General features: G+C 43.6%; 1 protein-coding gene and 2 long non-coding RNA genes across 3 annotated transcripts; all 3 read right to left on the bottom strand.

The window, feature by feature from the left end:
* Positions 1-18,305: 18,305 nt before the first annotated feature.
* Positions 18,306-35,017, bottom strand: LOC140843846 (putative nuclear envelope pore membrane protein POM 121B). The gene is given in 8 exon segments (XM_073214258.1): positions 18,306-18,901; positions 28,594-28,716; positions 30,297-30,622; positions 31,951-31,998; positions 32,000-32,766; positions 32,768-32,817; positions 32,820-32,990; positions 34,729-35,017. Coding segments are annotated over 8 exon segments (2,370 nt in total).
* A 1,659-nt stretch (positions 35,018-36,676) lies between these two features.
* Positions 36,677-39,749, bottom strand: LOC140843720 (uncharacterized). The gene is made up of 3 exons (XR_012121717.1): positions 39,658-39,749; positions 38,188-38,359; positions 36,677-36,772 (listed from the first exon to the last, which is right to left on the bottom strand). It is a non-coding gene; the product is annotated as an uncharacterized lncRNA (long non-coding RNA).
* Positions 39,750-64,921: 25,172 nt separating this feature from the next.
* Positions 64,922-70,120, bottom strand: LOC140844012 (uncharacterized). The gene is made up of 2 exons (XR_012122075.1): positions 69,596-70,120; positions 64,922-65,915 (listed from the first exon to the last, which is right to left on the bottom strand). It is a non-coding gene; the product is annotated as an uncharacterized lncRNA (long non-coding RNA).
* Between the last annotated feature and the right edge of the window lie 1,969 nt (positions 70,121-72,089).

Raw genomic sequence — 72,089 nt, 5'->3', positions numbered from 1 at the left:
CTTGTCAAAAATTAAACTGCATGTCATATAAAGTTTTCAAAGAAAAAAAGATGAACTTGTCAAAAATTAAATTCCATGTAATATAAAGTTTTCAAAGGAAAAAAAAGATAAACTTCTCTTTGGAAAAGCTTAATGAATGGCCTGAGGACTGGAGAATCTCAAGAGGTCCACCTCTGACTGGGGGCAAGTTGGTCCCATCTACTCCTCTATATAACACAGAATGGGGAGAAGAGGGCAGGTCTACTATTCTAAAGTGCTTTTAGGAGCAAAGTTTTAAAAATACATAAAAGTACTGTGAGATACTATGGTAAATAATGCCACAGAACAATTACTTACAAATGACACCCATTGGAAAGACTGTTTCTAATCCCCCACTCCAAAAACCTCGCCTCTCCAAAAACCTCTAACATTGGACTCAGCTCTGCAGCCCATTAACCAACTCAGTAAGAACTTAGAGAAAACCTCTGTCTGTTTGGGGCTATGAAGGGTTTCATTCTGCAAACTAGACTCATGCTCCCAACTACTGTCATGGTTACCCCATCCGTACACCCTACCGTCCAGCCATGTTTTTAATTTGGCTATTCAGTTAGTCCTTACATATCACACCTACAGTCTCAGATGCATGTGGCATAAAGGGAAAATTGAAGGTAAATACTGATCTTCAAACTGGGCTCCATGTGACCACAGGTTTTCCTGGGGAAGGGATCACTGCGGACATATTCACCTTGTATCTGTACCATCCCTGCTGGGCCACAATCATAAATTTGTGGTTCTTTTGCAATGGAACACCAGTGATAGAATTTCACATACTTGAAGACTGAAAGTTACCAACTTTAAAAACACTTAAGGCAGCATATATTTCCCATAGCAATTATCTAATATACAACTTTCCTATGGGTTATAGAAAGAAATGCAGGGGACATCCTTTATGAATGAGGTAGGGGCTCACACCTCGGGTAAGTTCTATAGAAACCAGATAAACTATGGAGCCTTGATTCAAATAGCCTCATTAAAAAACAAAAATCTCATTTCTTACAAAAGGATCTCCTAATGTAAAAACTCAAAACAATTCACATACATAAAAATGTGACTTCAATCCTGCCTATGACTGACTTCCACACTGTGGTCTCAACCACATTTGCTGTGGTTTAACTCCAAGCTAGCCTCTAACACCAGAGCAAGATGCCGGGAGACAGTGAACTGGCTTTCATTTGCCAGATACCCTGGAGCTGCCGTGACCTCCTGCCCTGGACAGCGGTGCACTCTCAGGCCGGCTACGTCCTGTGCTTGACCTCTGGTGCCAAGCGAGGGACACTGCCTACCTCCTGAGCCACAGTGCAGGAGAGCAAGCAGACCTACATCTATGGGGGACCTACTGCAGGGCCTGGGTACACCAGTTACCCTGGAGCCTGAGCACAGCGCCCCTCCCTGCTGGGATCTGGAGAAATCGCAGCCTGCAGACAGCACCTCTGTCTGGTTCCCTGTCCAACCTCCAAACTCACAGGCCCTCTCTCGTCCCACAGAGGCAGAGCTACTCTCAGGTGCAGGGTGATCCCTCGGCTCAGGCCTTCCTGTGTCCTCAGGCATCTGGCCCTGCTCTGGAGAGCGAGTAACAGTGGTTCTGCTTCCCTTCACTCTCCGCAGGTTGGCTCCTTCCTTGAAGCTTAAAACACACTTAGTTTTTTGCATTAAAAAAAGAAGGCAACATCCCTGACTCCAAGTCCAAGCCAGTCTTTTTGCCTCTCCCTCAAGGCCACCTCTGAAGGAACTGCATGCCCTGGCTGTGTCTGGGTGCTCAGCTCGCACTGAACTCCACTAAGCTGGAGACATGTCTGCCTGGAAGTCACCAATGGCTCCCTGCTTCCCCTCTCAGTGGCTGCTCCCTGGTCCTGTCCCTCCACAGCCTTCCCAGCTATGGAGGGCTGGGTGCCTCGACCACTCCTCAGAAAAGCTGTGCCCAAGACCAACAGTCTTGTCTCCTGCCCATATCACCTTCCCAGCACCCTTTGTGAGTTTCTCTTTCTCTGGCAATTCCCCACATGTTGGTCTTTCTCAAAGCCCACTAATCGGCTCCTTTCTTCTTCTCCTCAGCTTCTTTTGCTTTGGTAAGTTCGCCCACTCCACAGAGTCCATCAGTGAAGTGATCATAGGTCCCTATTTGCTCCAAACTGTCCTGGTTTGCCCAGCATAATTATTAATGGCACTCCCCTCAAAGTTCCAGTTTGGATGGAAACCAAGTAGACATCCCCTTATCAGTCACCATTTGTATACAGATGGCTCCCAATTGAGATGACACTCAGAGGCTGAGTGGGTGGGCCCTGGAGTCAGCCTCCCTCCAGCCCCTAGCCCTGGAGCATCCTGCTCCATGATTTACTAGCCTCTGAGACCCTAGGCAGATGAAGTCATCTCTGTACATCAGAACCCTCATCAACACAAGGGGAAAGCACTACAGATTTCCCGAGAAGGGAGGGCTACATGGACACAGATGAAGTCACCAGCAGGGTACATGCCACAATTTTATGTGCTACATAAAGTTGGCCCAAGCATGCCTCCAAAGTTACAGACACATCCAGGTAAGCAGAATAAAGCCCCAAGCGGGTGGGAGCAAGGAGAGACAAGGAGTAATTTAGTCTGTGTGGGGCTCATGGCTTCCACATCCTCTAGAAGCCTGTTTGTCCTCCCATCAAACTGTAGCTGCGTTCCGGTGACCTAAAACCCCAACCCCAACCCCTATGACAATCCCTAACCCCTAACCCTCATCCTCACCCTAACCCATACCCTAACTGTGACCCTTCCTCTCATTCCTATACCCTGATTTTAACCAAATCCCTGAGAGAAACTGCTCCTCACTGGTTTTCAAACCTCTATCTCTTAAATTCTAGTAATTAATATTCTAATCCTAAATGTCTAAATTATTAAATCCCACATCTCTGAATCCTTAAATTCCCAAAGTTAAGCTAGTAAACTGAGTGAAGTTAAAAGAAAACACACCAGGACACAAACATGTTTTATTTGTATATATCAGCAATGAATAATCTTAGAAGGAATTTTTTAAATTCCATATTAAATAATGTCAATGTTAATAATATACATAGGATTAGACTTAATCAAGGTATAAATCTGGTACATTGAACAATTATAAAACATTGACAAATTAAAAACCAAAGAAAAGCTAAATAAATGTGAGGTCCACCCACGGTTATGGGAGACTTACTATCGCTAAAATGGCAATGGCACGAATGCCACCTACAGACTCAATGAGTTTCCTATGAGAATTCCCAAAGCCTTTTGGGAAGAAATGCACCAGCTAATCCTGACACATTTGGAATTGCAAGGGACCCCAGTGAGCCCTTGGAAAAAATCTTGAAAAAGAAAAGCTGGAGGCTCGGGCTTCCCAAAATAGAATCTTAGTACAGAGTAACAGTAAATAAAGCACTGTGACACTGGCTTAAAGACACACAGTTGACCCTTGGACAGCAGGGGGTGTGAATGGCACAGGTGCACTTAGACAGATTTTTTTCCACAAATATATTGAAAAATGTTGCGACAACAATTTGAAATATTTGATTTTCTCTAGCTTACTTTACTCTAAGAATACAGCAAACAAATGCATATTGTACAAAATATAAGTTAATCAACTATTTGTATTATTGGTAAGGCTTCCAGTCAAAATGGGAAATCAGTTTTAGGATAATACTTAAGTTGTGGGGTAGTCAGATGTTCAATGTGGATTCTGACTCTGTGGGGTATGAGCACCACTAACCCTCATGTTGTTCAAAGGTATAATGTATATGCAGATGAACAAACCTGAATGGAAAGCCCAGAAATTACCACAAATGGTCAATTGATTTCTGACAAGGGTGAACAACATTAACTTGGGGAAAGAATGTGTCTTTTCAGTGAATGGCACTGGGCAACTGGCTGTCCACATGCAGAGAAATGAAACTGAGATCTTAACACATGCCATATACAAATATTAACTTAAAATAGATAAAGGGTTTAAATGTAACAGGTAAAATTATAGACTCTAGAAGAACACATGAGGATATACGTTCATAACCTTGGATTTAGCTTTGGTTTTTCAGATCTGACACCAAAGGACAAGCAACAGAAGAAAGCATAAATTATAGTTACCCCAAATTAAAAACTTTTCTGTATCAAAAGTCACCAACCAGAATGTGAACAAAAAAACAGAATGGAAGAAAATATCTACACATAGAACATCTGACAAGAGCCTGTTATCCAGAAAACACCACAAGCTCGTACAGGGCAACAAGACAACATCCCAATTTTTAAAGTGGAGCAAAGACTCGAGGTAATACATACAAACATGTAGAGGCATCACATAGCATTAGTCACCATGGAAATGCAAATTGAACCACAGTGATGCCCCCTGCACACATGGCAATGGCCACACTCAGAAAACTGAAAATCATATGTTGCTAAGGTCATAGAGGAATTGGGGCCCCTAAACTTTGCTTCTGGGAATGTAAAACATGCAGCCTACATACAACAGCTTGGCTTTTCCTGATGAATATAAAATATATTTGCCTAATTGTGGGTATACACACACACTCCTAGAGAAATGCCCCAAAGAAATAAAAATGCTGTTCAAACAGAACCTGGCTCATGAGTTCTGGGCAGCACTGCTCACCACAGCAAAAAGGTAGAAACAACTCAAAGGTCCATCAGGGTGTCAATGGATGGACAAAACGGGGCTGATCTATAAACTGCATTATTCTGCCATATAATGAAATAAATAAAAATGGTCCACAGCCACTTTGAAAACACTACTGGAAGGAGGCAGCCCCAGAAATTCAAACATAAAATTAACATATAGAGGAGGAGCCAAGATGGCGGCATGAGTAGAGCAGTGGAAATCTCCTCCAAAAACCATATATATTTTTGAAAATACAACAAATATAACTATCCCTAAAAGAGAGACCAGAAGATACATTACAACAGCCAGACTACATCTACACCTGCGAGAACCCAGGGCCTCACAAAGGGGGTAAGATACAAGCCCCGGACCGGCTGGACCCGAGGGCACCCCTCACCCCAGCTCCCTGGCGGGAGAAGAGGAGTCAGAGCTGGGAGGGAGAGGGAGCCCAGGACTGCTAAACACCCAGGCCTAGCCACCCGCACCGGAGTGCATACACATGGTGCATGGTGTGCTGCATACTAGGGAAAAGGAACAGTAAAATCCGTGAGCAGGTCCCCACAGCCTGTGCCCCTGGGACAAAAGAAAAGCGAGTGCCCATTGAAAGTCTTAAAGGGACAGAGACCCCACGGCTGGATGGAAGCATCCCAGGATACTTAGCCCAGCATCTGGGAATCCTGGGGAACTCCAGGCACCCTAACCCACTGGGCGGCAGCACAACCTCCAGCCTGTTCCCCCTCCAATGCAGTCGCGCCATAGCGGAGCAGCAGTCTGAGAGCAGCCATACCCACAGCAACCGTGGAGTTAACTAGACAGAGGCTGGGCAAGAATCAGAGACCCCATCAGCGCGCAGCTGTCCAGCACAAGCCACTGGGGGTTGCTGTTCTCCCAGGAGAGGAACACCACAAACTAGCAAGAAGGGATGTTCTCCTAGCCAACACACGCAACAGCTCCCCACAACTACCTCTATCGCCATGAAAAGGTAGAAGAATTTGATCAAGACCAAAATCACAGAGACAACCTCTGAGAAGGAGCTTGGACAGACAGACCTAAACAATCTTACTGAAAAATAATCCAAATAAAGGTCATAACCATGCTGATGGAGCTGCAGAGAAACATAAAAGAGCTAACAGACAAAGTAGGAAGGCAGACTACAGAAATAAAACAATCTCTGGAAGGATTTAAAAGCAGAATGGATGAGATGCAAGAGGCCATTGATGGAATAGAAACCAGAGAACAGGAATGCATAGAATCTGATGCAGAGAGAGATAAAAGGATCTCCAGGAATGAAACAATATTAAGAGAACTGTGTGACCAATTCAAACGGAAAAATATCTGCATTATAGGGGTACAAGAAGAAGAAGAGAGAGAAACAGGGATAGAAAAGGTCTCTGAAGAATTAATTGCTGAAAACTTCCTCAAACTGGTGGAGGAAATAATCACTCAGACCACAGAAGTACACAGAACTCCCAACAGAAGGGACCCAAGGAGGACAACACCAAGACATATAGTAGTTAAAATAGCAAAGATCAAGGATTAGGGCAGACTATTTAAAACAGCCAGAGAGAGAAATGAGATGACATACAAAGGAAAGCCCATCAGGCTAACATCAGACTTTTCAGCAGAAACCTTACAGGCCAGAGGAGTGGCATGATGTATTTAATGCAATGAAGCAGAAGGGCCTCAGACCAAGATTACTTTTTCTGGCAAGATTATCATTCAAATTTGAAGAGGGATAAAACAATTTCAAGATAAGCAAAAGCTGAGAGAATGTACCTCCCACAAACCATCTCTACAGACTATTTTGGAAGGACTGCTATAGATGGAAGTGTTCCTAAGGTTTAATATCTGTGAAACAGAGGCAATAAACCACAGTAAAGAGACTAGAACACCATCTTTCCTTTTTTTCATTTACTAAGAAAATGCAAAATTAAATGAATTATCCCCAAACTCAATCAAGGGATACACAAAGAGTACAGAACATGATATCTAATATATAAAGAACAGAGGAGGAAGAAGAAAAAGGAGGAAAAAAAAGTACCCTTAGATTGTATCTGTAATACCATATTAAGTGAGTAAAGTTAGACTCTTAGATAGTAAGAAAGTTAACCTTCAAGATTTGGTAACCACGAATTGAAAGTCTGTGATGGCAATAAGTACACACCTACCAATAATCACCCTAAATGTAAATGGATGGAATGCACCCATCAAAAGACATAGAGTCACTGAGTGGATAAAAAAACAAGACCCTACAAGAGTCTTGCTGCCTACAAGAGACTCACTTTAAACCCAAGGATATACACAGACTAAAAGTGAAGGGATGGAAAAGATATTTCATGCAACTAATAGAAAAAAACAGGAGTTGCAGTAGTTGTATCAGACAAAATAGACTTCAAAACAAAGAAAATCAAAAGAGACAAAGAAGGACATTACATAATGATAAAGGGGTCAATCAAACAAGAAGATATAACCATTATAAACATCGATGCTCCCAACACAGGAATATCTACTTATGTGAAACAAATACTAACAGAATTAAAAGGGGAAATACAACACAATGCATTCATTCTAGGAGACTTCAACACTCTACTCACTCTGAAGGGCAGGTCAACCATAAAGAAGATAAGAAAGGAGACAGAGGCATTGAAAAACACAATTAAATAGATGGACCTAACAGACATCTACAGAACTCTACACCCAAAAGCAGGAGAATACACATTCTTCTCAAGTGCACATGGAACATTTTCAAGAATAGATCATATACTAGGCCACAAAAAGAGCCTAAGTAAATTCAAAAAGATTGAAATTGTACCAACCAGTTTCTCAGACCACAAAGGTATGAAACTAGAAATAAATAACCCAAAGAAAATGAAAAATCCCACAAACACATGGAGGCTTCACAACATGCTCCTAAATAATCAATAGATAAATGACCAAATAAAAACAGAGATCAAGCAATATATGGAGACAAATGACAACAATAATTCAACACCACAAAATCTGTGGGACACAGTCAAGGCCGTGCTAAGAAGAAAGTATATTGCAATACAGGCCTACCTCAGAAAAGAAGAACAAACCCATGTAAGCAATCTAAACTCATAATTAATGAAACTAGGAAAAGAAGAACAAATGAAGCTCAAAGACAGTAGAAGGAGGGAAATAATAAAGATTAGAGCATAAATAAATAAAATTGAGAAGAATAAAACAATAGAAAGAATCACTGAAAGCAAGAGCTGGTTCTTTGAGAAAATAAACAAAATAGATAAACCCCTAGCAAGACTTATCAAGAAAATAACAGGGTCTACAAACATAAACAGAATCACAAATGAGAAAGGAAAAATCACGAGTGACACCACAGAAATACAAAGAATTATTAGAGAATACTGTGAAAAAGTATATGCTAACAAACTGGATAACTGGGAAGAAATGGACAACTTTCCAGAAAAATACAACCTTCCAAGGCTAACCAAGGAAGAAACAGAAAATCTGAACTGACCGATTACCAGCAACAAAACTGAACTGGTAATCAAAAACTACCTATGAACAAAACCCTTGGACCAGTTGGCTTCACCACTGAATTTTATGAAACATTTAGTGAAGACCTAATACCCATTCTTCTTAAAGTTTTCCAAAAAATAGAAGAGGAGGGAATACTTCCAAACCCATTCTATGAAGCCAGCATCACTCTAATACAAAAACCAGGCAAAGAAACCACAAAAAAAGAAAATTACAGACCAATATCCCTGATGAACATAGATGCAAAAATACTCAACAAAATATTAGCAAACCAAATTGAAAAATACATCAAAAAGACCATCCGTCATGATCAAGTAGGATTTATTCCAGGGATGCAAGGATGGTACAACATTCAAAAATCCATCAACATCATTCACCACATCAACAAAAAGAAGGACAAAAACCACATGATCATCTCTAGAGATGCTGAAAAAGCATTTGACAAAATTGAATATCCATTCATGATAAAAACTCTCAACAAAATGGGAATAGAGGGCAAGTACCTCAACATAATAAAGCCCATATATGACAAACACACAGTGAACATTATACTTAACCGCGAGAAGCTGAAAGCTTTTACTTTAAGATCAGGAAGAAGACAAGGATGCCCACTCTCCCCACTTCTATTCAACATAGTACTGGGGGTCCTAGCCAAGGCGATTAGACAACGCAAAGAAATAAAAGGCATCCAGATTGGCAGGGAAGATGTTAAACTGTCCCTGTTTGCAGATAACATGCCATTGTACATAAAAAAACCCTAAAGAATCCACTCCAAAACTACTAGATCTAATATCTGAATTTAGCAAAGTTGCACAATACAAAATTAATACAAAGAGATCTGTGGCATTCCTATACACTAACAATGAACTATCAGAGAGAGAAATCAGGAAAACAATTCCATTCACAACTGCATCAAAAACAATAAAATACCTAGGAGCAAACCTAACAAGGAAGTGAAAGACCTATACTCTGAAAACTACAAGACACTCTTGAGAGAAATTAAAGAAAATAACCAATAAATGGAAACACATCCTGTGCTCATGGATAGGAAGAATTAATATTGTCAAAATGGCCATCCTGCCTAAAGCAACTTATAGATTCAGTGCAATTCCTATCAAAATCCCACCAGCATTCTCCAATGAACTAGAGAAAATCGTCCTGAAATTCATATGGAACCACAAAAGACCCCGAATAGACAAAGCAATCCTGAGAAGGAAGAATAACACAGGAGGAATTATGCTCCCCAACTCTAAGCTCTACTACAAAGCCATGGTAATCAAGACAATTTGGTACTGGCACAAGGACAGCCCCTTAGACCAATGGAACAGAATAGAGAGCCCTGATATAAACCAAACCATATATTATCAATTAATATATGATAAAGGAGCCATGGACATACAATGGGAAAATGACAGCCTCTTCAACAGCTGGTGTTGGCAAAACTGGACAGTTACATGCAAGAGAATGAAACTGGATTATTGTTTAACACCATACACAAAAGTAAACTCAAAATGGATTAAAGATTTGAATGTAAGTCGTGAAACCATAAAACCCTTAGAAGACAACACAGGCAAACATCTCCTGAATATAAGCATGACCAACTTCTTCCTGAATGCATCTCCTCGAGAAAGGGAAACAAAACAAAAATGAACTCATGGGACTACATCCAACTAAAAAGTTTTTGTATGGAAAGGGCATCATCAACAGAACAAAAAGGCATCCTACAGTATGGGAGAATATATTTGTAAATGACATATCCAACAAGGGGTTAAAATCCAAAATATATAAAGAACTTACACATCTCAACACCCAAAAAGCAAATAACCCGATGAAAAAATAAGCAGAGGATATGAAGAAACATTTCTCCAAAGAAGAAATTCAGATGGCCAACAGACCCATGAAAAGCTGCTCCACATCACTAATCATTAGGGAAACGCAAATTAAAACCACAATGAGATATCACCTCACACGAGTAAGGATGGCCAGCATCGAAAAGACTAAGAACAACAAATGCTGGTGAGGATGCAGAGAAAGGGGAACCCTCCTACACTGCTGGTAGGAATGTAAGCTAGTTCAATCATTGTGGAAAGCAATATGGAGGTTCCTCAATAAACTAAAAATAGAAATACCATTTTACCCCGGAATCCCACTCCTTGGAATTGATCCAAAAAATACAACTTCTCAGATTCAAAAAGACATATGCACCCCTATGTTTATCGCATCACTTTTTACAATAGCCAAGATATGGAACCAACCTAAATGTCCATCAGTAGATGAATGAATAAAGAAGGTGTGGTACATATACACAATGGAATACTATTCAGCCACAAGAAAGAAACAAATTCTACCATTCGCAGCAACATGGATGGAGCTGAAGGACATTATGCTCAGTGAAATAAGCTAGACGGAAAAAGACAAATGCCAAATGATTTCCCTCATGTGTGCAGTATAACAATGAGGCACAACTGAAGGAACAAAATAGCAGCAGACTCAGAGACTCCAAGAATGAACTAGTGGTTACCAAAGGGGAGGGGTGTGGGAAGGCAGGTGGGGAGGGAGGGAGAAGGGGATTGAGGGGTATTATGTGTAGTACACATTGTGTTAGGGATCATGGGGAGAACAGTGTAGCCCAGAGAAGGCACATAGTGGCTCTGTGGTATCTTGTTGCACTGATGGACAGTGACTGCATTGGAGTATGGGTGAGGACTTGATAATATGGGTAAATGTAGTAACCACATTGTTTTTTCATGTGAAACCTTCATAAGAGTGTATATCAATCAGACCTTCATAAAAAAAAAATAGTCAGGGAATAGATGGGTCTGTGTTCCAATAAAACTTTATTCACAAAACAGGTGGCCAGCCCAGTTTCCCAATCCCTGCTTTAGAAAAACAAAAAACAATGGAAGAATGGTTAAATAACTGTGGTACATCCATTTGGTGGAATGTCACTCAGCCTTTTTCAATAACTCTGATAAGAAGGAACATGGATAGGTGCTCCACTATAAGTGGAAACACTAGTTCAGAGTAGACTCATGCAATTATATGAAATGCATATGCTTTCAACAAGGACAGAAGGGGAACACCTAAAAGTCCAAATGTTTAATGTGCTAAAGAGGCAATATTTATAGGTATATTCTATGTTTTCACAATAGTCTTTAATGTCATTGTGGGTTCTCATTGTTTTTTCTTATGATGGGGGAGTAAAGAGCAGATTACAAGATGTGCAGACTCAGGCAAGGAAAAATGAGATGTGAGTGCGAAAGGTTCCCTCCTTTTAGGGAGCCCAGGAGCACAGGCCCCAAGGGGTGCTGACCTGGACAGTCCTCACTCTCCCTGGAGGCTTCAAACTTCTTCACCCCACACCAAACCTGCTCCTTCACTGCCTTCCCACCTCAGTAAAAGGAAATGCTTACCCCTTCCAGCTGCTCAGGAGCAAAACCCAGGAGTCACTCTCCCCTCCCTCAGGTCTCTGCTCAGGTACCACCTTCTCTGCGAGGTCTTCCCTGACCACCCCATTCAAAATCACAACAGCCCTTCACCTTTACTTCAGCCTCTACCCAGACAACAAGTAGGTCAGACACTGCCTTCGGGCTCTGGACTGGGCATATGACCCAGACCTGGTCACCCAGAGTCACAGTGATGGGTTCCAGGATGGTAAGTCAGCCCGAGGACTTCTGAAGCCCGCTGTTCCTTCGGGCATTGCTACACTGCAGGATGTGACCAGGAGCCGGTAGTAACCATCTCGCCTCCATGAAGCTAAGAAAGGAAAGAAGAGTTGTGAGTGGGACAGAAAGGTAGTCCTGATGACTCTAGCACTTGAATACAACTGAGCCGAAAGACAGCCTTATCTCTAGGCTTTTCCACTACAAGACACTTTAAGTTCCCATTGTGCTGAAATCAGCTTCTGCCACACACAATTGAAAAGAATCTTGGCTAACACACCCATGACCCCAACAAGACATTTTTTGGTAGGTTTGCTTAATTCACTTTGACGGAGACCAACAATACAGCCCTCTTCTAAGTAATAGAAGGTGCACCAAACTGTCAGCCAATAAATGTCTGCTCACTGTTGAACCCTGAATCTCTGGCCAGGCTCTGCTGCCACTAGAGTCCTCATTCTTCCTGGAAGTATTTTAAATCACTACAAGTTTGAAAGACAGGGCAACTAAGAAGGACCAACACATGTTAATGCTCCTTCAGGGAAATCATCCTAAAGATGTTAGCTTACACACTATCAATTTCAAGGAAGGAAAACTCCCTCAAACAAAAGTGTTAACTGCATCATTATTTATAGTAAGAATGACAAACAGTAAAAAACTGAAGGGAGGAAAATAAGCTGTTTCTATGAGTAGAATCAAAGACTTTACAAATTCTGCTCCATGCAAAATAATGGACTAGTGATGGATTATGAAGTCCATAAAACGGGTCAATACCCTCATAGACACTGAGAAGTGACTAGTGTGTACCAAGGGGGAGTGGTTGGGGTGGGTGCAGGGGGGAGGGTGAGAGGGATAAAGGGGCACAATAATTCACCACCACAATGTAAGCTAGTCACAGGGATGGCTGTACAACGTGGAGGATATAGTCAATGATTCTGTAACATCTTTCAACAGTGATAGTAACCACACTAGAGGTAGTAAGGATTCAATAATATGGGTAACTGTTGAACCACTATGTTGTACATTTGCACCCAACATGAGATTGCCTATCAATGATACTTCAATTTTTTAGAAAGTGGTCAATATGAGGACCATATGGCAATGTGGCAAAGTTTTATCCTGAAATGTTAAGGGAAAAAGTAAAATGACAATGTATATGATAATGATAAAATTAGTTAAGCCTGTATCAGTATTGATTGACCTTTCTTTCATTACTTCCCCCTTAGGATCCTTTTTAGACATTTTTTTCTTAAAATTACCGCCTCCATGACATTTTAATACCACAGACATATTTTACATCTGTTTATGCAGAACATGCATATCTGTACTTTGTGCCTAACAGTAAAATTTTTCTCTCCCTTGAGAACCAATTTTTGGCCCCAAGGGTGTGGTATCACCCCCACTGAGAATGCATGGCCTATGTGTAGACCAGATGGTGGCAGAATGGAAGGTGCTTTCTCTGGAATTATGCTCACATTGCCAGAATTTGGACAGTTCATAAAATTTTAGATTTTAATTGTACATTTTAAGAGCTCTAAGAACTTGACTCCCATTGCTCACCCAGGCGGAGCCACACAACAGGGAAGCAGGAGAGTCAGTGTCAATGAGATTTAGTCCATTGCCACTTGCTTGCGCATGAGGTGGTCAAATGTTTGCTGACAGTGGAACACTCACTTAGTACAGTCTGCCACAACAGATCAACCCAGTGCCTTCATTAGGGGGAAAAAAGTTGATATCATTGCTTTTCCTGCTTTGAATGAAAAACCACATTCTTTTTTCCATTCACTTCTTGCAGCCATTTCTTTGTGCCAACTACAGACCACTGCTGGAGATGACCCAGTCAGTGCCAAAGAGAAAAGCATGACCTTCAACATTCCAGAAAATTAAGAAAAGACCTGCCAAAATGTACATAAACATCAAGCAAGAAACAGCAGCAAATTTCCCACTGAGCCCCAAATGCTGGTGTATCAGACCCTTAGAGCTTGTCTTTTCCACAAATTATCTGACTTCTCAGGGCCTGGTTTCCCCATCCTTGAAATGGGGATTTCAGTGACTTTCTAACTTGAGAAGGATTCTTGACAGAATAATTGCTAATGGAAGTGAGCGCTGAGGACCTTACAAAAGACAGTGTTAAGAATCACAAGGACTTTCTGGCCTTACAAGGTCTACTTTTCCAGTAAGAGCAAAATCATTGTCTGAAAATCAGAATTCCTTGTCTTGCAGACACTGGTAATCAAGGATTCCTACCTACTGGATTCTTTAAGAGAATGAAAATAAATCTTGGCCACTATCCCCCTAATACAGCCACCACATGTGGCAGGTGTCCTTGCTGCTGCCAATTTGTTTACATCTACATATTTACATGAATTTATAAACACTGTTTCATGTGCATGTTTTAATGTGCATCAAGGCATATACATTTTAGGTATAATTCTGCACCCCAGTATTTTTTTAGAGAATGTTACTGTTGTGATATAGCCATGGTGATCTTTATAAATGCCTTTTATTCCTTTTAACATCTGTGAGGTTTTCTGTCATGTGACGCTGCCACATATATTTATCCAATCCTCTTCTCTCAACGGTCATCTTAGATGTTTCTGGCCTCATGATCCTCTTTTGTCTTGTGTATGAACTACCCAGCCATTCCACTTCCTGGTTATTTGCACTTAATGTATTCGGCCTGTAACCCATCTAACTTCTGATCTGCTCAAACATTTTCAACTAAATATATAGCAGACTCTAACTTTCAATGTGTAGGATATACAAGAAACTGAGAAACACGTCAAACCTCCCCAAAAGGATGTAGTCAGCAAAATCCCACAAAGAAATCTCATAGGATAAATGGCTTCCTTCAACAAAAATTCCAAGAGGAAAAAAGAAAGAGATGAAAGGAGACATAGAGTTTAAAAAAAGAACACCATCAAGACAGTGAGAAAACAGAATGGAAGAAAATTTTTGTAAATAATTTATCTGATAAGGTACTTGTATCCTGAAATTATATAGAATTTATAGCTCAACAATAAGAAAAACTCAATTAAAAAAGGGACAAAGGATCTGAGTAGACATTTCTCCAAAGAAAACATACAAATGGCCAATAAGCATATGGAAAGATGCTCAACATCATTAATCATTAGAGAAATGCAAATCAAAGCCTCAAAGAGATATTAGTTCCCACTCACTAGAATGGCTATTACCAAAATGACTGTTGACAAGGATGTGAATAAATCAGAACTTTTGCACAGGGCTGGTAGGAATGGAACATGGAGCAGCCTCCTTGGAAAACAGTCTGACAGTTCCTCAAATAGACCCAGCAATTCTACTCTCAGGTGTCTATGCAAGAGAAATGAAAACGTGCACATGAATGTTCACAGCAGCATTATTCACAGTGGCCAAAAGATGGAAACAAGTCAACTGTCCATCGACTGAAGAATGCATAAACAAAATATTTAATATCCATACAACGAAACAGCATTCAGCCACAGAAAGGACCGAAGAAAGATACAGACCAAATGATGAGCCTTGGAAACATGATACTTAGTAAAAGAGCCAGACACAAAAGGCCGCATATTGTATGATTAACTTACATGAAATATCCAGAATAGCCAAATCCATACTGAGAGAAAGTAAAATTGTGGTTGCCTGTGACTGAGGGGAGGGAGAATGAGGAATGGGTGCAAATGGGTACGGGATTCTTTTTGGAGTAATGAAAATGTTCTAAAATTGATTACTGTAATGTTTGCACAACTCTGAATAAACACTAAAAAAATAACCAACTATAAAACACAATGAGATCTAAAAAACTTCAAAGACAAGCCAATCTGCACTGCTTAAACCTCATTTAGGTCCCAAGTCTTAAAAATATACTATAAAATTATAAGGCATTGGAAATGTGAACAATATGATGATATTAATGAATTATTACTAATTTCTTATAGGTATGATACTGGAAATGGGCCACATTTTTTTAATTGTGTCTCTACATTTTGGAGATACATATCAAAATATTCACAGATGAAATGTTACAGTGTCTTGAGATTTGCTTCAAAATAAACTGGAGAGAAGGACAATAGGTAGACAGGTATACAGAAGAAGTGGTCATGAGTTGGTATTTGTTCACTAGACTATTCTCTCCACTTTTGTGATTTTCAAATTTTTCTATTAAAAAAGGACAAAAGAGTATGCCACAGTACTTTACTGTGTGCCAACTATCAATCCCGCAGGTAGGAAAAACCCATTTCAACTGTATTTTCAAGAAACAAGGAGGGGAAATTAGAAGTACAAACTGGTCAAAAGGTACAAACTAGTCAAAAGGTACAAACTGCACATTCAAGATAAATAAGTACTAGAAATATAATGAACAAAATGATGCCTATGGCTAACACCGCTGTATGATATATAGGAAAGCTGCTAAGAGAGTAAATCCTGAGTTCTCAACACAAGGAGAAAATCTTCCTTTATTCTTCTATCCTTTCCTTTTTTTGTATGTATGTGAGAAAATAGATGTTAGTTAAATCCATTGTGGTAATCATTTCACAACATATGAAATTCAAGTTATCATGCCGTTTGCCTTAAACTTATGATGTATGTCAATCATTTCTCAATTAAACAGGAAAAAACAGAAAATGATTGAAAATACCTAGGACATCCCCCCTTCCATCCTCAGCCACTTCTTCTGCCTTAATTAGAATCTTTGCAAAAGAAGGCTTTCATTCTGAAAGCCTTTTCCTGAAATAGCCATTTGTTGATTTCCGTTCTAATTTGTTTGGCCTTAGACCTAATGATACTTTTCTATTAAATTTTAAAACATTTTTATCTTTGATTGAAAATTGCTCCTTGAAGAATATATGATCAATATGATCAATTGCCCTTGCCTTGTCAATTTCACTTGTTCCTGAGAGAGATTGGCCCAGCACTCTGAGCTTGAGATAGAGACTCCCTGTCATATTAAAAGGAAGAGATTTTCAGGGAGTGCCTAGCCTCAGCCCTTGTTCCAGAGCTAGGCTAGAAAACCACGCCACCTGAACCCCACATGGGTCCTTAGGGAAACAATAACTCTTAAGTTCCTGACTACAAACCATGTGAGAGGCACAGTACCAATCACTTTACCTGTAGTTATTCAGTCATTGCAACAAGCCGAGGTGACAGGTACTATTATTTATCCCCATTTTGCTGGGACTTCCAGAAAGTCACTTTCAAGTCGGCTAACTTGCTCTAAATTCACAGCTTTATGGGTCACAGGCAGGATGTGAACTCAGGCTGTCTGGCTCCAGGGCCTGCACTTAAACCAAGCTGTATGAGCTCTTGGGTGGGAACCAACTTATCACATCTTTCTTGTGGTATCAATAATGCTCAAGGACCAAATCTGAATTAGGCCAAAAATCATTCACTCTGCCAACAGAAGCTGGAGTAGCTCTCGGGAAACCCCCTTGGCAGCTTCCTCATTAGGACCATCAATTTCACAAATCTTGTTCTTGACTAGCAAAACAAAAGGCACACAACTTGTAAAAAATGATCCACAGAGATAACCCAAAAGAGAAAAATGAAGAGAGAGGGATCCCTCTGACCTCCTGAAACTCCTGGGTTAAAGGCTAGGGCCAAGGGGGCTGGACACAAGGACTCTTCAGAGGCAATCCCATAGAGAAGGGAAAACAGACGGTGAGGGTAGGTGGGTGCTACTAAGTAAATCCAGATCCCAGTTAGGCAACCTGAGAGGCTTCCCTGAGTCACTCCCACCTCCACATGCAACACCTGGGAATGACTTAGCACCACACCACCAAGACATCTCTTCAGAGGAAAGGACTGAGAATACCATTAAGTCCAGGGACTAAACTTCAAATACACTGAGGACAAGCTGTCCACACGCACTTCCCTGTCCCTCCCAACCTCCCCACCAAAACTACATCCCTCACTGATGGGAGGGAGAGGGGCAGACTGGGAAAACCACAAAGGATGGTCCCCAGACGGGCTCAGCATTGGACAGGAAGGGAAGGTTTGCAGGCATGGACAAGGGAGACCTCAAATAAGCTAGGAAAAGAACTGGAAGGAGCTGGAGAATGAAAAAACCAAAACATAAGAAGCAAGGACCAGAAAGGGAAACTCAGGCTGACTGGGAACAACTGATGACTGGAACAGCAAAGCGCTGGGGGACAGGAGACGAGAGAATAGAAGGGACAGGGGAGACGAAGCAGCTGGAGAGCTCAGAGACGTCTGGGGACAGAGAGCCAGGAGGTCTAAGTCTCCAGGGATGACACTCTCTCTGCGTGGAGCCTGGAGCGAACGGGGACAAGAGGCCTTGGTGGTGGGAATGACTGGGTAGCAGGGGGCTGAGGAGTTAAGAGGGACTGAGACCCTGGAGGTCTGAGGACTGGGGGCCTGGTAACCGGGCAGGGAGGTCGGAGCACGGGCAGAGGCAGGAAAACGGGGGGCAGATGTCTAGGAGCAGGTTGTAAGCGATGGACAAGAGTCAGGGACTAGAGAGACGCCTGAGAACTGCGGGTGTCCCGGGCCAGGAACTGGGCGTGCCTGGCATCAGGGAACCGGGAGCTTTGCAACAGGGGTCTGCGGAGAGCGGGACGCGGGGACCCCAAAGCCGGAGGTGGGTCACAGTGGCGCTGCCACCACTCACCGCTCATGGTGCCGCTGCCCGGACCGATGCCTGTGCCGCGCGCCGCCACTGCCCCGGCGGAGCTCCAGACAGGCCGGGAGACAGCGCGCCCCGCCCCGCCCCGCCGGCCGCCCAGCTCCACCCCCCGCCCCGGAGCGGACACCCGGGCGCCGTGGGGGCCCCGGGGCTGCGGTTCTGGGCGTTCAGCGAAGCCGCGGGGCCCTGGCCGGTGGGCCCCCCGTGGGAGCCCCCGCAGGGTCAGGAGGCGGCCGGCCACACAGGACGCCTCCCTGCCGGGCGGGCTCCCACAGCCGTCGGACACCGCGAGCCGGGCCCCGAGGAAGGAGACCACATGGCTCCAGAGCGCCGGAACCCGAGAGGGGAAACCGAGTCGTGGGCCAAAGCGTGGGGACAAGGAGGCGGGCAGCCCCGCAGGGCCACTCGGAGGACACGACTTTTGAGCTGAGATTTGGATGAGAAGGAGACGGCCCCGGAAGAGTGATAGAGAGAATCTGAATTTGAGCAAATCAGATCAGATAAAAAATTTTGTGCTGTCTCTTGCACCTTTTCTTTTAAAATCTTAGGCCTAACTACTTATTAGAATAATTTTACATATGCTTATAATACAAATATGGAATATTTGCTACCTATTCTGTGTTTAAGATTAATCCTAAACATTTTACCACTTGAGCTAAAGATACTCATTGTGAGTAAGCTCTGCAAGATTTTACGTTGCGTTTTTATATAATGAAAGTCTGAAACTTGATTTTTCATTTTAAATTAAACAGGATATGGGTACTGTGGTCCTGGGAAAGCTGGAATCAGGATCTATTTGTAAAGGCCAACAGCTTGTGATGATGCCAAACAAGGTAAGAGCAAATAATACTCTTTCTCATTTAGATTTTCTCTTCAAAATATTAGCAAGGAGCCAGAACTTTTCAAGAGCTTAGGGATTTCCATTAAAAACTTGACATTAATAAAATGTAATCCTGGATTTTAACAGTTAAGTATAGCATTTAATACAGAATATATGTGATGGTATAGTTGTTCAGTGACAAATGGGGAAGGGTCAGTATTAGCAACACTTTAGAGCTGAGATGCCTCGTCAAGAGATTTTTAGCTCCATTCTCTTACAGGAAGTAAGTAGAGACCTGGAGTGGTTAAGTGACTTGCTTCTGTTAACACACTGGATTAAGTGAGCCAGGGCTGAAAACTCAGGTTTAATCATGATATAATTGGCTTTTATTTTATTTATTTATTTTGAGTATGTAGCTATGCTGGGTACTAATGTGTTCAAGTAATGCTCCTAATTTGTTTTGAGAAGAGGATTTGCCTGTATCATGAGTGGGTCTTTTCTTAACTCTTTCTATCTTATTGTAATTTCTTCATTATTGGAGAGGGTTTCATTAAAATACCCAGATCCCCACCAATGTTTCCTTTGTGTTATTTCTAACTGCTCCATCAGTGATAATTGCAGCTGACATGTTACCAAGAAACTGTTACTGTTTTCCAGAGAGGGCTTCTCTAACAAGTCAAAGATGTTTAGGTAGGAAGACAGACCTGAATCATCAGAGTCTGCAAACAGAGAATTTGTTATACTTGAGAGAATCTCTTACCATGCTCATTCCAGGCACAGAGAATTAAAAAAGGTATCCATTGTCAGTGTAAGGCTTAGGTGTAATTAGCAACTTGCACATTATACTTTTTAGGTTTCTTGATGCCTTATACATTGGAGGATGGAGCCTCCTATCATAGTCTATTACTTTCTGAGGCAATTATCTCTGCTACTTGAAGATGAGTGACAACTGAAGGAAAATAACGGTCAGGTGAAGTCCTTTCTCAATTTTGTCTGTAGAGCAGTCACAGAAGTAGAATTTGCTCCTGGAGATAGAAGGTGGACTGGTGGTTGCCAGGGGCTGGGGGAGGAAGAATGGGAAGGAACTGCTTAATGGACATAGGGTTGTGGGGTGGTGATGTTTGGGAGCTGGGTACCAGGTATAGTTGTACATCATTGTGAATGGAATAGATGCCGCTGAAGTGTAAAACGTAAAATGGATATAAAAAGTGAATTGTATATAAGTATATACTAGAACAGAATGAAACATACAATTCACTGTGTGCTGGTGAACTTAGTGCCGGGCTATTGCTCTAGGTGAGGGGCCTTAATATATGAGTTACAGATTCTCTGTGGATGTGATCACCTTATGCTAATTACTGGGCAGGTCCATGTAACATATCCCAGAGTTGCTAGGCAAACCTTAAAAACTCACTGCACTTTAGTCATCTTGACTCTCAGTGGAAAATAAAGTTAAATATTTTAAAAGACAGAGATACTAGACTATTTTATATTAAAAACAGCTAAGGGGTAGGCAACCTATGAAGTGGCAAAATACAATTACATACCATAAATCTGATAAGAGGTTAATATCCAAAATACATCAAAAAGTCCTGCAACTCAAAAACAAAACAAAAAAATAACCTGACTGGAAAATGAACAAAGGGCTTGATTCCTCCAAAGAGGATGTACAAACGGCCAGTAAGCACAAGAAAAGACATTCAACATCACTGGTCATTGGGGAAATGCAGATCAGGACCACAGTGAGACAGCACCTCACAGGCATCAGGAGAGCTATGACCAAAAAACAGAAAATAACAAATGTTGTCAAGGATGTGGAGAAATTGGAACACTTGTGCACTCTCAGTGGGAATGTAAAAATGTACAGCTGCTAAGGAATATGTAATGGTATTTCCTCAAAGAATAAAATCCTATCATCGAGCATCATTTCCACTTCTGCATATATACCCAAAATCATTGAATACCGAGCTTCAGGAACCTTGGTTCACAGCAGCATTATTCGCAGTAGCTAAGACATGGAAGCAACCTGTCATGTCCATTGATGAATGAGTGGATGAACAAAATGTCATGTACACATAACAGTGGGATTATTCGGCTTAAAGGGGAAAGAAATTCTGATACACGACACCAAGGATGAACCTTGAAGGCATTATGCGAAGTGAAATAAGCTAGTCACAAAAAGATAAATAACGTATGGTTCAACTTCTGTGAGGTACTTAGAGCAGGTAAAATCCTTAATACCTTTCATAAACTAAGAGAATTTGCTGGTCTCAATCTTAATTTTTTTGTGACTATGGATTCAAGATTACACTAGCTGTATTGTGTTTACCTATAAAAGACCATATTTGTAGAGAGGGATTGTTACACTGGATTATTTGGGCAAAAACTAGTAAACAAGTAAACTTGTTAAGTAGACGGTGGAACTGCTAGTTTCTACCCTTTTATCCTGTTACTGTAAAGAACTTAGCTAACAAACATGGTTGTATTTGAGTACTAGGAATGAATTTTGAGGGTCAGGTATCCATCAGGTATAAACTGCCTTTGGGAAAGAAAAAAAATTCTGTAGGGGCAGAGAGAGAATGCTGCTAGAGCTTAGCAAGTGACTAGAATTCTGGAGGGGAGTGTCATTCTGGATTCTCCATTGTTTACCTACCATCATGAGATAGTTTATTTCCTCTTGAAGGGTGGTATTTTCTGGTTTGTGTTTCACAAATATGAATTATGTCCAAGGACAGAAATGGAGTAAAAATACGGAAATAATTGTGGGTATTGACGTTAACATTTTTTCTCATCTGTATGTTCTTTCTTAAAAACTATTGTGGTAAAAGACAGGTAAATTTTACCATTAGCGATATTTAGTGCATTCGTAGGATTATCTGACCATCACCCCTTTCTTGCTCCAGAACATTTCCATCACCCCAAAGGCAAGCCCGGTGCCCATGAAACAGCAGAAGTTCTTTCTTTTTCTAAATTTTATTGGGTTTTTTTTTGGTATGGTTAATATACAATCACTTGAACAACATTATGGTCAGTAGATGCTCCCCATTATCAAGTCCCCCCCACATATGGCATTACAGTCACAGTCCATCCTCCCCAGTCCCTTTCCCTTTGGTAGCTGTCAGTCCATTACTGGATTCTGTGAGTCTGCTGTTTTGTTCCTTCAGTTTTTTCTTTGTTCTTATGCTCCACAGATGAGTGAAATCATTTGGTACTTGTCTTTCTCTACCTGGTTTATTTCACTGAGCATAATACCCTCTAGTTCCATCCATGTTGTTGCAAATGGTAGGATTTGTTTTATTCTTATGGCTGAATAGTAGTCTATTGCGTATATGTACCACATCTTCTTTATCCATTCATCTACTCATGGACACTTAGATTGCTTCCATTTCTTGGCTATTGTAAATAGTGCTGCAATAAACATAGGGGTGCATATGTCTTTCTCAAACTGGGCTGCTGCATTCTTAGGGTAAATTCCTAGGAGTGGAATTCCTGGGCCAAATGGTATTTCTATTTTGAGTTTTCTGAGGAACCTCCATACTGCTTTCCACAATGGTTGAACTAATTTACATTCCCACCAGCAGTGTAGGAGGGTTCCACTTTCTCCACAACATTGCCAGCATTCATTGTTGTTTGTCTTTTGGATGGTGGCCATCCTTAGTGGTGTGAGGTGATATCTCATTGTGGTTTTAATTTGCATTTCTCTCATGATTAGGGATGTGCAGCATCTTTTCATATTTCCGTTGGCCATCTGAATTTCTTCTTTGGAGAACTGTTCAGATCCTGTGCCCATTTTTTAATTGGATTATTTGCTTTTTGTTTGTTTAGGTGCAGGAACTCCTTATATATTTTGGATGTCAACCCCTTATTGGATCTGTCATTCATGAGTATATTCTCCCACACTGTAGGATGCCTATTTGTTCTATTGATGGTGTCCTTTGCTGTACAGAAGCTTGTCAGCTTCATATAGTTCCACTTGTTCATTTTTGCTTTTGTTTCCCTTGCCCAGGGAGATATGTTCATGAAGAAGTTGATCATGTTTATATCCAAGAGATTTTTGCCTATGTTTTTTTCCTAAGAGTGTTTTATGGTTTCAAGACTTACATTCAGGTCTTTGACCCATTTTGAATTTACTTTTGTGTATGGGGTTAGACAATGATCCAGTTTCATTCTCTCACATGTAGCTGTCCAATTTTGCCAACACCAGCTGTTGTAGCGGCTGTCATTTCCCCATTGTATGCCCATGGCCCCTTTATCATATATTAATTGACCATATTCTGTTCCACTGGTCTGTGGGTCTGTTCTTGTGCCAGTAACAAATTGTCTTGGTTATTGTAGCTTTGTAGTAGAGCTTGAAGTAATCTGGATACCTTTTATTTCTTTGTATTGTCTGAATTCCGTGGCTAGGAACTCCAGAACTATGTTGAATAAAAGTGGGGAGAGTGGGTGTGCTTGTCTTGTTCCCGATCTTAAAGGAAAAGCTTTCAGCTTCTTGATGTTAACTATAATATTGCCTGTGGGTTTGTCATATATGGCCTTTATTATGTTGAGGTCCTTGCCCTCTATACCCATTTTTGTTGAGTTTTTATCATAAATGGACGTTGAATTTTGTCAAATGCTTTTTCAGCATCTGTGGAGATGATCGTGTGGTTTTTGTCCTGTTTGTTGATGTAGTGGATGATGTTGATGGAAGTTTTCGAATGTTGTACCATCCTTGCATCCCTGGGATGAATCCCACTTGATCCTGATCTTTTTGATGTGTTTTTGAATTCAGTTTGCTAATATTTTGTTGAGTATTTTTGCATCTATATTCATTAGAGATATTGGTCTGAATTTCTTTTTTTGTGGTGTCTTTGCCTGGTTTTGGTATTAAGAGTGATGTTGGCCTTGTAGAATGAGTTTGGGAGTATTCCCTCCTCCTCTACTTTTTGGAAAACTAAGGAGGTTGGGTATTAGGTCTTCACTAAATGTTTGATAACATTCAGCGGTAAAGCCATCTGGTACAGGGGTTTTGTTCTTAGGTAGTTTTTTGACTGTGGATTAAATTTCATCGCTGGTAATTGGTCTGTTCAGATTTTCTGTTTCTTTCTGGGTCCGCCTTGGAAGGTTGTATTTTTCTAGAAAGCTGTCCATGTCCTCTAGCTTATCCAGTTTGTTAGTATATAATTTTTCATAGTATTCTCTAATAATGCTTTGTATCTCTGTGGTGTCCGTGGTGATTTTTCCTCTCTCATTTCTGATTCTGTTTATGTATGTAGACCCTCATTTTTCTTGAGAAGTCTGCGTAGGGGTTTATCTATTTTGTTTATTTTGTCAAAGAACCAGCTCCTGCTTTCATCGATTCTTTCTTTTGTTTTATTCTTCTCAATTTTATTTAATTCTGCTCTAATCTTCATTATATGCCTGCTTCTACTGACTTTGGGCCTCATTTATTCTTCTCTTTTTAGTTTCATAAATTGTGAGGTTAGACTGCTCATATGGGATTCTTCTTCTTTCCTGAGGTAGGCCTGTATTGCAATATACTTTCCTCTTAGCACAGCCTTGGCTGCATCCCACAGATTTTACGGTGTTGAATCATTGTTGTCCTTTGTCTCCCTATATTGCTTGATCTCTGTTTTTATTTGGTTATTGATCCATTGGTTATTTAGGAGCATGTTGTGAAGCCTCCATGTGTTTGTGGGACTTTTCATTTTCTTTGCCTAATTTATTTCTAGTTTCATACCTTTCTGGTCGAACAAACTGGTTAGTACAATTTCAATCTTTTTGAATTTAGCGAGGCTCTTTTTGTGGCCTAGGATACGGTCCATTCTTGAAAATGTTCCATGTGCACTTGAGAAGAATGTGTATTCTGCTGCTTTTGGGTGTAGAGTTCTGTAGATGTCTCTTAGGTCCATCTGTTCTAATGTGTTGTTCAGTGCTTCTGTGTCCTTACTTATTTTCTGTCTGGTTGATCTGTCCTTCAGAGTGAGTGGAGTGTTGAAGTCTCATAGAATGAATGCATTGCATTCTATTTCCCCTTTTAATTCTGTTAGTATTTCTTTCACATATGTAGGTTCTCCTGTGTTGAGTGCATAGATATTTATACTGGTTATATTTTCTTGTTGGATTGATCCCTTTATCATTACATAATGTCCTTCTTTGTCTCTTGTGACTTTCTTTGTTTTGAAGTCTACTTTGTCTGATACAGGTACTGCAACTCCCGCTTATTTCTCTCTATTAGCTGCATGAAATATCTTTTTCCATCCCTTCACTTTTAGTCTGTGTATATCTTTGGGTTTAAAGTGAGTCTCTTGTAGGCAGCATATAGATGGGTCTTGCTTTTTATCCATTCAGTGACTCTATGTCTTTTGATGGGTGCATTCCGACCATTTACATTTAGGGAGATAGTCCCTAGGTATGTACTTACTGCCATTGCAGGCTTTAGATTCGTGGTGACCAGAGGTTCAAGGGTAACTTCCTTACTATCTGAGAGTCTAACTTAACTCACTTAATATGCTATTACAAACACAGTCTAAAGGTTCTTTTTTTTCTCCTCCTTTTTCTTCCTCCTCTATTCTTTATATATTAGGTATCATATTCTGTACTCTTTGTCTATCCCTTGATTGACTTTGGAGATAATTCATTTAATCTTGCCTAGTCATTAGCTGTTCTACTTTCTTTACTGTGGTTTTACCACCTCTGATGACAGCTATTACACCTTATGAATCCTTCCATCTATAGCAGTCCCTCCAAAATACACTGTAGAGGCAGTTTGTGGGAGGTAAATTCCGTCAGCTGTTGCTTATCTGGAAATTGTTTAATCCCTCCTTCAAATTTAAATGATAACCCAGCTGGATAAAGTATTCTTGGTTCGAGGCCCTTCTGTTTCATTTCATTAAATACATCATGCCACTCCCTTCTGGCCTGTAAAGTTTCTGCTGAGAATTCTGATGATAGCCTGATGGGCTTTCCTTTGTAAGTCATCTTATTTCTTTCTCTGGCAGCTTTTAATAGTCTGCCCTTATCCCTAACCTTTGCCTTTTTAATTCCTATATGTCTTGATGTTGTCTTCCTTGGGTCTCTTGTGTTGGGAGATCTGTGCACGTCCATGGCCTGAGGAGAGACTATCTCCTCCCCCAGACTGGGGAGCTTTTCAACAATTACCTCCTCAAAGACACTTTCTATCCATTTTTCTCTCTGTTCTTCTTCTGGTACCGCTGTAATGCAAATATTCTTCAGTTTGAATTGGTCACACAGTTCTCTCAATATTCTTTCATTCTTAGAGATCCTTTTTTCTCTCTGTGCCTCAGCTTCTTTGTATTCCTCTTCTCTATTTTGTATTTCATTTATCATCTTCTCCACCATGTCTAATCTGCTTTTAAAACTTTCCATTGTATGTTTCATTTCTGATACTGTGTTTAGTAATGATTAGATCTCCAACCAGTCCTCCCTGAGTTCTTGAATATTTTTCTGTACCTCCATGAGGATGTTAATGATTTTTATTTTGAAATCCCTTTCAGGCAGATTCATGAAGCCAATTTCATTTGAATCTTTCTCAGGGGTTGTATTCATATTCATAATTTTACTCTGAACCAGGTTCCTTTGACATTTCATATCTGTATATGGCACCCTCTAGTGCTCAGAAGCTCTACTCTCTGGAGCTGCTCAGCCCCTGAAGCAATGTTGGGGGTTGAAGGGGAGTGGTATTGGTGCTTGGGGGGAGGAAAGAGCTGTTCCTGCTTCCCAGCTCCTGTGCCTGTTTCCACTGCCAGAACCAGTGAGCCGAACACACAGGTATAACGCTCTACGCTTTGCAATTGTAGTTGCTGTAGACAGGGCTTCCCTCTGGCTGGCTGAATGCAAGGGTTGGGTTTGACGGTTTGCAGGCCAGGTGGGGCTGGCTGGGAGAAAGGCGCAGTAGGCTGCTTATCACAGAGGTGGTCCTTGGAGCTATGTAGCCACACAGGGAGCTGGAGTTCCTGAAGATCATGAAAGCTCCCAACCTGCTGGGCAGAGTGCACCTAGACAATTTTGTCTGCTTCTCCTTTCTCCTGCACAATAAGCTCTGTGCAATCCTTGGCCCTTTAGCAGCCCTCTTGGTGTTTGGAAGTGTCTCACATTACCCAGCTTTCTTTTGTCCCAGAGTAGCCAGATATGGATCCCTACTTTCCACAAGCGACTGGAATCTCAGTCAGTCCAAGTATTCTGCCTGTCTTAGCTCTCCAACCCCCTAATCACAAGAGTACCATGAAAACATCATGAAATGTATGTTTGTGCTCCCATATCAGATCTCCAGAGTTAGGCATTCAGCAGTCCCAGGCCTCCACTCCCTCCCTGCTCCTCAGTGGCACCTGACTGCCAGTGAGGTCACTTCTCTCTTGGCCTCTTCTTTGAGGCACTGTGCCCTGTTAGGCAGGAAAATAGATATGAGTGGGATGGAAAGGGAATAAGGCCAGGAAAAAGCCCACTAAAAATGACCCAAAGTGAATCAGTTAAAGCTCAAAAAGCCAGGACCAACTTGGCCTGGAATGTTTGAATATTCCCCAGAGAAAGGAGGGTACCTCAGCAGAGCCCATGGCTTTATCGTGTTAATCATGCAGGCCCAGCTTGTTTTTTTAACTTTACCTACATGCCTTTTTTTTTTCCTCCTTTGGCACTAATCAAGTAGTATGCAGTCTGGGCAATTAATAATGGCAAGCAAGCCCAGCAAAAACAACATAGTCACAGGCAGGAAGGATTCCATCTAAAAAGTAAGATTGCATTTTAATACCCAGGATGTTAAGAAGTAAGATTCTTAACTTATTCTCTAGCAAACAGACAATAACTCAGCCCACCTTGGGGGCCAGGCAGGCAGTCTTGTTTGATATGCTCCCAGACCAAGAAGGCTGGGCTCCCAGGGAGAAATCACAGCAGGAAGTTGCTTGTGTTACGTTAGTTCTAAGTATTTTTCAAAGACCACCTAACAGGTCTGCAGCCCCAGCCCTTAGTCACATTCCTGAAGAATCCTTAAAAGGGGGAACCCCCAACCTCTCGGGGAGCTCCTCTCCCTGAGGTCACCTGCACTTTCTAAGTGCATAAACTTTTCACTTTAAACTCTCTCTTTTCAACCTTTCAGGGTGCTTCTCTCTGAGATTGACTGCACTTTTTCTGCAAGTAATTTTAAATAAAACTTTTCCTCTGCTTCACTGCTGTGCCTCTGCCTTTCAATTCTTTTTTGCAGTGGGGACAAGGGCCAAGGAAAATACACAACACTCCCCCAACAACCCCACCTCATCTTCAAGGAATACGCAGGTCACCCTGACTAGAGAGACTTGTGACTTACCAGAGGTTCCAGGTCCAGCAAAGCCCTGGGCAGGTGCTGAGGATGCCCCAGAGGAGAGGCTACTGCCTGATGCACCCACTACAGGGGCAGGGGTGTTCTGACCAAAGGTGGGTGTGGATGTGCCTGGAATGGGGAGACCGCAAAGAACTGTGACAACTAGGCCCACAAGAAGAAGGTGTCAAAGCAGGCAGTAATGAACTGGGGGAAGTCTGCTTGCAAATGCATCCCCACAGGATCCCTTAGCCTGCACTGCTGTCCGGCTCACCCCTCGGTAAGGAAGCACATGGGGTGACTGGGTCCTAACCCCTGTGCTCCACGTGAGCTGGAGCTCACCCTCCACCACCACCAGCTGCAGCAGAGCACAAGCCCCTTAGCTGCCCTTTGGCCACCTGAGGAGGAGAACCTTTGCACTCCCTTGGCCACCACAGCACAGCTGAGGGGGACACTGAGTGGACCTCCCTTCTCTCATGACTAATGTTATGTCTCTTCCCCATTTGCCTGCTCCCTCTCCTCTAATTCACCACAGCCCCACACCACAGCCAGCCCCCATCCTCCCACAGGCCCACTCGATCTCGATCTCCTGCACACGCTTGCCCTCATGGCGCCTCCTGCCCAGTGCTGGGCTACCCTCCACAGTGGCTCTCTGGGAAGATCCTCTCACATGTATCTGTATCTGTCTAGGCCTAAGGTGGGGTGGGTGCCCCCCAAGGTGCTGACCTTGCATGCAATCTTCCCCCCCACCTGGCCTCTGGGGGTCACACCTTATTGCAACCAGGAACTGATCCTCCCCCAGATCTCGGATGTGAGCACAGTGCTGTCCCTGCTCCCGTGCCAACCGCACCCACTCCGGATCCTCTGCCTCATCAGGGCCTGTAGTCAGCCCCCTGCCCCTCCTGCTCCCTCTGCCATTTAACCAGGTTGGGTTCACTCTCTATCCACTGATTTTAGATCCACACCTCAAGCCTGACTGTTGCTGGGCAGATACACACAACTGTGCTGACCGGCCTTGCTTCAAATTCCTAACCACAATTTCCCAGACTTCAGAACTGCCCGGCACGGCTCACGCATGTTGTTTTCTTCCCCTCTCCATAATGACTACTGAGAGAGGCCCTCCTTGGTACACATCTCCCCCTAACCCACACCAAGGAGCTCTTATATACAGTGAAGAAAACGGAAGCTACCTGGGCCCAAACCCCTTATCATGCATCTTCCACATGGCAAATAAAATCACTTCCTGCTGCCTGAAATTCTATGGTGACTTCCCTTAGTACTTTAACAAAAACATTTTAAAAGGCCATGAATGAATTTCTTTCTGCCTGTCTCTTAGTGTCATTTTATCCCACTTTCCTTTTTAAACCTCTAGCCACACCTGGCTTTTCTCTGCTCATGAAAACATTAGGCTCATGTCTGCCTTTGTACCTTTGCCCCTGTGCCTGCAATGCCCTCACCCCCAGCCGCTGTCCCTGCTCCCAACTCTGGAACTACGGCCATGGCCTCAGTTTGCTATTGCATCAGAAAGGCTGCCCCTAACTACCTAAATAGCTTCTCCAGTCATGAGTTACATGGCTACCTGACGCTGCTTACAGATAACATCTGTAATAACATCTGTCTCTTCACCACAGCGTACAGCTCCGAGAACAGAGACCGTGTCGGCACTTAAAACAGCACCTGGCACTGCAGACCGAGCCCATTCCAAATCTCACCTGCAAACACAGACATGTCCTGAGGTGTGCCAGCGACGTGGAAGGGGAAGGGTGTTCCCTGGCCAACTGCACCCAGGGAGTTCTGACTCAAGCCTCCCAAGAAAGGGGCCGTGCTGCCAGTGCTGCCACTCTGTCCTGTGCCAAAGCTGAACAGCCCAGTGGTGGAGATGCTGTCAGGGGCAGGCACGCCAGTGGGGCCTGCTAACACCCCGGATATAAAGGGCGATGACGGGGTGCTGCCAAACACTGAGCTACTGGTCCCGCTGCTGGTGGTCTGGGTTGTAGCTCCAAAGCCCGAGGTGGTGGCTGCAGAAAAGGAGGAAACATGGATCATTGTCTAACCCCATACACAAAAGTAAATTCAAAATGGATCAAAGACCTGAATGTAATCCATGAAAACAAAAAACTCTGAGAAAAAACATAGGCAATAATCTCTTAGACATAAACATGAGCAACTTCTTCATGAACATATCTCCCCAGGCAAGGGAAACAAAAGCAAAAATGAACAAATGGGACTATATCAAGCTGAGAAGGTTTTGTACAGCAAAGGACACCATCAATAGAACAAAGAGGCATCCTACAGTATGGGAGAATATATTCATAAATGACAGACCCGATAAAGGGTTGATGTCCAAAATATATAAAGAGCTCACACACCTCAACAAACAAAAAGCAAATAATCCAACTAAAAAATGGGCAGAGGAGCTGAACAGACAGTTCTCCAAAGAAGGAACTCAGGCAGCCAATAGACATGTGAAAATACACTCCACATCACTTGTCATCAGAGAAATGCAAATTAAAATCACAATGAGATATCACCTCACACCAGTAAGGATCACCACCATCCAAAAGACAAACAACATATGTTGGTGAGGTTGTGGAGAAAGGGAAACCCTCCTACACTGTTGGTGGGAATGTAAATTAGTTCAACCATTGTGGAAATGAATATTGAGGTTCCTCAAAAAGCTCAAAATAGAAATACCATTTGACCCAGGAATACCACTCCTACAGATTTACCCTAAGAATACAGCAGCCCAGTTTGAAAAAGACAGATGCACCCCTGTGTTTATTGCTGCACTATTTACAATAGCCAAGAAACGGAAGCAACCTAAGTGTCCATCAGGAGATGAATGGATAAAGAAGATGTGGTACATATACACAATGGAATATTATTCAGCCATAGAAGAAAACAAATCCTACCATTTGCAACAACATGAATGGAGCTAGAGGGTATTATGCTCAGTGAAATAAGCGAGGCAGAGTAAGACAAGTACCAAGTGATTTCACTCATATGTGGAGTATAAGAACTAAGGAAAAACCAAAGGAACAAAACTGCAGCAGACTCACAGAACCCAACAAAGGACTAAAAGTTACCAAAGGGAAAGGGACTGGGGAGGATGGGTGGGAAGGGAGGGAGAAGGGTGGAAGAAGAGAGCGGGCCTTACAATTAACATGTATAATGGTGGGTTGGGCATGGGGAGGCCTCTGCATCACAGAGAACACAAGTAGTGATTTTGTAGCATATTACTACACTAATGGACAGAGACTAATGGGGTATGTGGGGGAAACTTGGTGAAGGGTGTGTCTAGTAAACATAGTGTTCCTCATGCAATTGACGATTAATGATAACAAAATTAAAAAATTGGAGGAAAGAGCTGTTGTGCTGCCAAAGACTAGCTTGGTGCAGGAGGGGGTGCCAAAGAGAGGCTGCGGGTTTCAACCCACAGAAACCTGACCACACAGCACTGCCAAAGGCTGGCTATGGCGGGGCCGGAGCTGCTGATCTTCCAAAAGGAAAGGAGCTGCTGAAGCTGGGGGCCAGGGCTGGCTTGGCGGCCCCCATCTGCTGTCCGTCAGTGGCCCTGAACATGGGCTGTGGGGTGACTCCAGGATAGGAAGGGATGGCAGGCCTGGTGCCAGAACCAAAGGGAATGTTGAAGGCTGGGGTGGCAGTGCTGCTGAATGTCAGTGCCGGCTGGCTCGGGGAGACGGGCGTGGAGATCGTGAGGGTGCTACCAAAGCCACCAAAACTGGCGGTGCTGCTGCCAGCAGCTGTGTGGATGGTGCCAGGCAGGGACTGGCTGAAGGTGATGGCTGTTGTTGGAGCAGGTGTGGCTGGCATCTTGCCAAACTGGAGTATGGAGCCCATGGCTGGGGTAGAGCTGGCCCCAGAGGCAAGAGGGTGACCAAAGGGAACAGGCTGGGCAGTGAAAGCAGTGGAGCTGGTCATGCTGCTCGCAGTGCTGGTCACAATGCTCGCACCAAAGCCAAAGACAGGCTTCTGGGTGGAGTCTGCATCTGTGCTGGTGGTGGTCCCCCAAGCCGCTGCTGAGGGGACAGTGACACTGGCCTGGCCAGGGAACAGAGGGGCATTTGTGCTAGTGCCTGATGTAGTCTGACGGAAGGTGAAAGGAGTTGACAAGGGCAAAGATGTAGGTAGCCCTGTGCTGCTAAAAACAGGACTGAAAGTGAGGGGAGGCAGTAGTCGGGGTGGGGACAGAGCTGGAAGATGCCACCGTTGTGACATGGAATGGCTGAATGGCACAGGACCCTCATTCCCACTTTTAGGTGGAGCCACAAAGATGGGCTTGAACATGGGACATGCTGAAGATATAGCAGGAGCTGCCGAGGCAGAAGGGTTAGCAGGTGGGCTGCTCGGTGTTCCAAATGGAACACTGGGCTTCAGGGTGGGGCCTGGGGCAGGTGGGGCCTAGGGTTTGGCAGATGTCTTAGCCTGAGAGGCCAGAGGTGACTTGGTGGCAACACAGGCTGGTATTGCGGGAGAGGCAGGGGTCAGCCTCGAGAAAGTTTCTGTGGACCTGGAGTCTGAGGATGGCTGGGGAGGGACCTTGGCTGTGAAGAGCCAAGAGGGCCCAGAAGGCCTGGTGTCATCAGGGGCAAGCGGGCACTGGGGGTGGCTGTCAGACAGGAAAATACATATGAGCAGGGTGGAAAGAGAATAGGGTCAGTAAAGCCCCCTAGAAAGGTTAACCAGTTAAAACTAGAAATCCAGAAAAGACTCAGAGTTAGTGAGTTAATCCGTTAAAGCTCAGAAGGTCAAGAGAAACTTGGCCTTGAAGGTCTGAGTATTCCCCAGATAAAAGTATCTGAGCACAGCCGATGTCTTCATTGTGTCCACTAGATCCTTGTAAGATTTACTCTAGCCTGCTAAATGGCCCACCTATAAACAGCAAAGTAAAGACAGGGAGATGCCACCTTAAAGCCAAAATTGTATTTTGAAAAAAACCAGGAAGTTTCAGAAGAAGGATTCTTAACATACCCTTTAGCAAACAAATAACTCTCTCCACTTGGAGGAAAGGCAGACAGTCTTGATAAGCTAATTTTGCAGAATTACCTAGAGGACAGATGAGTAACTTAGCGTCTCATCAAAGATACTTGAGACCACTTCACAAGCCCACACCCTAGCCCTCTGTCACATTCCTGAAAAATCCTTAAAAGGGAGAACCCCAATCTTCCACTGCGCTAGTATGTGAGGTCACCCACACTTTCTAAGTACGTAACCTTTTAACTTTAAACTCCCTCTTTTCAACCTTTCAGGGTGCTGCACTCCTTTCTCTGAGGTCGCGTGCACTTCCTAAGTGCATAACTTCAACTCTTCCCAACCTTTCAGGGCGCTCCTCTATCTGAAGTCACCCACACTTTCTAAGTGTGTGACCTTTTACTCTTAAACTCTTTCTCTCCAACCTCTCAGAGCGCTCCTCCCTCACTGAGGTCACCTGCACTTCTTTCTGGCTAAGTAACTTTAAATAAAACTTTTACTCTGCTTCACTACTACGGTGTCTCTGCCCTTCAATTCTTTGTCACAGCGAGGACAAGAACATGAAAATACACAATGCCTCCCCCCCAACATTGCCACTGCAGCAGATTCTAGGAAGAACAGAAAATGTCAACTATGGTACCTCAAACGTGATGGTATTTGGTGCTCTAGAAGCCTTGCTGGGCCAGGGATTCAGGAGTCAACAAATATTACTAATCGATACCACCTGTTCTTAACATAATCATTCCTCAAAATCAAGGAAGTGCTCCTTATTTCTACCCTACACAGATCATCAGACAGTCAGCAGGGGATAAAACTTGGCCTAGCAGGGGTTAAATGTGTAGACAGACACCAAGGAAAATCTAATCATCTGAACCCAAGCATGGCTCAGAGCAGCTAAGGAATGGGGCTGCAAACCAACAGCCATCTGACTACCAAACAGAGGCTGCCTTCTCCAGCTTTAAGGGCGGCAGGCCCTTCCCTACAATCTGCTCCTGATGAGATGGTTCTGGAGCCGTCAGGCCTGCACCAGCTCAGGTGTGCTAAGCCAGAGCAGCTTCAACCTTTTTAGCGACTGACTGGCATGCTGCTTTCACGTTAGCCTACGCAGAGGCTGATGGCCCTGTGTGCTCCACAGAAAGCGCTCCCGCTCACCTGGGAAAGATGGTAGGCCCAGGGGGTTCGGGTTCTTCAGGAAGATGATGTACTTGGGGAGAAACTGCGGGTTAGTCAGTGGGGCTGGGGGGGGAGGCTGAGGAAGCAGCAGTCCCAGCAGCGGGCAGGGCGAGAGTAGAAGCCGGTGGAGTGGCAGGGGGGCTCTCCGTGATGGAGCTCGAGGCCGTTTCAAAGGAAAAAAGAAAGAAAGGATTGTCCTCCCTGGTAGGAGAATTCTTTCCACGGGCATCACAGAGCACGGGAGGCCCAGGGACTCGGGGGAACTCATGTGGAAATGCTTCCTCTCAATCTCAGTGCTCACTGTGCTCGGAGTCCACTGAGAACCCAAGAGGTGGATTTCTCAGAGGAGAAAGACCAAAAGAAAACCAAAGGGAACCATCTCTGGAGTGTGAAATTAACCCATATTCCTTACTGGCCTTATCCTCGAAGACGCTCATTAGCCACCGTAACCGAGCTTGCCCCTCCCGGTAATAGTCTTCAACCGTGATCGGGCCGGCGAGCATGGGAGCTGAAGGCTACCAAGGGAAAAAGGAAAAGCCAAGACAGTCAGAAGGTAGTGAAAGAAACCTGTCCTGACCCTTCAATTCCTGAGACGCAGGGGAGCCAGGCTGGGATGGGCAGGGGCAGGTGGACAGACCATACCAAGATCAGCGGGATCCCTTTCCTGGAAGGTACCAGTTGAAACTTCCGTCTGTGTGGCCAGGAGGTGCTGGGTGTGGCTGGAGAATCACAGGAGTTCTGCTCTCTGCATGTGGTTGTATCTGCAACTAAAGTAACAGACTTACTTTCTTCCTCCTCTCTTCCAGAAATGGGGAGATTTGTCTATCCAGCCTAGTTTTTAATGCTGAACTTTCACTAGGTGTCTCTGAAATACTATCTTCCATGGTTTGGGCTCTTGGATGGTGTTGGCAAGATTATTTCTAACAGTCAAGAAGACATGAAGTGGTCATTGCTCCAAATGTATGCACATGGTTGCTTACTGGACAGAAATTGCCTGGACTGCTCAGATTCCCCACCTAGGCTTACCTTACCCCGAACCCGCAGGTGGACTGAGTTATGCTATACAAGTCTGGGCCACCTTTCTCCCTTACCAGACCATAAAGCTGAAGGACAGGAACGTCTCTCTCTGTAACTACCAGACCCCACACAAATCAAGGCTCAGTACGTGTGTCCAGTGGGTCGTGGTCCATGCGCCCACCATACACACTACCGCCAACACATGCCACACGTTCATCAACTTACCCTGTTCTCCCTGGGACTCCTTGTCTACCAGCAGAGCAGAAGAGCCAGCTTCCTGAGAAACGTCCTCTTCCCTGTAGGAGGAAGAGGCACAATTAAGTTTAGAAAAGTGCTGGATAACTTCTTACACCCTCCTAACTACCAACTGACCAAAGTCTAGAACAACCATGACTAAGATCTCAGTGTGTCAAGACAATAAAAAGAAGCAAAGAAAATTCCTAAAGAAATGAAGGGAGGCAGTTCACAGTAGCCACAGAGACACCTTTGTCTTAAAACAAGCAGGAAACAATCTTCAGAACCTTACATACAACCTGCCAAGTTTCTGAGAGTCCTAGTCACACCTCTATCTCTAAGAAAGCGGCATTCTAGTTGGGCACCTAGGGGGTCAGCTGGGGTCTAGAATGTGAAGCCTGCTGCCCACCCCCATCAGTCACTCTGTTCACTCTGTCCCATGCAAGCCCTTCCCCTTACGCCGCAGCCCCTCACGCTGCAGCATAAGGTGGAGCAGAGGCTGATGTGGTCACTGTGTGATGACTGCAAAAGACGAAAGCGATTCAGGGTGGCACCGTCTCTGCCTTTTAGATGTGAACTGTTTTGATTCTCCAAATCGGAGTCTCAGAAAGCCTAAGAGCCAACTAAATTTCCCTCCTTTCCCACCCTCTCATTAATCCACACAGCAAATCACCGATTACCTTATTTTCTTTGCTGGCCTCTCTGGTGTCTGTGAGCGGGATGAGGCTAGGCTGGAGAAGGGTGAGGCACTGGGACGCCGCCTCTTCCAGAGCTAAAAGCCAAACACAAGTCACGTGACTGACCCTAATGAATAAAATAGGATCTGACCTTCAACATAATTCTGTGGCTCTAATCCAACACTGTATATAAACTCTCAAGTGGCTAAAAAAACATTTTTTTGTGAAGTGGGGCTTCTGAAAAGTGAGTCAATTGCCAGTATTTAAAAGGGCAGTCATTGGCCAAAGTTGGAAAAGTTGCATCAGAAAGAGCAGCTGATTCAAAGTAACTGTAATAAGACAGGGAGGGTAAGAAGGGCAAATTGGAGCAATAATAACTAACACTAAGTCATTATTATTCAGAGAAATAGAGGCATTGTGGTTATTAGTGTTTAAAAAGTTTCAAAAATACACCGAAGTACCAAAGCTGAAACAACGTGTTTGTACTTTAAAACACAAGAGGAAAACCAATTTGGGGAGGGGGTGTTGATGGATCAGGACTGACCAAACACTGTTAACTGCTGGAGCCACATGGAGGTTCATCATGATATTTTTCCTTCCTTTGTGTATGTATGACATTTGATGTAAAATTGTAAGAAGGGGCAGTGACTGTACGTCAGGTCTGTTGTGATCACTGATTGAGGAAATGTGTGTACAGTGCTCAGCAGAGGGCCTAGTGCAGAATAGAGCCAGGTAGACCTTCATACTGGTATCCTCTGCATTGCCATAACTGCTTGGCTGGGGCCTTCAGCTCCTATATTTGTCATTTATCATTAATGTGTCATTTATATTACTCTAAGAGCCTTCTGTACAGATGAAAACTTATGTCAAATTCTTTCTCCTCTCAAAAACCTTCTTCATGCATGCGTTACTTTTTTTCTAGCTCCTGTATATTGGGTGCCTGCTTACTGACAAACACTGTAATGGGTGCTTTTCAAACATTCCCTTCAATCTTTACAACAATCCTTTAGAGATGAGAAAAAGAGAGTTTAAGTCATTTACCTGTCCAAGAGTCTATAGCTACTAAGTGCCAAAGTCAAGATTTGAACCCAAGTCATTCTGGTAGCAAAACTTGATCTGTTCTCCAGTCTACACTACATCTTTTCTAAAAAGAATTACAACCACATATTTTTAAAACTTTCATTAAATTCCCAGAGCCTAGAGGATGAATTTATGACTCAATACAATTCAGATTCAATCTACCTTTTTAATCAAATTAGTACCATTTTTTGAATTATTCATCCTCTGTCCATTTATCTATAATAATGGCTCTGTCTTGTATTAGCTTTCCACATAGGCATTCTGGGCTTTCTAGTTTGTTCCACTGGTCCATAGCGATCATTCAAGAGTTGGTAACAGTTGTTAGCTTAGAGGAGATCTCAGCATCTGACAGAAGGTGGCTAGTAAACACTGCATAATCAACTAATAAATGCAAAGAACCCACTTCTTACACACCACCAGGTGCATGTACCTGAGAGATGCCTCCAGTGGAGCTGTAGGAACTGGAAATGGCATTGCGGCTGGACATACAGATGACACATGTGCACGTGTCCTTCAAGCAGCTCACAGCAGAGGTGGAGGGCCTCTCATGCAACTCACCATCTGAGCTCTGGGAACTGAGGCTGCTCTTCAGAGGCCCACGCCTAACAGGGAAATAAAATGGGAAAACACAGATGTGCTACTGAAAGGCACCAACATTGTTTTAAGGCTTCATCCACGGTCACAAAATCATTCTAACGTAATGGAAAAGGATAATGTTGTTAATTTTCCTGTTAATTCAGCTAAATATGTCTCACAAAGTCAGAAAGGGAAAGCTCAGTATTTTAAAAAATTAAATGTATGATTCTACTTACGTATACTCTAGGAAATGCACACAAATCTATAGTGACAGAATGGGGACCAATGGATGCCTGGCAACAGGGGCAGGATGAGAGGGAGATTTGAAGGCTCCACCAAGGGGCACGGGGAAACTTCTGGCAGTGATGGTGATGTTCATTATCTTGACTGTGGGGATGGTTTCATGGGTGTGAAATTTAGACAAAATAGCTATTGTGGCAAGTTACTCAAAACGTTCCTCTCTGGTTTCAGAGGAAAATTTATAGGACAATAATTCTGATAAAGATACATGTCAAAATTGATCAAATTGTACACCTCAAATAGGCACAGTTTATTTTTGTCAATTATATCTCAGTAAAGGAGTTAAAAAAAATTTAGGAGGAACCAACCCCTTTTTCTAAGATTCAAACTGAAACAAATTCCCTAAACATCTTTCCTGTGAAATAGTCATCCAACCGTTGTGACAGCACAGACGGCTCGCTCTCTCCTGGCTCATGAATGTCAACCACAGAGCAGTTTATCCCTGCACTAGAGGCAATCCTACTTCCTCTTTCACTTACTTTGCCTATGGATCCCACCTGGAGCCAAGCCAAGCCAATTGTCCTCCTTTCATGTGATAGTCCTTCAGATTTTTGCAGGCCATTATCCTTCCCTCCCTCATTTCCTTATGCCCCTGAGGTTTTCCTCCTCTGGGCTAGTGCTTATGTACCTTTAGAACCCCCTCACCCACCACCACCCCGTGACATCTTGAGTTGCTTCACTCGCAGTGAATTTCCTTGGTGTCTGCCTCCTCTTGCAGGGCAGCACAGCCAACCAGCAGCGCCCCGCGGACAGCAGGACTAAGGCATTCAGGACCACCACTGACTGTCGGCTTTTCTCTAGTACTTACGGAAAAGGAATACTACAAAATGCATGTAACCTGTGCCTAATGAAAGGCATGGCATTAAAGCTCTTGTTACCAAGCTCTTCCATGAGAGCCGAAGAAGGGGACCTGCTGTTCACACACAGGAGGTGGCCTCTGATTCTTTTGGGGAGTGATCTCTCTTTCAACAAACCCCAGGAGCCCGTGTGGGAGGCACGTTGAGTACTCTGCAGGGCGTGGTACCTTCTTTTACCCTCCCGACCAGCAGCAGATGTTTGGTCTTCCTCCTCCTCCACTGTCCTTTTCCTCCTCTTCCAACATTCGAGGGCAAGCAGAACAGCCTCCTTTGACCACGGGTCTGGGGCCTTAGGGATCTGCGCTGCTCTGTAACAGAAAACAGGATTCTAGCATTAAGATATTCTGATGATCATGCTCCATAGCATGAACTTCAGGCGCTGGAAATCAAATCTATCCAATAAGCAAAAGGGTAATTTATACACTCACACAAATGGCCCTTAGCTGTTAAAGCTACAGTCTTGGGAAAAACTCAGAAAATAAAAAACTGCTCAATAACTAAAACTTGAGATTTCTCCTTCACATAAGGAGCTTTTTCCTTTCCTCTGAGTTACAGTTACTCTGCCAGATGAACAACTGCAAGAGAATAAAGTGGACACACTGGGAGTTTTTTCCTCGAGCAATGCTCACATTGGCAAATGAACCAGGTTGCTCCCGGGAGGAGCACTCCTCTCTGTCGAAGGCCTGCACACCACTCTGGAATTACCAGGAGACAGCACACGCTTCCCGTGACCGCCATTCCAGCACAGCGTGGGAAGCACACGGGAATACGGGGCCTGCTGGATTGGGTATCTTCTTGGAGGTGTTATGCCAAACTGGTGTGGTGAAGTCCCACAGTCCCTGTGGAGAATGGGAGACACATTATGGAATCAAAGCAGCTTAGAAAAATGACAGAAATTTTAAATTCCTTAAGAACCATGTGGGTTCAGTTATTTTCCAGAGAGCTGAAGCTTCTAAGTAACACAAAACACAGCATTTTTATGGCAACTTTCCCCACTCTACCTAAGGGCAGAAAGTAGCAGGTACTTAACAGCTGTCCCTGCAATGGATTCAACAACTTTGAGGGGAAAATTGAAAAACTGCTCATACAAGTAAAACTACAGTGGAAGAAAAGTGTGGGTAAGGACGTGCAGGGACAAAGTTTACAAGAATCCTTCAATCTCTTGAGGACGTGCAGGGACAAAGTTTACAAGAATCCTTCAATCTCTTATGCTAAGTCATCAGAAATATACACCCAAAGTCAAACATTTTAAAAACCTGAATGTTCACATTTTCAAATAAATGTACTTATCAAGGATCTAGAGTTGTCACCAAAGTTTTGTATTTTGTTGTTATCACTTAGCTACTGGGACTAAAGGAGAACACAAGTCTTTTTAATCTAATCATCTTTATCAGCCAAGTTATATCCATTCAGGAGGTTTCCTGGGTACACCTCTTTGAGCTGGGCTGATACAATGTATTGGTCCAAAGATAAAAAAGTAATAAAACCTATTATAGTACTATACTGTACAGACAGATGGTATTCTCACGTGAAGCAGGGATATTTTAAGTGATTTACCAAGTATTCTCCTAACCCATACTGTATTAAATTTCAGAGCTTTAAGAAACTGAAAGAAGGATTTGCAACAACGTGAATGGGGCTAGACGGTATTATGCTCAGTGAAATAAGCCAGGCAGAGAAAGACAAGTATCAAATGATTTCACTCATCTGTGGAGCATAAGAACAAAGAAAAAACTGAAGGCACAAAACAGAACCTGAGAATGGACTAACAGATACCAAAGGGAAAGGGACTGGGAAGGGTGAGTGGGAAGGGAGGGAAAAGGGGAACAAGGGGCATTAGGATCAGCATACATGATATAGGGGGGTGGGCATGGGGAGGACAGTATAGCACACAGGGAAGTCAAGTAGTGACTGTATAGCACCTCCCTATGCCGATGGACAGTGACTGTAATGGGGTATGAGGGTGGGACTTGATAATGGGGGGAGTCGAGTAACCACAATGTTTCTCATGTAACTGAACACTAATGATACCAAAAATAATTAAAAAGTAAAAATAAAAGGAATAGAAAAATGACCCCAAAAAAAAGAACTGAAAGAAGGGAACAGTTCTGGCAGCACATCTCTTAGCAAAAGCAAAAGGGAGGCAGGACACGGTGGACGCGCACCAAGGTGTTTGAAGAAGTGAAAAGAGCACAGATCCCACTTAGGAATTAAGAAAAAAAACCGTCAACGTCAAGTCGTCGTTCTGGGGAGAGTCAGCGTGTCTTACCAGCGGGAAGGCCTCCGAGGGGACCCGAGGAAACGAGTGGGGACTGAAGGCTGAATGGGATCGGGGCGAGCCGAGGGAGCCGTCGGGGCGGGGCTTGCCGGGCGGGCGGGGCTTGCGAGGAAGGCCGGGCGCGGGCGCCGGCGCCTGGCCTCCGGATCGGGGGCGGGCTGCGGGAGACGGGGCTTGCTCAGAAATCCTCCCATTTGGAGCGACGAGCGAGCTCTGTCCGGCGGGCGAGCGGCTTCCGCGGCTCTCTCTGCCAGACTGCCTGCCTTCGCCAGTGCGCCTAGGCTAGAGGCGGGCCGGCATTGTGCGCTGGCGGGCATTGTGCGCTGGCGGGCCTTGTGCGCTGGTGGCGCGCGCTCCCAAGTTGCCGGGAGACGGCGCGCGAATGGCAGGCAGCTCGGGGCTCGCAGCTCAGTGCCCCCCAGGCCGCGGTGACCCACCAGCCAGCTCGGCCTGCGCGGCCACCTCGGGGCACCAGGTTCTCAGCACTAGACCCGTTGGCGAGACAGCAAAAAAGAAAAAGGAAAAGGAAAAGAAAAGCATTTTCCTAATTACTCTTTCTGCTAGTTCATTGTTAGCATATAGGAATGCCACAGATTTCTGTGTATTGATTTTGTATCCTGCAACTTTGCTGAGTCGTTAGTAATACTAATAGTTTTTTGGTGGAATCTTTAGGGCTTTCTATATATAGTATCATGTCATCTTCAAATAGCAACAGTTTACTTTTTCCTTACCAATTTAGATGACTCCTCTCCTTTTCTTGTCTCATTGCTCTGCCTAGGACTCTCAATATCCACTTCGTAGATCATGAATTGATGTTGGCTTGTATCAAATGCTTTTTCAGCATCTATTGACATGATCATATGGTTTTTAGCTTTCCTTTTTTAATGTGCTGTATCATACTGATTTTACAAATATTTTACCACCCTGGAATCCCTGGAATAAATCCTGCTTGGTCATAATGTATGGTCCTTCTGATGTATTTTTGAATTCAGTTTGCTATATTTTGTTGAGGATTTTTGCATCTATGTTCATCAAGGGTATTGGTTTATAAAAGTTTTTTGTAGTGTTTTGCATGGTTTTGGTATTAGAGTGATACTGGCCTCATAGAGTGAGTTTGTAAGTATTCTCTCCTCTTTTACTGTTTGGAATACTTTAAGAAGGATGGCTATTAGCTCTTCCTTAAATGTTTGGTAGAATTCAGATGTGAAGCCATCTTGGCGTGGGACTTTTGTTTGTTGGGAAGTCTTTTGATTACCAGTTCAATATTGTTATGATAATTTGTCGGTTCAGATTTTCTGTTTCTTTCTGGGTCAGTCTTAGTAGGTTGTACTTTTTAGAAATTTGTCTATTTCTTCTAGGTTGGTGCATAATTTTCCGTGGAATTCTCTAATAATTATTTGTATTTCTGTGCTGTCATTGTAACTTCATTTTCATTTCTGATTTTGTTTATTTCTGTCCTCTCTCTTTTTTTCTTGATAAATCTGGCTAAGGATTTGTCTATTTTGCTTATGTTCTCCAAGAACCAGCTCTTAGTTTCATTGGTTTTTTTCTATTAACTTATTATTATCTATTTTATTTATTTCTGCTCTGATCTTTTATTTATCCTTCCTACAAACTTTGGGTTTCATTTGTTCTTCTTTTACTAGTTTCTTCAGTTGTAAGTTTAGACTATTTATTTGGGATTGTTTTTATTTCTTGAGGTAGGCCTGTATTGCCATTTTGAAGCTCTTTGAAGCTTTTGCTGCATCCCACGTATTTTGAAGCGCTATGTTTCTGTTTCACTTGTTTCCACATATTGCTTCATTTCCTCTGATTTGTTTGTGGGCCCATTGGTCACCCAGAAGCTTGTTGTGTTGCCTCCTTTGTGGGTTTTCGATGTTGTTTCTTTCATGTAATTGATTTCTTACTTCATACCACTGTGATCTGAAATGATACTTGATACGATTTCAACCTATTTGAATATATTGATGCTGGAGATTTATTCTGGAGAATGTTCCATATGCACTTGTGAAAAATGTGCATCCTGCTGCTTTGGGTGGAATTTCCTGTATCTATCTATTGGGTCCAACTTGTCTAATGGGTTGTTCAAGGCCTGTGTTTCCTTATTTATATTCTGCCTGGATGATCTGTCCATTGATGTGTGGTGTTATAATCCCATAATATGATTCTGTTCCTGTCTATTTCTCCCTTTAGGCCTGTTAGTATTTGTTTTATAAATTTAGGTACTCTTATGTTGGGTGCACATTTATGACTGCTATACCCTCTTGTTTGATCCCTTATCATTATGTAATGTCTTTCTTTGTCTCTTGTTACTGTCTTTATGTCAAAGTCTTTCTTTCTGATATAAGTATTGCAGCTGCAGCTTTCTTTTAATTGCTATTTGCATAGTATATCTGGTTCATCCCTTCAGTTTCAGTCTGTGTGTGTCCTGAAGTCTGAAATGAGTACTTTATAGGCAGCAAATAAAGAGTCTTGTTTTTTTTTTTTATTTATCCATTCAGTCATGCTATGTCTTTTGATTGGAGCTCTTAGACCATTTACACTTAAAATAGTTATTGATGTGTATGTACTTATTGCCATTTTCTTCAATGTTTCCTGGTTGTTTTGGTTGCTCTTCTCTGATCCTTTCTTCTTCTCTTGCTTTCTTCTCTTGTGTCTTTGGGACATTCTTTAGTGCTGTGGTTAGGATCCCTCCCTCCCCTTTCCTTTTTGTGTATCTATTATAAGTTTTTAGTGTGTGATTACCAGAGGGTTCTTATATGACATCCTATGAATATAACAATCTATAATAAGCTGATGGTCACTTAAGTTCAAACATATTCTAATATCACTACATTTTTACTCCCTCTCTTCATTTATTGTATATAATATCTTCTTTTATACCTTCTCTTTAAATATTTTTCTTAACTAATTTTTAGATTAATTGCTTTTGTTATTTTGTCATTTTGACCTATGTTGTTAAGCCTCCATGTGTTTGTGATCCGTTTTGTTTTATTTCTAGTTCTGTACCTTTGTGATATGAGAAGGTGGTTAGTAGAATTTCAATCTTTTGGAATTTACTGAGGCTCTTTTTGTGGCCTAGTATGTCTCTTCTGGAAAATGTTCCATGTGCACTTGAGAAGAATGTGTATCCTGCTGCTTTTGGATGTAGAGTTCTGTAGATGTCTATTAGGTCCATCTGTTCTGGTGTGTTGTTCAGTGCCTCTGTGTCCTTACTTATTTTCTGTCTGGTGGATCTGTCCTTTGGAGTGAGTGGTGTGTTGAAGTTTCCTAAAATGAATGCATTGCATTCTATTTCCTCCTTTAATTCTGTTAGTATTTGTTTCACTGATGTCGGTGCTCCTGCGTTGGGTGCATATGTATTTATAACGGTTATATCCTCTTGTTGGACTGACCCCTTTATCATTATGTAATGTTCTTCTTTATCACTTATTACTTTCTTCCTTTTGAAGTCTGTTTTGTCTGATACAGGTACTGCAACACCTGCTTTTTTCTCCCTGTTGTTTGCATAAAATATCTTTTTCCATCCCTTCGCTTTTAGTGTGTGTATGTCTTTCGGTTTGAGGTGAGTCTCTTGTAAGCAAATAGAGACAGGTCTTGCTTTTTAATGTATTCTTTACTGTGTATCTTTTGATTGGTACATTCAGTCCATTTACATTTAGGATGATTATCGATAGATATGTACTTACTGCCATTGCATGTTTGGATTTGTGGTTACCAGAGGTTCAAGGGTAACTTTTTTACTATGTAACTGTCTAACTTTAACTCACTTATTATGCTATTATAAACACAGTCTGATGATTCTTTATTTCTCTCCCTTCTTATTCTTCCTCCTCAACTCTTTGTATGTTAGGTGTTTTATTCTGTACTCTTTTATGTTTCCTTTGGCTGCTTTTGTGGATAGTTGATTTTATTTTTTGCCTTTAGTTAGTATTTGGATGGTCTGCTTTCTTGGCTGTGATTTTATTTTCTCCGTTGACATCTATTTAGCCTTAGGAGTATTTCCATCTAGAGCAGTTCCTTTAAAATACCCTGTAGAGGTGGTTTGTAGGAGGCAAATTCCCTCAACTTTTGCCTTTCTGGGAATTGTTTAATCTCTCCTTCATATTTAAATGATAATCGTGCTGGATACAGTATTCTTGGTTCTAGGCCTTTCCGTTTCATTGCAATTAGTATATCATGCCATTCTCTTCTGGCCTGTAAGATTTGTGTTGAGAAGTCTGATGATAGCCTGATGGATTTTCCTTTGTAGATGATCTTTTTTCTCTGTCTGGCTGCTTTTAATAGTCTGTCCTTATCCTTGATCTTTGCCATTTTAATTATTGTATTTCTTGGTGTTGTCTTCCTTGGGTCCCTTGTGTTGGGAGATCTGTGCACTTTTATGGCCTGAGAGCCTATTTCCTTTCCCAGACTGGGGAAGTTTTCAGCAATTATTTCTTCAAAGATACTTTCTATCCCTTTTTCTCTCTTCTTCTTCTGATTCCCCTATAATGCAAATATTGTTCCATTTGGATTAATATTCTTTCATTCTTAGAGATCCGTTTATCTCTCTCTGCCTCAGCTTCTCTGTATACCTGTTCTCTAATTTCTATTCCATTAACAGTCTCTTGCACCTCATCCAGTCTGCTCTTAAGTCCTTCTATTGGTTGTTTCATTTCTGTTATCTCACTCCAGACTCCATCCCTTAGCTCTTGCATATTGCTCTGCAGGTCCATCAGCATGGTTATGACTTTTGTTTTGAATTCTTTTTCAGGAATATTGGTTATATCTATCATACCAGGCCCTCTCTCTGGGGTTGTTTGAGTGATTTTTCACTAGACCAGATTCTTCTGCCTTTTCATGGTGATAGAAGTGATCATCGGCAGGTGGCATGTGTGTCAGGTGGGAGAACAAAGTCCCTTCCTGCTTGCTGGTCGCCTTGCCCTTCTCTGCTGCCTGTGCCAGTTAGCCACACACAGGGAGTAGTCTCTGGGTTAATCCCCTGAGCTGCCGTGGACAGGTCCGCTCTCAGGATAGCCTAGGGCACTGCAGGGGCTTGCAGACGTGCCAGGTTTGCTCTCCTGTGAGAGTGGCTACCCTTCATGCCTGCCGGACCTTGCGCCGGCTTCCTCTGCCTGTGCCGGGCAGCTGCACACTGGCAGCAGCCTCTGGGTCTGTGCCAGTTAGCTGCGGGCTGGGAGAAGACTCTGTGTGGTTGCTGTGGGTGGGACTGCTCCGCAGCAGTGGTGGGTCAGCCAGTTTGCTTGCAGTGCCACTGGGGGGGAATGAAAGGCAGGCTGCTTATCACCATCAGAGGCTTCAAAGCTGCCTTGCCACCCAGGGGGTTAGGGTGCCTGAAGTTCCTCAAGATTCCCAGGCTTCTGGGCTGAGCGCGCTGAGACGATTTTGTCCACCTGTTAAACCCTTGTCCCTTTAAGACTTTTAAAGCACTGGCTTTCCTTTTGTCCCAAGAGAGCTGGCTGTGGGGACCTGCTGGCAGTCTCCATCTCAGATTTTACTTTTTCGTTTCCCTAATATTGAGCACACCATACAATGTGTGTCTGTGTTCCCGGTGCAGATTACTAAGGCTGATTATTTAGCAGTCCTGTGCTTCCACTCCCTACCCACCCTGATACTTTTCCTCCCACCAGTGACCTGGGGTGTGGGGAGTGCTCGGGTCATACCGGATCACAGCTTTGTATCTTACCCTTTTCATGAGATGCTGAGTTCTCACAGATGTAGATGTAGCCTGGCTGTTGTACTGTATCTTCTGGTCTCTCTTTTAGGAATAGTTGTATTTGCTGTATTTTCAAAAATATATATGACTTTGGGAGGAGATTTCCATCAGCCTTCTCATGCCTCCATCTTGAGCACCTCCTGCTTTGTTTTGATATTCCACAAATAACTGAAATCATATGATATTTGACTTTCTCTGCCTGGCTTCTTTCACTGAGCATAATCCCCTCTAGATCCATCCATGTTGTTGCCAATGGCAGAATTTCTTTTCTTTTTATTGTTAAGTAGTATTCCATTGTGTTTATGTACCACCTCTTCTTTATCCACTCATTGATTGATGGGCACTTGGGTTGCTTTCCTATCTTGGCTATTATAAATAATGCTGAAATGAACATAGGTGTACATATATTTTTTCAAATCAGAGATTTTGTTTCATTTGGGTAAATTCTTAGGACTAGAAATACTGGATCAAATGGTATTTCTATTTTTAGTGTTTTGAGGAAACTCCATCTGCTTTCCGCAGCAGTTGCATCAATTTACAGTCCCATCAACAATGTAGGAGGGCTCCTCTTTCCCTGCATTCTAGTCAGCATTTGTTATTTCTTGTCATTTGGATAGTGGCCATCCGAACTAGTGTGAGGTGATACCTCATTGTGGTTTTAATTTGCATTTCCCTGATGATTAGTGAAATGGAGAATCTTTTCATGTGCCTGTTGGCCATCTGTATTTCTTCTCTGGAGAAGTGTCTGTTCAGGTCTTCCACCAAGTTTTTGATTGGGTTGTTTTTTTATTGGCTGTTGATGCATATGAAATCTTTACATATTTTCTATGTAAACCCCTTATCAGATGAGTTATTTATGAATATGTTCTCCCATACTATAGGATGCCTTTTTCTTCTGCTGATGGTGTCCTTTGCAGTACAGAAGCTTTTAAATTTCATTCAGTCCCACTTGTTCATTTTTTATTTTGTTTCAGGAGATGTGTTCAGGAAAAAGTTGCTCATGTTTATAATCAAGAGATATTTGCCTATGTTTTCTTCTAAGAGTTTTATGGTTTCATGAGTTACATTCAGCTCTTTGATCCATTTTGAGTTTACTTTTGTATATGGAGTTAGATAATGATCCAGTTTCATTCTCTTACATGTAACTGTCCAGTTTTGCCAACACCAGCTGTAAGAGGCTGTCATTTCCCCATTGTATATCCATGGCTCTTTTGTCATGTATTAATTGACCATATATGCAAGGGCTTTTATCTGGGCTCTCTATTCTGTTCCATTGACCTATCAGTCTGTTCTTGTGTTAGTACCAAATTGTTTTGATTATTGTGGCTTTGTAGTAGACCTTGAAGTGGGGCATGTAATACCCCCAGCTTTATTCTTCCTTCTCAGGATTGCTTTGGCTATTTGGGGTATTTTGTGGTTCCATATGAATTTTAGAACTGTTCTAGTTCATTGAAGAATGTTGTCAGTATTTTCAAAGGGATTGTGTTGAATCTGTAAATTGCTTTAGGCAGAATTGTCATTTTGATAATATTAATTCTTTCTGTCTATGAGCATGAGATAGATTTCCATTTGTCGGTGTCCTCTTTAATTTCTCTCATGAGTGTCTTGTAGTTTTCAGAATAAAGATCTTTCACCTCCTTGGTTAGGTTTATTCCCAGGTATTTTATTATTTTTGATGCAATTGTAAATGGAGTTATCTTCCTGATTTCCCTTTTTGCTAGTTCATTGTTAGTATATAGCAATGCAACTGATTTTGTGTATTAATTTGTATCCTGCAACTTTGCTGAATTCAGTTAATTAGATCTAGTAGTTTTCTTGTGGGTTCTTTAGGGTTTTTTATTTATATCCTGTCATCTGCAAATACTGATCGTTTAACTTCTTCCTTACCAATTTCTATGCCTTTTATCTCTTTGTGTTGTCTGACTGCTTTGGCTAGGACCTCCAATACTATGTTCAGTGAAAGTGGGGAGAGTGGGCATCCTTGTCTTGATCCTGATCTTAAGGGAAAAGCTTTCAGCTTTTTGCGATTAAGTATGATGTTGGCTGTGGATTTGTCATGGCCTTTATTATGTTGAGGTACATACCCTCTATATTCATTTTGTTGAGTGTTTTTATCATGAATGGATGTTGAATTTTGTCAAATGCTTTTTCAGCATATATAGAGATGATGAATTTTTATCTTTCTTTTGGTTAATGTGGTATGTGATATTTATTGATTTATGAATATTGTACCATTGTTCCATCCCTGGAATAAATCCCCCTTGGTCATGATGGACAATTCTTTTGATGTATTTTTGAATTTGGTTTGCTAATATTTTGTTTAGGATTTTTGCATCCATGCTCATCAGGGATATTGGTCTATAATTTTCTTTGTCATGTCTTTTCTGGTTTTGGTATTAGAGTGATGCTGGCCTCATAGAATGAGTTTGGAAACTTTCCCTCCTCTTCCACTCTTTGGAATGCTTTAAGAAGAATCAGCCTTGGCTTTCCTTTAAATATTTGGTAGAATTCATCTGTGAAGCCATCTGGGCCTGGAGTTTTGTTTTGGAGGAGGTTTTTATTACTCACTTGATTTCATTGCTGGTAATTAGTCTGTTCAGATTTTCTGATTCTTCCTGAGTCAGTCTTGGAAGGTTGCATTTTTCTAGGAAGTTGTCCATTTCTTCAAAGTTGTCCAATTTATTGGCATATAATTTTTCATAGTATTCTATAATAATTCTTTTTATTTCTATGGTACCCATTGTGATTATTCCTTCACTTCTGATTCTGTTTATATGTGTAGATTCTCTTTTTTCTTGATAACTCTGGTTAGGGTTTTATCTCCTTTGTTTATTTTCTCAAAGAACCAGCACCTGGTTTCATTGATTTCTTTCTTTTGTTTCATTCTTCTCTATTTTGTTTATTTCTGCTCTGAATTTATTATGTACCTCCTTCTATTAACTTTGGGTTTCAATTGTTCTTCTTTTTCTAGTTTCATTAATTGTGATTTTAGTCTGTTTATTTGGGATTGTTCTTGTTTATTGAGGTAGGCCTGTATTGCTCTGTACTTTCCTCTTAGAACCACCTTTGCCATGTCTCACAGATTTTGAGCTGATGTGTTTTTGTTTTCATTTTTCTCCATGTATTGCTTGATTTCTGTTTTAATTTGTTCACTGATCCATTGATTATTTAAAAGCATGTTGTTTATGCTGGTGGGAATGTAAGCCAGTTCAACCATTGTGGAAAGCAATAGGGAGGTTCCTCAAAAAACTCCAAGGAGAAATACCATTTTACTCAGGAATCCCACTCCTTGGAATTTACCCAAAGACTACAACTTCTCTGATTCAAAAAGACATACGCACCCCTATGTTTATCGCAGCACTTTTTACAATAGCCAAGATATGGAAGCAACCTAACTGTCCTTCAGTAGATGAATGGATAAAGAAGAGGTGGTACATATACACAATGGAATACTATTCAGCCATAAAAAAGAAACAAATCCTACCATTTGCAACAACATGGATGGAGCTGGAGAATATTATGCTTAGTGAAATAAGCCAGGCAGAGAAAGACAAGTGCCAAATGACTTCCCTCATTTGTGGAGTATAACAACAAAGCAAAACTGAAAGAACAACATAGCAGCAGACTCAGAGACTCCAAGAATGAACTAGTGGTTACCAAAGGGGAGGGGTGTGGGAAGGCGGGTGGGAAGGGAGGGAGAAGGGGATTGAGGGGTATTATGTTTATTACACATTGTGTGGGAAATCATGGGGAGAACAGTGTAGCACAGAGAAGGCACCTAGTGGATCTGTTCCATCTACGCTGATGGACAATGACTGCATTGGGGTATGGGTGGGGACTTGATAATATGTGTAAGTGTAGTAACCACGTTTTTTCATGTGAAACCTTCATAAGAGTGTATATCAATCATACCTTAATAAAAAATTTAATAAATAAATAAATAAAGTTTCTTTGAGAATAAGTGCAGGTGACCTCAGAGAGAGGAGTGCACTGAAAGGTTGGGGGTTCCCCCTTTTAAGGATTTCTCAGAAATTACAAAGGGCTGGGGGTGCAGACATATTAAGTGGTCTCTGAATATTTAAAATTAAGTTAACACAAGAAATTTGCTGCTCAGGTCCCTCCCAGGAGAGCAGCTTCCTTGTTTGGGGGCATAAATTACAATATTTCCAGAAAATCTCACCTGGCTTTAGTGAATCTGTACAATCACCAGGCATTCAGGGGTGGAGATGAGTACGGCTTTAGTGCATTTGCATATCAATAGGTGTTCCTCAGGTGTGGAGAAAGATTCATCTCCATATCAATTTACCTGGGCAAAGGAGGGCTAATCTGATACTGAGAGTTTAGGGGAGTGCTGGTTTTTCCTCTGTCTGAGTCAGAGAGAGAGAGGGACAGCCCCCAGAGTGCAGGTTGTAAGCAATAAATGGGTTTTAAACTTTATTTCTGCCTCTGACTGATTTCGGTTTTAGAGGTATTTTGTCTAGGATTTCCTTTCCCCGGACTTACAGGTGTTGAGTATTTTCCTTGGATCTTGTCCCTGCTGCAGCAAATAATTGAAGGGCAGAGACGCAGTAGTGAAGCAGAGTAAAAGTTTTATTTAAAGTTACTTAGAGAAAAAATGCAGGTGACCTCAGAGAGAAAAGAGGCCTCAAAGGTTGGGAAAAGTTAAAGTTATGCACTCAGAAAGTGGGTTGACCTCTGAAGAGCCTACTGAAAATTTGGGGGTTCCCCATTTTAAGGATTTTTTTCAGGAATGACAAAGGATTGTGTGTGCAGTCATGTTAAGTGATCTCTGAATATTTAAAGTTAACACAAGAAATTTACTGCTGTGGTCCCTCCCAGAATAGCAGCTTCCTGGTCTGGGAGCATATCAAACAGAGCGCCTGACCAGCCTCCAAGGTGGGCTGACTTATTCTCTGTTTGCTAAAGAGTAAATTAAGAATCTTCTTAACTTCCTGGGTATTAAAGTGCAATCTTATCTTAAGATGGAATCCTTCCTGCCTTTTACTATGTGGTTAGCATGCAGGCAGGACCTGCATGCTAAATTAGTTGCCTACATTGCAAATTACTTGAGTAGGGTTGAAGAAGAAAAAGCAGTGTATAGGTAGGTTAAATAAATAAGCTGGGCCTGCATGATTAACACAATAAAGACATGGAATATGCTGAGGTACCCTCTGAAGGGTCCCCACCAGTAAGATGGCGAACTTCCGGCTTCTTTTCGGGGTCCTCGGTTCCCACCGGCGCCACCTGAAGCCCAATCACCTCTCGCCCCCCTCCCAATCCCAGCACCTAGCCAACAGCTACCAGCCCCGTAGAAGTAACACCACAATCACCCTATGCCCCATCCTATATATCCCAGCACCTTTCCCTAATAAAGCGGAACTCTCCGGTAAATTGCTGTTGTGTGTCGCTCCTTTCCTTTCATTGGTGCCGAAACCCGGGAGACGGGACACCCCAACTGGGCCCCGTCTTCCCCCAACACCAGCAGCAGCTTGCCCTCGTCCTCTTTTTCCGGCGCTGGCTCATCACACTCACCACTCCTCTCTGGCCTTTAGGTAAGTCCCCCCCCCCCCGGGGTGGGCCACTCTTCCCTGAGCTATCGCAGTGCCATTGACCGTGATCGTCCGGCAAGGCCCTGACGCTCGGGGATGAGGAGGGAACGCTCCCCGCCTCAGGCCTTCACGGCTGCGGCGGACCCTCAGGCCCCTCCTCCAAAAGCCATAAACCCCCACCTCAGCTGAGACTTTTTAAGCAAAACTTCCCCGGGGTGGGCCACTCTTCCCTGAGCTATCGCAGTGCCATTGACCGTGATCGTCCGGCAAGGCCCTGACGCTCGGGGACGAGGAGGGAACGCTCCCCGCCTCAGGCCTTCACGGCTGCGGCGGACCCTCAGGCCCCTCCTCCAAAAGCCATAAACCCCCACCTCAGCTGAGACTTTTTAAGCAAAACTTCCCCGGGGTGGGCCACTCTTCCCTGAGCTATCGCAGTGCCATTGACCGTGATCGTCCGGCAAGGCCCTGACGCTCGGGGACGAGGAGGGAACGCTCCCCGCCTCAGGCCTTCACGGCTGCGGCGGACCCTCAGGCCCCTCCCCCGACAGCCATAAATCCCTGCCTCAGGCCCTCACGGCTGCAGCGGACCCTCAGGCCCCTCCTCCAAAAGCCATAAACCCCCACCTCAGGCCTTCACAGCTGCAGCAGACTCTCAGCCCGCCCCCCAACAGCCATAAATGAGGTGACTCCTTTGCGGATGAGAACGCTCCTTTTCCCGCTCCCTCCTCCTTCTGTTCCGTCCGCCGAAACCTGTTCGGCCTGCCGAAAACGCCTAGCGCTAGGTACCTCGTGACTCCGGCACTCTGCCTTCTTAGGGAAGTTTGGGTGACGACCCACACTTCCCAAGAAATTCCGACTCGTATACGAGTTTCCGCAGACCACCAAGGATCATTGGGGATGCCCTTTGTCTCCTTGTGGTCTGCCTCCAGTCCGAGGATCCCCGTTCGTCTTCCCCTGTTTGTCTCCTTCTCTGTCCTTTAGCCATTTTGTCTCCTTGTGGTCTGCCTCCAGTCCGAGGATCCCCGTTCGTCTTCCCCTGTTTGTCTCCTTCTCTGTCCTTTAGCCATTTTGTCTCCTTGTGGTCTGCCTCCAGTCTGAGGATCTCCGTTCGTCTTCCCCTGTTTGTCTCCTTCTCTGTCCTTTAGCCATGGGAGCCTCCTCATCCCTCCCTGAAAGTTCACCTCTTGAATGCCTGCTTAAGCATCTGGCTACCCTCTCCCTGACGCCTGATATAAAACCAAAACTTCTCCGTAAATATTGCTCCCAAGATTGGCCGACATACCCCCTAGACAATAACAACCAATGGCCCGCAGGGGGAACTCTTGATCCTAACATCACTCGCAATCTCTTTAACTACTGCCAGCGCCTGAAAAAATGGAAGGAGATTCCCTATATCGAAGCTGTTCGCCTCCTAGCTCAAAATCCCAGCCTCTGCACCACCTGCTCCCCGCCCCAAGTTCTAGCCTGCAAGCCGTCTCCCTCCCCTCCACACACTCCCAGTCACTCTTCAATTACCTTTGACCCGGCCGACGAGCCTCCGCCATACAGACTTCCCCCTTCAGCCCCTCCCCCTCCTATAACCCCTCCACCCTCCTCCGCCACTGCCGCCTCTTTCCCCATGGCAGAAGCCTCCCATCCTCTCCCTTCCCCTTCTTCTCCTACAACAGCCCCTCCCCCTTCCTCTACCGCCGCCACCGCTGCCGCTTCCCCCGCAGCAGAAGCTTCCCATCCTCTCCCTTCCCCTTCTCCTTCTACAACAGCCCCTCCCCCTTCCTCTACCTCCCCCACCCCTGCCGCTTTCCCCCCGCCAGACGCTTCCCCTCCTCTCCCGTCCCCTTCCCCTTCTACACCAGCCTCTCCCCCTTCCTCTACCGCCGCCACCGCTGCCGCTTTCCCCGCGGCAGAAGCTTCCCATCCTCTCCCTTCCCCTTCTTCTCCTACAACAGCCCCTCCCCCTTCCTCTATCGCCGCCGCCGCCTCCACCCCCGCAGAAGCCTCCCATCCTCTCCCTTCCCCCTCCTCCACCATCTCCTCCTGCACCTCACCACCTCCTCCTCTGTCCCCCTCACCTTCCCCCCTCCCGCAAATCAAGCCTGAGCCTTTCAGCCCCCCTCTAACTAAGTTCCAAGAGCCTCGTCCATCTTTGCCCCCTCAGATTCGGTCGCGAGAGCCTCCAAAATTATCGCGGCGTTGCCCCCATTACCTGTTTCCCCTGCACAGACTGAGCCAGAACCCTTCAGTCCCCCTCAGACTCGGTCCCGAGGGCCTCCCAAAATTATCGCCCCGCTCCGGGAAGTAGCAGGATCCAAAGGCATCTTGCGTGTTCACGTCCCTTTCTCCTTAGGAGATTTAGCCCAACTAGAGAAACGCCTAGGTTCCTTTTCCACTGATCCCACGACCTACATCAGGGAGTTTCAATGGACCCTCCAGTCTTACAGCCTCACGCATCATGACATCTTCATGCTCCTGGCCAATACTCTCCTCCCTGAGGAGCGTAGACGAGCTTGGGACTTCGCCCAAATGCATGCTACCGAAACCCACAGGACTGACCCCACCTGTCCCCCTGGTCCCACTGCTGTCCCCGAACAAGACCCACACTGGGATTATAACACCGCTGTGGGTCTCCACTCTCGAGATATTTTTGCCTCCTGCTTAATAGCAGGTCTAAAAAAGGCAGCTCGTAAAGTAGTCAATTTTCAAAAGCTCCAAGACATAATTCAAAAGAGAGATGAAACCCCCTCCGAGTTCTTAGATAGACTCACTCAAGCCCTATTACAGTATACCAGCCTGGACCCAGAAACACCTGAAGGAAGACAGGTCCTTATGACATACTTCCTAGCTCAAAGCTACCCCGACATTAAAGCTAAACTCAAAAAGTTAGAACAGGGCCCCGCTACCCCACAGACTGAGATCCTAACAGTGGCCTTTAAAGTCTTCCATAACCGGGAGGAGGAGAAAGAACGCCGTAAACAAAAAGCTGATCAGGCCAATTTCCAGATGTTGGCCCAGCTGATAAAACCACAACCTGGGCGCCCCTCTACAGACAAGCCCCCCCAAGGAGCTTGTTTCAAGTGCGGAAAAGAGGGACATTGGTCAAGGGCGTGCCCCTCCCCCAGATCTCCTACCACCCCATGCCCCAGATGCCACAAAAAGGGCCACTGGGGGTCTGATTGCCCAACCACCCGAAGGGGAGGCTGGACGAACAACCCCCATCCTAAGCCCACCGTAGTGGGGCTGGCAGAAGAAGATTGACGGGGCCCGGGGGCTTCTCGCCCGACCATTTCCATCACCAAACAGGAGCCCAGGGTTACTTTAACAGTAGACGGTCGCCCCATCTCCTTCCTCCTAGATACAGGAGCCACCTTCTCAGTCTTGCGAGAATACCGGGGCCCTACCACGCCAGCCATTACTCCTATAGTCGGGGTAGGAGGTAAACAGATTTTCCCATTAAACCCCCCCCCTTTTATGCACAATCCTAGACAGTCCCATACCTTTCTCCCACTCCTTCCTAGTTATGCCCCAGTGTACCATCCCCTTACTAGGACAGGACATCCTTTCCCTCCTCCACGTTTCCATAACTATATCCAATCCCACAGCCCCCAGTACTCCCTTTCTGATGGCCCTCATAGCCGACAACCCCCCTCTACCCAATGAAAGCTCCAGTTCTGCCCTTATACACCATGTAAATCCCAAAGTTTGGGACATTACAAGCCCCTCCATGGCCCTATGTCCCCCTGCCTCTATCAAATTACGTGACCCCTCTCAGTATATCTGTCAGGCCCAATACCCCCTAACCACTTCAGCCCTCATAGGCCTCCAACCCATCATTCAAGATCTCTTAAACAAAAACTACCTCAGACCCACTCACTCCCCATTTAATACCCCCATATTAGCTGTTAAAAAAAACAACGGATCTTTCCGCCTTGTCCAAGACCTTCGCCTCATCAACATAGCCGTTGTCCCTATCCATCCCTTAGTTCCAAATCCATACACCCTTTTATCGCAGATCCCTGCTTCTGCATCCCACTTCTCAGTCCTAGATCTCAAGGACGCATTTTTTTCTATTCCCCTAGACCCCTCCTCCCAAGATTTTTTTGCCTTCACCTGGACGGACCCATACACCAGACATTCTGTTCAGCTTACTTGGACAGTTTTACCACAAGGCTTCCGAGATAGTCCCCATATTTTTGGACAAGTCCTAGCTCAAGACCTCAAACAGTTTCACCATGATCACCCCGAGTCCACTTTATTACAATATGTAGATGATCTTCTGCTCTGCAGTCCCTCGTGGGAACAGTCTCAACTTGACACTGCGTCTCTACTTAACCTTCTAGCTTCCAGAGGTTACCGAGTATCCCCTGCCAAAGCTCAAATCTCTTCCCCTTCTGTCACTTACCTTGGATTCCTTCTGTCTCAGCAAAGAAAGTCCATTACCTTAGACAGAAAATGACTCCTCTCTGACCTGCCCGTTCCCAAAACCAAGACAGAAATCCTTTCCTTTCTAGGCTTGGCTGGGTATTTTAGAGCGTGGATCCCTAACTTCTCCCTGTTGGCAAGACCCCTATACGACCTCAGCAAGGGCCCCCCTGAAGAACCATTATCATCCTCACCCCGACACTCCTTCATTAAGCTCCGTCAAGCCCTTGTAAAAGCTCCAGCTCTCCATCTCCCTGATTTGTCAAAACCCTTCTCATTATACATTCATGAGAGGTCCAGTCAAGCTCTAGGAGTCCTAGGCCAATATTATGGCCCATCCTTTGCCCCAGTAGCTTATCTCTCCAAGCAATTAGACCCCACAGTTCGGGGATGGGCCCCCTGCCTACGGGCATTAGCCGCTGGACAGCTCTTGCAGAAAGAAGCTCATAAACTAACATTCGGAGCGCCACTTACCATTCTGTCCCCACATCACCTAAAAGATCTCTTAACCTACAAAAGTTTACAGACTCTCCCCCCCTCCAGACTCCTCACCTTACTGTCCTCTTTCCTCCAAAATCCAAACATTTCTTTCCTCCCCTGCCCGCCCCTAAATCCGGCCACTCTTCTTCCTCTGCCCTACTCTCCTCATACTCCCTCGCATGATTGCCTAGAAGCCCTTCACAACTTCCTTCCATGCCACTCCACGATCTCCGAAGGAGCCCTCTCACACTCCGACCTCATCTGGTTTACTGATGGGTCCTCCTTTAAACATGAGGGCATCCACTACTCAGGATATGCAGTAGTCTCCCTCGAAGATGTCATTGAAGCACGAGCCCTACCCCCTGGTACAACCAATCAGCAGGCTGAACTCATTGCAGCCACCAGAGCTTGCACTCTGGCCCGGGACACGTCTCTCACATTGTACACTGACTCCAAGTACGTATTCCACATTCTCTTGTCCCACGCGGCAGTATGGAAAGAACGAGGCCTCCTCACCACAAAAGGGAATTCCATAACTAATTCAGCCTTAATTACTAAACTTTTAGAGGCTTCACAACTCCCACACCGACTAGGCATAGTCCACTGCAAATCACATCAAAAAGATGACTCCCCCATTGCAAGAGGTAACAACAAGGCCGACAGAGTAGCCCGGTCAGTTGCCCTATCAGAAAACGCACCAGGCAACAATCCGTCTGCCCTTGCAGTTTTAGCCTTATCACAAGATGCCCTCTGCTCTCAGGACAAAGAGTCTCTCTTCCGCCTCTTACATGACCTGTTCCACCCCAGCCCCCAATCCTTAATCCATTTTTTACAATCTTTTTTTCCTCTCTCTCCTGAAGACAAAACCCTACTTAACCAAATAACCTGCAAGTGCACCATCTGCCAACGCACTAACCCTAATACCCCCCTCAAAGCCCGACCCTTCCCGGCTCATCAAGCAAGGGGTAATGTCCCCGCTGCAGATTGGCAAATAGACTTCACTAACATGCCCCCTGTACGACGTACCAGATACCTACTCGTGCTAGTAGATACATTTTCAGGATGGGTTGAAGCTTTCCCCACCACTAACAAACGAGCATCCGTAGTTGCCTCTATCCTCCTCACCCAGATCTTTCCTAGGTTCGGGATGCCCACTTCCCTCCAATCAGATAACAGCCCTGAGTTCACTGCCCAAATTATCCAGAACCTCTCCAAGTCGCTCTCGCTCCCCTGGCATTTACATTGTCCTTATCGACCACAAGCTTCAGGAAAAGTAGAAAGAGCCAATAGGACTCTAAAAGACATCCTGACCAAACTATCTCTAGAACTACACCTTGACTGGGTTCGCTTACTTCCCTTAGCTCTACTCTGCATTCGAGCCCTCCCAAAGAAACCTTCCTTCTTGTCACCCTTTGAGATCATGTACGGCCGCCCGATTCTACCCCCGGGGCTCCCTTCCCACAAAGGACCAATTCCTCCCAATATAGCCCTTCCACTACTCTCTCTCCTCCGCACTGAATTGTGGAAATATCAAGATTGGCTCCTTCCTGATCCATCCGCCTCCCAAAATCCTCCTGTCTTACAGCCCGGCCAACTAGTGTTTTATAAGCCACCAGAGGATCAGCCCTCTCTCACCCCGAAATGGGAAGGTCCACACCCAGTTATTCTCTGCACCCCCTCGGCTGCTAAGCTCTCACTGCCTGATAACTCTGTCACCCCTTGGATTCATATCTCCAGGTTGAAACCAAATACCCAAGACTCACCTTCTCTGGACACCCAAGACCCATCAGTCACAATCCAGAGTCCTTCGGACACAGCCCAAGACGCTGTCTACTCTACCACGCCTCATCCCTCTGATCCTTTGAAGCTCCGCATCTCCCGTGCACCCTCTTTGCCATCCATACCTGAATCATGACTTTTTCCTCCTTTACTGCTCTCTCGCTTTTTTCCCTCATTCCTATTGTCTTCCCTGCCTCCCCATCCTCCTTTGTATGGCGATTCAAAGTCAAGCAGACTTACACACAGCATCAAACAAAAGTTACTGCCCTCATTGCCACATCAGACTGCCCTCTGAAAGGCTGCTCTGAGCCTTTGTACCTCCACTTTCCTCCCTCCACTGAAGTATTCATTTACAGCTACCTTTATTCTCCCTACCTCTGCTTCCTCTATGACCAAAGACAAGCCTATTGCAGGCGATGGCCAGACACCTACGGGGGATGCCCCTACTGGTCTTGCACCATTCACTACATGGGTGACTTCCAGTACCCACAGTATTACTCCTCCAACCGTTTCATGAAATATCCCAACGGCTCATTCTCCTTATCAATCCCAGATCCCTGGGACTCTCGATGGGCTGCTGGAGTAACAGCCTCAGTTTACTACAAGGGGTCCTCGACCCCCCACGGTACCCTTCATATCTCTCGAGAGTATGTTCCCTCTCGCTCCCAGATCTCTCAAGTTGCATCAGATATCAGACATTCCGAAAAAGTCATTATCCAAACTCTTGACGGCGCCTCTTCATCTTATTCCTCCTACTCTTGGTTACAGCTCATTCAGGACACCACCATCTTTCTCAACCACACCCTCAACACCGCCAATTGTTTCTTGTGCGCATCACTACAGCGCCCACTGCTGGCCGCCGTGCCCCTTAATATTTCCAACTACTCCTTCCATGCAGAAGGACAACCCCTCCGTCCCCTGGCAGACATACCCCTATGGGAGCCAGAATACCCAGATAATCTCACCATCCACCACTGTGTAGGCCCAACTCCACCCCCCTCCAGTGCACTTCACTGCCTCTCTATCTACACCCCTACCTCCGGCTCTAAGACTTTTACACAACCGGGACACTTCTTTTGGTGTAATGGCAGCCTTTTCAACTCACTGCCTCTCAACTCCGATACACCCTGCATTCTCGTCACCCTAATCCCACAGCTTACACTTTACAGCATGGCAGAATTCCTTGAGCTCCAACCTCCCTTGCACTCGCGCACAAAAAAGGCTGCTTTCCTTCCCATCATGGTCGGTATCTCTTTAATCACCTCAGCCATTGGGGTGGGGTTTTCAGGAGGAGCCTTGGGTCACTCTCTATGGGCAGTTAGAGATCTCGACGCCAAACTTGAGGGAGCCCTGGCATCCACTGCCGATTCCCTAGCCTCTCTCCAAAGACAAGTCACTTCGCTAGCTAAAGTCACCCTTCAAAACCGGCGGGCCCTAGATCTGCTTACAGCCGAGAAGGGTGGCACCTGCGTCTTCCTCCAGGAAGAGTGCTGCTATTACATCAACGAATCCGGCATTGTAGAAACTGACATCACCAAACTCACTGACCTTGCCTCCAGCCTCCACTCTGCTTCCAATTCCAACCCATTCTCGTCAATACTAACAAACCCCCTCCTCACCTGGCTCTGGCCCATTGCAGGCCCCATAATAGTCATTCTTCTTGTCTGTCTCTTCTTACCCTGTATAATAAAGTTCATCAAATCCCAAGTCGGGAAAATCTCTAATCAAGCTTTCAACCAGCTTTTACTCAGGAACTACCAGCTTCTGGCCACGGAAGACCCCTCACCCTCACGTGACCTCCTCACCACATGCTGAGATGGACCCCTCTCTCCGCTGGAAACTGTTCCTGGAAACAATGGCCGCAGACGCCTGGCTCCTGACACCCATATCCTCTTGGCACCATTGGAATCAACAGGTCCTCAAACTATGGTTACAGGGAACCTTCATTGATTTCCAACCTGAAGAAGTCCACATCTACTCATCCTTACTGTGGGGAGTCCTGTCAACCCTTTCCTCCCAATCCTCAAACCCTCACTCCCTTCTCCGCCCCTGTTCAGCAGGAAGCAGTCAGAAAGAAAGCAACGCCCACAAACCCATAGAGGAGAAAGGGGGGAATGAAGGGTCCCCACCAGTAAGATGGCGAACTTCCGGCTTCTTTTCGGGGTCCTCGGTTCCCGCCGGCGCCACCTGAAGCCCAATCACCTCTCGCCCCCCTCCCAATCCCAGCACCTAGCCAACAGCCACCAGCCCCGTAGAAGTAACACCACAATCACCCTATGCCCCATCCTATATATCCCAGCACCTTTCCCTAATAAAGCGGAACTCTCTGGTAAATTGCTGTTGTGTGTTGCTCCTTTCCTTTCACCCTCCTTTATCTGGGGTATATTCGAACATTCCAGGCCAAGTTGCTCCTGGCTTTTTGAGCGTTAATGGATTAACTCATTAACTCTGGGTCTTTTTAAGTGGGCTTTTCTGCCCTTACTCTCATTCCACACTGTTCATATCTATTTTCCTGCCTAACACATACATTATGAAAGAAAGTTTATAACATTATAGATTATTCCTTACTTTTTTGTTATAAGTCAAACACTTGATAATATGATTAAAATGCATTTCCCCCTTTTTAATATTGTAATTATATTAAATAAGATTACACAGTATAAAATACACCCTTTTTAAGTGTACAGTTTAATGAATTTTGTCATTGTGTCATGTACCTATACAACCACAAGAAGAGGGTGATCTGATAATTAACAAGTACAGGGTGATAGATAAATCTATCACAAAACAATGGGATCAGATATATGGGGCCACTTAACAAATAATCTATAGTTTTGTTTCTCTACAAATTACCAAATGAAGAGAGATACTTTTGACTAGGTGATCCAGGGAGATATCCTGTCAGATGGGTCAGAACAATTAAAAAATAATCAGGGAGCTCTTTGTTAGCTCAGAGATATAGAAAGATAGAAGAAAATAGTTCCCACTCATAACAAGATAAAAAACTGATAAGCTACAAATGAATGATTTTTCATAAACCAATGAAAGAGCTGAGGTTTCAAAACAATTAACCCTAATTTTAGGTTGTGGCAGGTATCAGCAGGAAATAACAGAATATATATGTTTGCTTTTAAATGGCAGAAATAACCCTAATGTCATATAGACCTGTAATTGATTGAGCACTCTGCCAGATACTTTTAACAAATTACTGAATGCTAAGCCTGGCTACCAGGAGAATGTGAAGCCATTAGAAGGCTATTTGCAAACAGAAGGGTATTTGAACTCTATTTCACATTTCCTCCAGGAAGCCCACGAGGAAGCTATCCTGAGCCAGCTCTCCCCATTGTGTGGGAGGTGAGCTGGGGAAGGAACAGCAGCCAATGCCTGAAACTCTCCCCAGACTCATACCTTTAAATCCCCTATAGGATGAAAATCAAATCTTCAGGGCAAGGCAACAAAAGTGTAGCCTGAGGGCTCCTGCTCTGACAGAAATGTCAGTCATCTCTGCAACTCTGGCAAGACCTCTATCCCATGTCTGCATTAAGAAATAAATGCCACAAACTTCAGGGAGTAAAGCCACAAAATCATGGCCACTGGCATTGATGGAAATCCATGAAGCTGTCACAGAGGAGCAGGGGTAGAAATGCAAGCCAGATCCAGCATTACTGTGGATGAGAGAGAGAAACTCTCAGGAAGGCCAAATACTGGAAACCCAGGTTCCCATTACCTTCCTAAAATGCAGGCTTAATGATGACGTCACCTGCATCCCACTCCAGTCAATGCCAGCAAACACTGAGAGTCATGACAGCAGAATCAAACACGAAGAGCTACAAAAGACTCCAGGAGCAGTGAAAAGAAAAGTGCCAAAGCCAAACAGGAGGGCCCAGCCAAGTGGGGACAGATATCCAGAAAAGCAGTCTGGTGAGATAGCCCCTGCAGTAAGTGCAAGTATCACTACAGCAATCTCAGATCCGAGGCCGACTGAGGGACAGACGCTATAGCCAACCACAAGCTTCAAACAAAGCTCAGCTCCTAACTAGATGAACACAGAAATTCTTTGAGAAATATATCCAAAATCAATGGCAGAGAATTTTCCAGAATTGGTGATAGATATGAAATCAATCTGAAAATTTCACAGAATACCAAGCTGAATAATTATCAAGAATAAATACCTAGCCCTCAAACCTAGTCATATTATATTCAAATTACTGAACACAACAGGCAAAAAGAAAATCAAGCAGTCTGTCAGAAGTGGGCTGTGTGAGAAGAACAGAACTAAATATTACTCTTGAGTGAACGTTGTGTATTTTCCTCAGTCCTTGTCCCTGCGCCAACAAAGAATTGAAGGGCAGAGACACAGTAGTGAAGCAGAGTAAAAGATTTATTTAAGTTACTTAAAGAGAGAAAAAGTACAGGCCACCTGAGCAAGGAGAGGTGCTCTGGAAGGTTGGAGAGAGAAAGTTTAAGATTAAAAGTTTATGCACTTAGGAAGTGTGGGAGACCGCACAGAGAGGAGTTCCCTGAAAGGTTGGGGGATCCCCCTTTTAAGGATTTTTCAGGAATGTGACCACGGGCTGGGGGTGTAGACTTGTTAAGTGGTCTCTAAATACTTAGACTGAACACAAGGAACTTCCTTCTCAGATTTCTCCCTGGGCTACTGGTGTCTTGGTCTGGGAGCACATCAAACAAGACTGCCTGCCCAACCCCCAAGGTGGGCTGAGTTATTGTCTGTTTGCTAAAGAGTAAGTTAAGAATCTTCTTAACTTCCTGTGTATTAAAATGCAATCTTATCTTTAAGGAGGAATCCTTCCTACCTTTTACTATGTTATTTACAGTTAGGCCTACATGCTAAAGTAGTTGCCTAGGTTGTACTCTACTTGATTAGGGCTAAAGGAAAAAGAAACAGCATATAGGTAAAGTGAAACAATAAGCTGTGCCGTGGAGACTAGCTCCACAAACAGCTGAACCTGAAAGGAGTGGATGAGGAGATTAAGGGAAACACAAAGAAAGATGTAAAAAAGACAGAGAAACCAAACTTGGGATCAGGAGGTCCACTGAATGCTGGTGGCAGACAAGTGACACAGTTTTATTTCTGAGCACAACTTATATACACAGGCTCATAATGATGTCACTTAGGGACTGATCTCATATTTGGTGTTGTTGGATTTTCCCAGAGGAGGACGCCGCCCCAAATCACTCACGAAAGGCATCTCTTGATGCAATAAGCAAGAGGAATTTATTCAGGAACCAGCTAGCAGGGGTCCAAGTTCGCCCGACGCAGCGGGTCTCAACGAGGACCCCGAACAGTCAAAGCCAGAGGTTTTTATAGCATAGCATTTTCAAAAAGACAGTATTTTCTTACACAGTGTTTCAGCAAGATAAGCTTGGTATGCATGACTGTCCGACCAAGGTTAGCTGTCTGAAGGCTGCAGCTGCCCACCACCTGGTGTTCATGATGAACTGATTTGAGGTTAGCTAACTGAAGGTCACTACATTTAACACTGGCTGACTAATTTGTTTTTCAAGATTCTAATAATTTTCCTTCTCCTAGGCTAGAGGGTGGTGTTTAACCCTTTAAGATGGCTGTACTTATGCACTTATGCTAACTTTTGATTTTTCAGATCCTACATTTCCCCACTTCTCTTTAGGGGCATTGCAATCATGGAATGTTTGTGTCTTCTTGTGGGGTGAGTGAATGATATTGTTGCTTCAACATCAGCACATGAACAGCACTCACTCTTTCTCTAACAAAAGATACTAGCCGGTTTAAAACACAGGGACTAAAAGTAAGAAGCAGCACAAAAATAAGCAAGGGTCCGGCTAGAGTGGATATCAGGGTTGCATGATACATTAGCTTAGGCACTAGCTGGACTATAATACAGAAATCACGGGAGGAATTGAAGGCGGAGTGGAGACACATGGGATTAGTCTAGTATTACAAGCCTACCATCCCTCGGGAGGAGGGATTAAATACCTGTTTTTACCAGGGAAGGCTATGGGTATGGTCTCATTCTTTTTTCTACAGATAGAGACTCTAGCTGCTGCTAGGGAAAAGGGGCGATGACCGCTCTGGCTGCTTCGTGCTGAGAAGGGGGCGCAGTAAAGGGTGCAGCTAGGTCTCCATCACTGGTCAGTTGAGAGGGCTTCAGAAGGCTGGCACTTTTATTCTGGGTTTCATTTCCATTACTATTTGCAGTTTTGTGGCTTCTAGGCAAGATAAAACAAATTGTGTTATTAGGTTATGTAGCAACATCTGGAGTTGGATTTTTTTATTCTGGAAGGAGGCTGCATTATTGAAACGATACTTCTCTCTAAAATCACTCTCATTTTTACTAGAAGTAACCAGGTTAAGAAAATAATTAACAGCTGGCTTGATTATTTGCACAGGCGCAGCAAGAAGAGCAATTGATTACACAGGCTCTTTTAAATATGCTTTGCTGGAACTTTTTGTAAGGAATTTCAGATTGAACTTTTAAAAGCCTCTTGAGGCTAGACAGCCAAGCTAGACTTGCCATCAGGCTTTGCCTGCAGTACCTGTAGATTTGGATGAATTCTTCTCTTCTCGAGGTCTCTGCACCTGCCAGGAAGTGACCTTCTTTACTCACCTGGTAAGGCTGCTGGGAACTCTGTAAGCAAGGTACCAGGCCAGTTCTTCCAAGGGGCTTTGTTGGCTTTATAAAGTCAATCTTAGTTCTTTAAAGTTGTTCACATCTGAGTCTATGCACATGTCTCTCAGGTATGACATTCCAGTCAAAACCTTGGCAGTATAACCAGTGTTCTTAAGTAGTCTTCTCACAAGGAAAGCAGATTCTTATTGAACTCGTGCAAATAAACATACTGCCATGGAATACAGAAACAGTCACTGAAAATTTTTAAACTCTGGAGGGATCAAGTAGAGAGAAGGATGTTTCAATTCTGCTTATAAAGATAGTCATTTACTAAACTGTTGTCAGTTTAAGAGAACAAGGTTAAAACACTTTATCAGCAACATTTGAAACAAAAAGACACAAAATCATTTTCTTTAGTTCATGTAATCTTATGTAACTAATACCTGTTCTGCTGAAATCTAGTTCTTTACCAGTTTAGGGATAATACTATAAATGACAAAAGACTTACAAATGACAATGGTTAAAGATCTGATGAGAGCTTACTGTAAAACAGTTGACATAAGGTAATTCAGATATTTCTGTAATACAAAACATTCAGTAACAAAGTTTAGCATCATTCTCTTTTGACAGTGCTTTCCTGGTAAATATATATATATATAAATATATAAATATATATATATATACCAGATAAATAAGCCAAATTAGTCAAATACTTTCTCTAATGAGAAAAAATTCTTCTGACATGTTCCAGGGGCCCTCTGGAAAATATCAGAGTTAACTAGAGGTAAAAGCACCTTTTTGCATTTAATTTTTTTAGAACTATCATTACACATTTATTGTCTATATACTCAGCACAGTAAACGAGGTACCTTAAAAAGGTGGGGCAGCAGGGGAGACTGCTGCTGTCAATTTTTAAAGACAATATACAGAAAGTCAAAATAATTCTAGGTTACTAAGCATTCTTGAGAGAATGGTAGCAGATGGTAGATTCTTCTGCTTTCATCTTCAGGAAGGGAAAAAAAAGCTACAATAAGAATTCACATTTAGCTGAAAGAACTGTCTAAACTCAAGGCAGAGTATAATATCACTAGGCATACAAAAGACCTGTTAGGGATACATACAAAGAATGAATATGGCTATAGTCAAATTCAACTTAAAAGTTTAAGCAGAATCTCAAATTTAAATGTCCCTTTCTTTCACACAGATATTCAGATCTGACCAGAAATATGCTTTGAGATGAAAGAGATCAGGCATTTTACTTCTTCATTTAGGGACTGAGAAATGATGAATTTTGGCTTACAATCAATAGCTTACAAACAGTGAAAATAATAAGAACATAACTCAGCATAAGTGTCTAAGACCAGATACAAAAAAGCAGAGAAAGTGCTTAAGTCTACAGGTCTTCCCTGAAAGCTTCAAGGATGTTTTACTCTTTAATAGTAGATAGAGCTTTTAATAGAATTTGCATAGCAGCTTATAAGATCATTTGCATTAAAAAATATGGAGTCCTCTATGTTTTTTAAAACATACAGCATATAAATTAAACAAGAAGACCTGGTGGTTGTCAAAAAAATCTATTACAACTTTTCTCAAAAGTGGTCACATGTTTGTCTATCTAAACTTTTACAGTGAAACCTGTTTTTCTGGGAGAAACATAATCTTGTCCAGATTCTACAGTTCAATTTTTAAGAATAAATTTTGGTTTGTTAACTAAGTGCATTTAATCAGCTGAAAAAAGCTTTGTTACTATTCTGCTTAGGAATTCAATTTCTCAGGCCATGCAATCATTTTCAATAACAAAATATTTCAAAGGCAAATAAAGGTTATACAGTTGTTAACAAACTTTAGCTTTTAGTCTTTTTAATATTACGATTTCATGGCAACTCACTGAGACTTTAAGCATGAAAAACTGCTTTGATCTTTCAACATTAAGAGCAGACTAACAGTTAAAGAAAACTTTGTCTTTTTAACTGAAAACAAAATTCTAATTCTGCTGTACACTCGATACCAAGACTTACTCGCTTCAATTTCACATAGCATGACTATACCAACTCTTCCACAAGCCTTCTACAACTTTCTTTTTACATTCAGTGTTCTCTCTCTTTAAACAAATAGCTGCACTTCAGAACAATCACTCTCTTTTACTTTCAACAAAACGAATTTCCGTTCTTTACACTTTCTCTCATTAAAACATACATCTTCCAGCATAGAGAAATGCCCTCTCTATCACTTTAAGCAGTTCTAACCAGAACTCAAAACTATTAGAAACTTCAAGCTCCAGTGAACACTGAGAAGCAGGACACTGCAAACTGTCAAACTAACATTCCCTAGACTGACAAACTTATGAACACATTCTACAATTTCTGCAACCATGAGCTTCACAGCACAATCTCCCAGCAAACACAGAGCACATCTTCTCAACTTAACAAAACTCTAAGGCCTTAAGTTACTACAAAGATTCTCAGGCTGCAGGTAGGCATACACACTGCAACACACAATTAAAAAGGTGTTCACTTGCCACACCCATCTAGCTCACCTACCTGCAACAACTACACTAGACTACTCACAAGACCCCCACTGAACACTAGACAAAGCCAAGCCTCTAAGCATTCTATTCTTAAAAGATTTAGCAGATAACATGACTCAAATGACTCTAGGTAAACTCAGGCAGCCGACAACTACCAAGACATGCCCGCCTCAGGCAAACTCAAATTAGCATTAATGTTTAACACTTTTTTATCAGGTTGTCTGGAAGTTTTAGAATACTCAATTTTCACAAGCGCTTGTCTTTAAATCAATTTCATTAATACCATCCGGAGGTAGAAAGATATATTCATTTACACACTTAGGGGGTTATCTGAGTCTGTCCCATTGTCAGTATAACAATTATTAGGCACGTGAAAGACACAAAAAACAGAGACACACAGATTAGACACACAGCGGCCGCTTTTTGTTTTTCTCAGATTTTCAAACAGAAACCGAAAGGAATCAGAGAGTTGATATTCCTGGCGCCTGAAAATCAACCCTATCTCATCAGATTCACCTTGCTGGAAAAACAGACGGGAGGCTACCAGGCGTCCCTGGCCTCCCAACCTCCCGAAGGCGTCCCCCAGGGTTGCAGCCTGCGGTGCTCCTAGTACGTCTACCGACCGCAGTCTCGACCCCTTTACGGGATCGGGACAGCTGCCAGACAGTGGGTACCCCCTTTCAGAATTCTGACCGGTCTTACTGAAAAACAGAAAACAGAATACAGACAAACCAAGGTGCCACTAATCTTACCTCTTCCTCCAAAAGCGACTTCGGGAGTGAAGCGGGGTGAGCGCATGATCCCGGACGAGCCCCCAAATGTTGGATTTTCCCAGAGGAGGACACCGCCCCAAATCACTCACGAAAGGCGTCTCTTGATGCAATAAGCAAGAGGAATTTATTCAGGAACCAGCTAGCAGGGGTCCAAGTTCGCCCGACGCAGCGGGTCTCAACGAGGACCCCGAACAGTCAACGCCAGAGGTTTTTATAGCATAGCATTTTCAAAAAGACAGTATTTTCTTACACAGTGTTTCAGCAAGATAAGCTTGGTATGCATGACTATCCGACCAAGGTTAGCTGTCTGAAGCCCGCAGCTGCCCACCACCTGGTGTTCATGATGAACTGATTTGAGGTTAGCTAACTGAAGGTCACTACATTTAACACTGGCTGACTAATTTGTTTTTCAAGATTCTAATAATTTTCCTTCTCCTAGGCTAGAGGGTGGTGTTTAACCCTTTAAGATGGCTGTACTTATGCACTTATGCTAACTTTTGATTTTTCAGAACCTACAGTGTCACTTCTGCTTCCAGTGACCTCACTTCTGGGGTGACATCACTACTGGGTGATACTGCTTCTGGCCCTCCACATCTTCCAGTTTTTTCTTTATTGAAAAATGTAGGTGATAGATATAATAGAGATTATAGAAAGTTTTCTAACACAGTCTTGCCTTAAATTTTCCATTCATGACATTTCCCTTTCCTTAAATTCCCATAGAAAGATAGAAGATAGCTTTTTCCCTAATTTCCCATAGTGCAAGAGAAATGTGGGATTATGACCACAGCCTGGCCCTTGATCTGAGCTGAGTGTGGGCAGCAAAGCAGCTGTAAGAGGAGATCTCTCTCAGAGATCGTGAAGGTTTAGGCCTCTGCAAGGTCGGGAGCGTGAGGATCTGTGCCTCACCTCTGTTGGCCCCCAAGTTCTCTCCTGATGGCCCCTTTGAGACTGTGCCTGTCTTAGGATGTTCCTCTCTTGAGGAATCGTATCTGTATCTGGCTAACCAGCCATCTTCTGGGGTCAATCAGGGTAATTTGAGGCATGTGAGTGAGAGAAAAGCAATGTTTTTCAAGAAGTTCAGCTGTTTGTCTCCTTGGTAGTTTATGCTTCCATGGCCACCATGCCCAGCACCTGCCTTCAGATTCCCTCACCAGCCAGCAGGACCCTAGCTCAGGTAAAGTATCTGGGGGAACCCAGGTTACTTTTTTACAATGTAAAGTGCTCTCTTGTAACAGCAGGGTAGAGAGGTTCTAGAAAGGGCTTTGTTCGAGAAAGAAAGAGAGAGATAACAGCACCAGAAAACAGGAAGAAAGGTGAAAAGATTGGAAAATCTCTAAAAGATTATAAAAACCTCAGGGTCTTGGAGCTCTCCCCCTTCTTTCTTTAATTGAAGACATAGGTAATGTGGGTTTAATCGTTCTGCATGGACTCTTCTCTGGAGGGCTCACCAGATGATTGGATGGTGATGATGGCTAGCATTGCTAGGAACAGCTTATTAGGTGTTAGAGTCACATTCTGTTGTCTGACCGTATCCTCTCCCTCCTGAGTCAGCCTTTTGAGCTGTTTCCATGTCAGAGGGTGGACTCTCTGAATCTGTTGTGATGTTGGATGTCTAGTTTAGGAATAGTAAACTATAAAAACAAAAGACTTACAAATGACAATGGTTAAAGATCTGATGAGAGTTTGCTATAAGACAGTTGATATAGGGATATTTGGATATTTCTGTAATATAAAATATTCAGTATTGTTTAGCATTATTTCTTTGAGAGTGCCTTCCAGGTAATTAAGCAGGTAATTATACATCAGCTAGATAAACTGAATTAGCCAAATATTTTCCCCCATGAGGAGAAAAAAAAGTATCTGACATGTTCCAGGGGCCCTCTGTAAAATATGAGTTAACTAGAGGTAAAAGCACTGTGGGTAAAATTGTAATATTTCCAGAATATCTCACCTGGGTTAAGTGCATTTGTATATCCTCAGGTTTGGAGAGAAGTTCCTCTCCATGTCAATGGGTAATTACCTGGGCAACTGAGGCCTTATCTAAACCTGAGAGGTTAAGGGGAGGTGCTTGCTTGCTTGCTTCTGCTGGAGCAGGAGAGAGAGATAGCCCAGGGCTGCAGTTTGTAAGCAATAAACAGGTTTTAAACTTTATTTCTCCCTTTGACTGCTTTTGGTTTTTAGAGGTATTTTGCCCTGGGATTTCCTTTCCCCAGACTTATATCTGCATAGTTGGCAGGATTCCTCTGAACCCAAAATCTGTCATAATGGGTGTGACCTTTGGGAGGGCTGACCCTAGAAATGGTGGGGAAATGCCTGAAAGCCCCCTGTGCATGGTGGGGAGGCCCCAGTGGATGCAGCAGCAGAGGGTGTAGCTTCACTTGTTATTATCCCCCCAGCTGTGGGGCTTCCAATTTGGGAGCTCCTGGTGGGGAACTGGTCTAGAGTAAAGTACGTCCTAGAGGGGTGGGGCCTT

The sequence above is a fragment of the Manis javanica genome, chromosome 10 (genome assembly GCF_040802235.1).
Source record: "Manis javanica isolate MJ-LG chromosome 10, MJ_LKY, whole genome shotgun sequence".
NCBI classification, from domain to species: Eukaryota; Metazoa; Chordata; class Mammalia; order Pholidota; family Manidae; genus Manis; species Manis javanica.
The sequence above is the reverse complement of the archived record's forward strand: the minus strand, read 5'-3'. Positions and strand labels throughout refer to the sequence as shown.